Genomic DNA, 72,089 nt, shown 5'->3' with positions numbered 1-72,089 from the left:
GCGGAAGAGGATTGCGTTTCAAGAAGAAGACAGTGAATGACCGACCATACCCTGCTCTCATTTCCCCCCTCAGAAAAGTAAATGACTTGTCTTGTTGGCATGCAGAGAATTGAAAATAATTATACATTTCAAAGTGAGATCCCACTATCTACCTATATAACTAGTTGTCAAACTTTTTCATTAAATCTCCAAATATATCCAACTGTACAAAGATGTAAGGACACTTCAGTTTTTTTAAAACTCTCACTTTACCCCTTATGTGGTCCCTGAGAGTATACTACAGGGACCCTCAGGAACAGAAGCTAGAAGGGCTTAGGAGGATATAGTGGGATGGGGAAATTGGCAGAAATTGCTGCACCTCCTTTTCAAAAGGTGCACTTAAAACTTCACAACTACATAATGGGATACAGGCCATTAAGGCAAGAACAGAAAAATACAGCTACAAATCCCCTGTTCTGCATTAGTTATCCTCCAAGCTCTACAGACTTTATGAAAAATGTTTTATTATTACACTTCTAGATTAATAGCTTGGGGGTGCTTCTGGACCCAGGCCCCTTGTTGGATAAACAGGTGGCAGCCATCTTTCACCTTCTTTGGCTGGTGAGCCAGCTGCAGCCCTTCCTGGGTGGAAAAGATGTTGCCACTGTAGTGCAGCCCTGGTAACATCTAGATTAGATTACTACAATTCATTCTACATGGGGCTGCCCTTGAAGACTATCCAAAAACTGCAGTTGATACAAAATGCTGAGGACAGGGTGTCTTTATGATCCACTCCAGTGTTCTGTTTACACTGGCTTCCAATTTACCTCCAGGCTCAATTCCAGTTGCTGATATTGACCTGTATGGCCTGGGACCAGCCTATCTTCTCCTTTATGAACTTCCCCACTAATTCCAGACATCTTCAGAGGCCTTGCTTTGGTAGCCCCTGCCATTTGAGGCTATATAAATGGTGACCTGAGAAGGAGGTCTCTTGGATATGGCATTAAAATTTGTGGAACTCCCTCCCCAGAGAGATTTATGTGTTTCCCTGTCTTCTGCCACTAGGTGAAGACTTTTTTATTTTATTTGGCATACCTCCAATAATGGTTACTGGCCCTCCTTCCTAGTGCTAGTATTGTTTTTTGTGTTTGCATTTAATCTTATAGTAATAATTGTCACCATGGCCAAACCAAGGATGGCCATTCGCTAATATTTTGAGAACAAATGATTGGCCCATCACATGTCAGTTAGTGTCTCCGGCATCCCATTCGCTAACTTCCCTGCCCCACCTACTCAGACCCAGGAATGTAGAACAAGCTGCCAGAGACAGCCACATCTCTTAGCCCTTTTCTGTCAACTGGCTTCAAAAAGGGCTGCAGAGCTCCTGTGGCCTCACAAAAGGCCCTATCAACAGCACACACAGACAGCCTCCCAGCACACACAGTTTCAGAAGGCCACTGCAATAGCCAGGGAGCCTGGCACCACCTCAGAGGGCATGGCTGTCCCATCTTTACTGTCTTTCACTCCCTGTATCCCTCCTCTCCTCAGCCTCACCCCAAGATGGTTGCCTGAGAAGGAGATAGGGAAGCCTTCACAAAATTGTTCAGATAGAAGAGAGAAGAAGAAGAAGAAGATGATGAAGAAGATATTGGATTTATATCCCGCCCTCCACTCTGAAGAGTCTCAGAGTGGATCACAATCTCCTTTACCTTCCTCCCCCACAACAGATATCCTGTGAGATGGGTGGGGCTGGAGAGGCTCTCACAGCAGCTGCCCTTTCAAGGACAACTTCTGCCAGAGTTATGGCTGACCCAAGGCCATGCTAGCAGGTGCAAGTGGAGGAGTGGGGTATCAAACCCGGTTCTCCCAGATAAGAGTCTGCACACTTAACCACTACACCAAACTGGCTCTCCAGTTTGAAATGAGGAGAATGATGCCAGCTACTTTGGTCCCCCTGCCCCACACATACACACACACACACAGACAGACAGTGAAGAAAGACTGTCCTTTTCCTTAGAGACTGCAGGGTTGCCAACTCCAGGTCAATAAATTCTACATGGCAGAGATCAGTTCCCCTGGGGGTGGGGGGAGTGAATGCCTTCACTTGAGGGGATAGAAAGACAGCCAGGCTACAGGGGGGTGGGGCTCACTCGCCCAGAGGCCTTTGGTGGTACCTTACCAGGTTGGTGGAAAATTCTTAAAAGATCACTACAGGCCCTTAAGGGAAAGGCCTTTCCTCCTGGGGAACCACTGTTGCCAATCTCCAGGTGAGATCTGGAGATCTCTCAGAATTGCAACTGCTCTCCAGATAGATGGTAGAGATCAGTTCCCCTTGAGGTGGGGAGGGGAGTGAATGCCTTCACTTAGATGGATGGGAAGACAGCAAGGCTGGTGGGGGAAACTCGCCCAGAGACCTTTAGTGGTACCTTTCCAGGTTGGTGGGAAATTCCTAAGGGATCACTACAGGCCTCTGAGGGAAAGGCCTTTCCTCTGGGGGAACCACTATTGCCAATCTTCAGCTGAGGACTGGAGATCACTAATTACAACTGCTCTCTAGATAGATGGCAGAGATCAGCTCTCCTTGAAGTGGGGGTGGGGAGAGAATGCCTTCACTTGGGTGGGTAGGAAAACAGCAACGCGGGGGGGCAGCGCTTGTCCAGAGGCCTTTAGTGGTACCTTTCCAGGTTGGTGGGAAATTCCTAAGGGATCACTACAGGCCTCTGAGAGAAGGCCTTTCCTCCTGGGGAACCACTGTTGTCAATCTCTAGGTGAGGGATGGAGATCACTCAGAATTACAACTGCTCTCTAGATAGATGGCAGAGATCAGCTCCCCTTGATGTGAGGGGGAGTGAATGCCTTCACGTGGGTGGGTGGGAAAGAAGCAAGTCTGGGGGGGCACTCACCCAGAGGCCTTTATTGGTACCTTTCCAAGTTGTTGGGAAATTCCTGAAGATTCTGTAGTGGAATTTGAGGAGGACATACGAGTTAGGGCTTTGGAGTGGGATCTGCCAGACCCAGGTTCTTCCTGTGGAAGCTAATTGGGTGATTTTGGACCAGGCATAGACTTCCAGCCTAACCTGCCTCACAAGGTTGTTATTCAGATCACATGGGGAGGAGAGGAGAATGATGAAAACTGCTTTGCCCCCACACACTGTCAAGAAAGACTGTCATTTTCCTATGCAGAAGCTGCAGGGAGGGGGAAGGCAATGGAAAGCTGAAGTCAGAGGGACAGATAAAGGAAAGGATATAGGGTTGCCAACTCCAGGTAAGGGGTGGAGTTTGAGAAGGGCTAGGATCTCAGACAGGTACAATGCCATTTCCTTATGGGGAGGCACTAGAGATCACTCAGATTTACCACTGCTCTCTAGATGGCAGAGATTAGCTCCTCTTGAGGTGGGGGGGATCAATGTCTTCACTTGGGTCAGTGGGAAGACAGCAAGGGTGGCAGGCACTAGCCCAAAACCTTGTTCTAGAGTCTGTTGTATTTTTTCTTTACAATGGGCCTTACTCCTAGTTATTTTATAATTTTAATGTTTTTATTCTAGTATTTTACTGCCTTGGGGACTCTGATTGGGTGGGATAATAGCATAATTTTGTAAAAATAAATAAATTATGAATTCTAACATGACTACTTTTAAACAAAAAGGTAGGTGCATGCAAAGGACAGTATTCAAGGAACTTTGTTGCTAAAGTCCTCATCAATGCCCCATTCATATTTCCAAGTCCTCAGCACAAGAGTCAGAGATGGGGGTGCCCCCTCCCTGGGTCTTCTTGGTTAGGCACCCTGCAAGTATTTGCTCCCCTGGGGTGCGGTAACACGTACCATTAGTGACGACACAGCTCCATCTGACTGACGGATTAAATGTGTTCATTCAGACAGCCACATCTGGCAATCGATCATCATCCAGGCTCATCCAGGCTTGCTACGCATGAATGGCGCATTAATTTGACAGTACATAAAGTCCGGCCCTTTTTCAAAACAGCGGCACAAGATCGGCTTTTTGTTGTTTGGACAGCTCACACGCGATACTGCCTCTCACCTTTTTTTTTAAAGAAAGCCCCAGCAGACATGCGCATTGCCAGATCATCCGGGAATTTGAGGTGACGCTTCTGCTTCTCCAATCAACACAGGATCGGAGGGGGGGGGGAAACATTATCCCACTATTCAGAACAGGAAAAAATTCTTTTATCATTGTCACTGCCAATTTCTAGGAAAATAATTCCTGGCAGTTCCGTGGTTTGGATCGGCAATGTTAATTCTGGAAACTTTCACCCTTCCCCCCTGCCTCTGAAGAAAGTTTTGATTTCCCAGCTCCAAACAGTTGGGCGCATGTTCAATGGACCCCCTCCCCACCCAGAAATCACAATCTGATTACGCATGCTCCAAGAAAGGAGCGTGATAGTATTGGATGTCTGATCGCGCACAACAGAATGAATCGCATTCTTGGATGCTCGTCTGAACTGCCCTGCATCGATTCAATATTCAGCAGTTCAGATTTGAGCGCTATACACCCGCTTTTAATGGTAGGTGTGACAGCACCCCTGCTGGGTTTTTTTTTTACATGGATTGTTTTGGAATGCAGTGAAATAATATGAGCATACTCAGTAAGAACTCCTGAAGTAGTTGCCCTGACTCTGGATGGAAGGATAGGTGGAAATAAAGCAGATGGGGGGGAGGTATCTGGCAATGATAACCAAATACCAATCATATTTAATCAACAAAGGGTGAATTGGAGCAACATAATTAAGAAAACATAAATGGTCTGAAAAAAGTAAGGTTGTGATCATGGACTTAGGCCTGGGGCTTGCAAAACGTGATGGTTCTAAAAAGCTCCCAGACTCAGTCTCCTGAACCAGTTAGCAATAGTCTGCCTCCTATTCTCCTCCATTGTGATGCCATGGAATATGTATAAAATATTCTAATCCTTTATGGCCCATAAATTATGGGTATCTCTCAGCATCAGAAAGTTTTTAACAGCTTAGTTTTATTGACTTAGATAGGCATTACAATTTAATATGCCATACATTCATGCAGCTCGTAATAAATGTTAATGTTTGGATTGTAATGAAATTAAGACAAATAAACATCAGTGTCATTAGCAGGGCTTTTTTGAGCAGGAACACACAGGAACGCAGTTGTGACTGGCTTGGCATCAGGGGGTGTGGCCCAATATGCAAATGAGTTCCTGCTCAGCTTTTTCAACAAAAAAAACCCTGCACGAAACAATGGTGACATCAGGGAGTGTGGCCTAATATGCAAATAAGTTCCTGCTGGGCTTTTTCTACAAAAACACTCTGGTCATTAGTAAAAGCCAAGATGATTCAGATGTATTTATTCTCTTCTAATATTTAACCTGAAATTACCATTTACCAGTACTTGGAGGCTGATGAAAGCACCAGGTTCCAATACAGATGAATGTATCATACTGAAAAAGTATACTACTGCAGCATCACAGGAGAGTGGGGCTGTATGAAAATATAATCTGACAAAAAAAAGTCATTAATGCTGATGCTAGGATGTACTCAGTTACACAAAAGTAATGGCACTAGTTGTGGCATTGTCTTGGTGTTGTATGGAAGTCACACTGGTGATGCAGACACCTAAGAGTAGCAGTTATAGACAGGGAGCCAGTGGCAAACAACCTTGTTAGGTTTGATTCAAGGGGTGATATGTTAGAATTCACGTGCATGTCTGTGTCATAAACTGGTCATATAGTCCTACATTGTACTGCATTCCCTCAGCGGCAACAAGGCTGTGGAACAAAAAGACAAGGTCAAATGTAACTCTCAGCTGTTTTAATGTACACTATATATAAAAGAGTAATAATTTTTTTCTTAGAGAAAGGAACTAGAGAGCCATGAAACAGAGGATGAAAACAGAAGCCACATTCTTGTGAAATAAAACAGCTCCTTGTAAATGAAAGGATCACCCAACATTTATGCATTTATAATGGCTCAGGAAATTTTAATTGCTTGGTGGCATATTTTTAAACTTTGCCAAAGATCCTTTGTTTTTGTCAGAGACTAGTAGTATAGTAAACCCAGGTTTGCTTTGTACTTTCTATGAGATCCATGCCCCCAAGATAGTTTCTTTGAGGCATTCACAAGAACAAACTCTTGATATTCCAATCTATTCTTAATGTTTTTTCTGCTTTATATTATATGCAAATACATTCAATGAAATCCAATCTCATCAGGTCTTACATGCTAAGCAGGGGCAGTACTTGGAAGGGAGAGCACCAAGGAAAACTCTGGAGGGGAAGGCAATGGCAGACCATGAGAAGACTGCTTCTCATTTGCCTTGAAAGCCCCTTGCTGAAGTCGCCATAAGTTGGCCGTGATTTGACAGTACTTTACATATGCACATTCTACCCAAGTATGTGAAGAAGTGAGCAGTGACTCACAAAAGTTCATACTCTGCCACAAATATTCTTAGTCTTTAAGGTGCTACTGGACTCTTGCTTTTTTTCTCCTATACTCAAATGTTTGACACTGCAAGGTAATATGGGCATACTTGACCAGGCTTATCATAAGTGAACCTGAACTGTTGGTTCAGGAGTATCCATGGGCACTTAGATCTTAAGGGACTTTTACCCTACAGGGGGTTATATTGCTGCAGCTGAGGCTACTCTTAGAATCACAGTTTTATACCAGAGATCTGTGGGAAAAGCCTTAAGCCCATGATGATGGCACAGTGTTGTATCAGCACTGGTGAGCTCTGACTGTCCTTAAGATCCTAGGAAGGGTTCGCTGAAGATCCTAGGAAGGATTTCATAGCCTCACCACACAGGGAAAGGGTGAGGGATACCATTTAGCAGAATCAATGGCTATTGTTGGGCCTGCACTAGATCTGAAGTAAACTTGCCAGCTCCAGGTTGAGAAATTCCTGGAGGTTTGGAGGTGGAGCCCAGGGAGGGCAGGGTTTGGGGAGAGGAGGGACCTCAGCAGAGATAGAATAAACCCTCCAAAGCATCCATTTTCTCTAGGGGAACAGACCTCCATAGTTTGGAGATCCAGGAGATCTCCAGATCCCAAGTGAAGGTTGGTAAGTCTAAAAGTCAGGGCCAGGCATCAACGCAAGGATGAACTGCATCATATTCTAATATTCTAGTTTAAAATCAAGCTGTCTGCTTATGGTGTGTACATTCATCCCATTTTTACCTCTAGTAAACAGCTCTGGGGAGGTTTCAATAATGAAAGGAGCACATGTAAAACAAAAAGAAATGTATGTATATACCCTGGGAAGCAACACATTTCTCAAGCCACTCTGAAAAACAATTGTCTGTTCCAGCCTAAAACACAAGAGTTATCACGTTATAAAAAACAGCAGATGCGCTATGACTGGAACAGGCCTTGAGAAGGAGCCACTCAATAGATATTGATTTGGGGAAAATGCTTTGACCATTCATTGCTAACAGGAAAAGCACCACTGCAGGGCTCCAAGCTGTTGCTGCATCCTGCTACTTTCATGGCACTGTTTTATACCTAACAACAAAAGCATAACAATTCATTTTCAGCTGACCTTTGCTTGTTACCTTTTGATGTTACATCAGACCCGGCCGAATTGGCGCATTACCAGCTGGTCTCAAATTTGCCCTTTTAGGGCAAAGTTATAGAGAGGGCTGTGGCGTTGCAGTTGCAGAGTTTTCTGGATGACGCTTCCACCCTGGATCCGTTCCAGTCCGGCTTCCGCCTGGGCCATGGGGCAGAGACAGTATTGGTCGCCCTCATGGATGATCTCCGGTGACATCTGGATTGAGGTGGTGTGGCGGTATTGCTGTTGTTAGGCCTATTGGCTGCATTCGATATGGTCGATCACTGGCTGCTGACCCGCCGCCTCGCCAACGCAGGGATCCAGGGGTTAGCCTTGCAGTGGTTTTCCTCTTTCCTTGAGGGTCGGGGACAAAGGGTGGCGATTGGGAGAGAGCTATCCCAGAGGCGCCTACTTAATTGTGGGGTGCCTCAGGGGGCAGTTCTCTCCCCGATGTTATTTAACATCTACATGTGCCCCCTTGCCCAGATTGCCTGGAGATATGGGCTGGGTTGTCACCAAAATGCTGATGACACTCAGCTCTATCTATTGATGGACGGCTAAGCTGGCGATGTCACTGTAAATTTGAACTAGGTGTTGCAAGCCATGGCAGATTGGATCAAGTTGAGTGGGCTGAAATTGAATCCAGCAAAGACAAAAGTCCTTTGTCTGGGTTGTGGTGTTCCAGAGGGAGGGATCTCCTTTCCAGCTTTTGATGGTGCGTCACTGGTACCAGTGCGCAGGGTCAAGAGCTTGGGAGTGCTACTGGAGTCCTCCCTGACAATGGAGGCCCAGGTGGCAGCCACTGCCAAGTCCGCCTTTTTTCATCTTAGGTGGGCGAGGCAGTTGGCTCCCTTCCTGGAGTGTCGCGACCTGGCAACAGTGATCCATACAACGGTCACCTCGAGGTTAGACTACTGTAATGCCCTCTACATGGGGCTGCCCCTGTACCGAACTCGGAAACTACAACTAGTGCAGAATGCAGCAGCCAGACTGTTAATGGGACTACCTCGGTGGGAACATGTACGGCCTAGGCTGCGGGAACTGCACTGGCTGCCAATTGTGTACCAAGTTCGTTACAAGGTGCTGGACCTGCCTACCTTAGGAACCGCCTCTCCCCATATATTCCCCAGAGAGCACTGTGATCTAGTTCACAAAATCTTCTGGAAATCCCTGGGCCAAGGGAGACCAAATTAAAAACAACTAGAGACCAAATTAAAAACAACTAGGTGCCTTCTCGATACAGGCACCCCAATGGTGGAACCAGCTACCGGAGGAGGTGCGGGCCCTATGGGATCTCAGTTCCGTAGGGCTTGCAAAACCGCCCTCTTCCAACTAGCTTTCTAAAACAGAACCTGGTAGTAACATCAAGCCATCTTTGTACATACTGAGATTGTGGCACTATTAAGTTATACTGGTTTTAGACTATTTATTTAATATATTTAACCTATGAATTGTATTTTAACTGTATTATCTTGTTTTTATTGTTATAACATGGTTTATACCATGTCCTGTAAGCCGCCCTGAGCCTGCTTCAGCGGGGGAGGGCGGGGTATAAATAAAAATTTATTATTATGTTATTTTCTTCAAATACTCTATAATTCTTGTATTTGGTATCTTTTAAGCTTATCTCTGATTGATTAAGCTTTATATCAATCCCAGCTATTCTCAAAAGACTTACCAAATCGCAGAGAGTGATTCATCCTGATTTCAAAAGCGAATAGCACTTTATCCTGCATAAGACTGTTGGTTCAGGAGTATCCATGGGCACTTAGATCCCATAAGAAGAATATAAGCAGGAACTGGCTTTTTAACATTATTCAGTTTTTTAAACAGGAGACAAAAGCAAGGATTTTCTATCACAACCTGGTTTCTTACAATCATAGAGACAAAAAGGAAAGGAAAGAAAAGTACAAAAAACAATGCATACATTAAATTGCTATGTAGTCACATTGATTTTAACAATAGTGAATGAAATGGAGTAAAATCAAATTATAGCTGTCCAGATTAATTTTAGTTCACCTGTTCAATTTCTCCATAATACAGGTGGGTATTGCAGCTGGTCTGCACATCAGTTGGAAGAGATTCCTTAGCTTCAAATGAAGGGCTCTGTGACACTTGGTAACAGCTAACAGATGAACAGTCAAGCTTGTACACTCTTGTCTCCTTTTATTTACACTCCAAATTTACTGAAGGATCAGAGGGGATCAGAGTGCTGGGACTGCTGAATATCTACCCAGTTATACCAGCTTTCCCATCATAAATATGGATGTCTCTCTCGGCTTGGCTTCGCGAACGAAGATTTAAGAAGGGTGCAATAGTCCACGTTTGCTGCAGGCTCTCTGGTGGCTGACAAGACCAATGTGGGACAGGCAGGTCCGGCCACAGCGGCTGCAGGGAAAAGTCTGATTTAGGGTTGGTCCTGTAGCAGTGCGATTCTTCCTCAATCTCCTTTTGTCCTCAAGACCAGCTATGCGTGCGTTCTCAAAGGAAGAGACAGCCTGGTGGATGGTGTGCCTCCATGCTTTGCGATCTGAGGCTAGGTCAGACCACTGGTGATGGTTGATGTGACAGGTGCTAAGGGATTTCTTCAAGGAGTCCATGTACCTCTTCTTTGGTGCCCCTCTATTTCGATGGCCGGTGGAAAGTTCGCCATACAGGGCAATCTTGGGAAGGCGGTGGTTTTCCATCCTAGAAATATGCCCTGCCCAGCGCAGCTGCGTCTTCAACAGCAGTGCCTCAATGCTGGTAACCTCCGCCCGCTTGAGGACTTCAGTGTTGGTCACAAAGTCACTCCAGTGGATGTTGAGGATGGTGCGAAGGCAGCGCTGATGAAAGCGCTCAAGGAGTCGCAGGTGGTGACGGTATAAAACCCACGATTCGGAGCCGTAGATGAGGGTTGTCATCACAACCGCTTTGTAAACATTGATCTTTGTGCCTTTTTTCAGATGCTTGTTGCTCCACACTCTTTTGTGCAGTCGGCCAAATGCACGGTTTGCCTTTGCCAGCCTGTTGTCAATCTCCTTGTCGATCTTGGCATCTGAGGAGATGATGCACCCCAGGTAGCTGAACTGCTGGACTGTCTTCAGAACTGATTCACCCACACTGATGCAGGGGGGGTGATAATCTTCCTGGGGTGCAGGCTGGTGGAGAACTTCTGTCTTCTTCAGACTAACTTCTAGGCCGAATAGCTTGGCAGCCTCTGCAAAGCAGGACGTCATATGCTGCAGAGCTGATACCGAGTGGGAGACGAGTGCAGCAGCATCAGCAAACAGTAGCTCTCGGATGAGTTTTTCCATTGTCTTGGAGTGTGCCTTTAGTCGCCTCAGGTTGAACAGGCTGCCATCGGTGCGATAGCGGATGTATACACCATCGTCATCATCTAGATCTACTGCGGCTCTTTGAAGCATCATGCTAAAGAAGATCGTAAAGAGAGTTGGCGCGAGAACGCAGCCTTGCTTTACACCTGTGCCTATTGGGAAGGGCTCTGAGAGGTCATTGCAGTGTCTGACTTGGCCTCGCTGGTCTTCGTGTAGCTGGATGATCATGCTGAGGAACCTTGGGGGACATCCTAAACGTTCCAAGATTTGCCACAGGCCTTTCCTGCTAACGGTATCGAAAGCTTTGGTAAGGTCGACAAAAGTCACATACAGAGCCTTGTTCTGTTCCCTGCATTTCTCTTGGAGCTGCCTGAGAACAAATACCATGTCGGTGGTGCTCCTGTTAGCTCTGAAGCCGCACTGGCTCTCTGGGAGGAGTTCTTCTGCAATGGTGGGCACCAGTCTGTTCAGGAGTAAATATGGATGTGATGTTGAGAAAACTACCAGGCAGCTGATGACGCCTTACTGCTAGTGTACACACATAAAACATATTTGTACCAGAAATGCTTCTTCTCCTGTCATTAAAAAAACAAGCAAACAGAAGAAAATTAACCAGAAAATAACTGTTTTTTGCTGATGTGAAGAACTCAATTGTTGATGTGGAAGTTCACCTAGCAGAAGGAAATAGGTTTCTGCTGTACCATGATTCACTGGTTGTTTTTTGAATTCATATAACAATTTTTTTCTTAAAATGATACATACATGATACATAAAGGTAAAGGTAGTCCCCTGTGCAAGCACCAATCATTTTTTACTCTGGGGTGACATTGCTTTCACAACCTTTTCACAGCAGACTTTTTACAGGGTGGTTTGCCATTGCCTTCCCCAGTCATCTACACTTTCCCCCCAGCAAGCTGGGTACTCATTTTACTGACCTCAGAAGGATGGAAGGCTGAGTCAACCTGGAGCCAGCTACCTGAACCAGCTTTCGCTGGAATCGAACTCAGGTCATGAGCAGAGGGCTCTGACTGCAGTACTGCAGCTTTACCACTCTGTGTCATGGGGCGCATACATACCTGGTTATAAATGCCTGGCACTGCCATTGAGAATCAGCATAGTGTTCATATTAACAAGGCAGCATGGGAGCCACAGTAGTACTGGATTTTCTCATGCCACTAGGATAACATGAGATGCCCGAATCATGTGGGAGAACACATATTTCAGCTCCTTTCAATAGCAGCCTCAGCAATCTGGGTTACTACCAATATAAGGAGGTGCCACAGTGAGCTCTTCCTACTTGGTCTAGTCCCTCCCCTGTTTTCCACAGGATAATTAGAAGAACAGTAGTGATGTGGACTTGCATATAACCACAGCAATTTGAACAGAGGTTCTCAGACTGAGAACAGAGCCCTGTATCCAATTATCCATGCTCAGATGACCTGAGTAACTATTTGTTCTTATGGATCCTGTGACAGATTACAGGATAAAACTGTGCAATCACATAGCGTAAAAAAGGAGAGGATTGCAGAAATAAAAAATACAGAAAAACACAGTGTGCCTTTTGTGCATAGATATACCTGGTTCCTCCACACTCTCTTTTAGGCAGCAGATGGAAGCAATTGTGTTTAGGTTTGCCTATGAATGGGGGCAGGGAGGAACTGGCTTCAGGATGGGATTTATTGCTTGAATCTGATTATGCTGGCTGCCATGGTCCCTTTTCATTGGAAAAGCAGTCATTGGTTGTTTTAAAATTTTTTTAAAAATGGGCTGTGATGTAAAACAGAGCTACTGTGTCTAGAGAACCATTTCCCATTTGCAGGGTTGGGACCCGGTACCGGGCCATGGAAGCCTCACTACCAGGTCACAAGAAAAGCCAAAGCCCTGCCTCCAGCAAAGCATGACCTCTGCTCTGCTTCCTTCCTTCCACCATCTCTGTGTTGTGCAAAAAAAAAAAAAGCTATCCTTGAAGACAGACACAGGCTACAAAGCCAGAGCGCCATTTGGCTTCCTTCCTTCCCGTCTCTGTGTTGTGCAGAGAAAAGCTAGCCTTGAAGACTGACACAGGCTGCAAAGCCTGAGATCCATTTGGCTTTCTTCCTTCCCCCATCTCTGTGTTGTGCAGAGAGGAGCTGGGCTGCCTCTCCTTCCTTCTCCCCCTCTCCCAGTGTTTGAGAGAAAAGCTGGCATCCACTGGCACTTTAGATCCATGAAGTGTTCTTCAAGGTATGAGCTTTCATGTGCTTTGTAGTATGTTCTTTTGGGGAGATTTCCCCAGGAGGCCTGGGTGGCAAAGAAGGGGTGTGTGTGTTTTTCAGCTGGGAAGGGCAGGGAGTGGACATTCCAGTAGCTTTTTTTTTTTTTTTTTTACCGAACAACCCCTGAGCAGAATTGTTGCTGGTTGGAGTAATCTGGTGGTGAGTAAGGCTTTTTTTTCCCCCTTTGTCCCCCCTTCTTTCTTTTTCCCTCTGCAAGGGATGCTCTGTCTGTATTCTTGGTGCTGGGGGTGGGGGGAAGCAACAGTGGGTGGGTTTCTAGTGCCCTGGCCCCACTGGTGGACATTCTGGTGCTTTTTGGGCATTGTATGAGATAATTTTGGACTGGATGGTCCACTGGTCTGATCCAACATGGCTTCTTTTATGTTCTTATGTTCTTTCTTTCCATGTCTTTCTTTTTCTTCCCTTCCCTTCCATTTAATTCTTTCCCTTTCTTTCTTTTCTTCCATTTTACTGGATGAAACTTTTCTGTTCATCATACTGTTGTTGCAGACATAGGAGCCCTGTCAATGAAAAATTGGCACTTCCAGTTGCAGCCAGCTGGCCTTTCTATGAGATTTCTGTGTGAGTGAGTGAAAGTTAGAGGTGTGGGGCAGAAAGAGATTATTGGGGATTACTGCTGTATATCTCAACAGCACTGGAAGTTATGGTACTATGAACTTGGCACCATTTTACTGGTCCTACTTTTAACAGTTGTCTGACACCAAAATTAAACTCTTCCTGTAGATATTAAAAAGGATGAAAGAAGTTCACTGGCTAAATATCTGCACAACATGTTGCTTTTAAAGGCATGGGAAACACCACCAGTGAAAAGCTGCAAGCCCCTCATAAATCTCCTTTTGGGGATAACTGCAGAAAAGCTTGTATGAACTTTATATAACTTGAAATGAATTCATTAATTGCAGTACAATTCTCTGCTACCTTTCACAGCAATTTCCCAGTGTTTCAATCAAGGAAAAGTATGGAAAATAGCTGTCAAAAGATTTTCTTGAAACCAAGCAAGCTTGGTTGTAGCTTGAGGAAGGGTTCCAGTAGTAGCAGCTGAAGGAAGGGCCTACTAAATGTGTCAGCATATTTTGAGGTACAGCAGCTGCCAGGGCCCAGTGTGGGTGGTACACAGCACCGGCATTCCTGATGGCAATGGCAACAGCACTTCCAACTGCATACACTGGCTAGTGCTGTTGAGGAAGTGGTTTTTAGGTGGTGCAGGAAATTGAACATGGGCATTAGGTGTGCTTGCAAGCTGGAGAAGAACACACAAACAGATAAGTGCATGCAGGTGTGAGGGTGGAAAGAGAGGATCCTGGGAATGTATGAAAAAGTTGCAGACCACCCACTTTCCACCCCCATTTTGGCTCAGCATGAGTTTCAGAGAGATTTTTCTGTAAACGAAGTTACTTCAGAAGAAGAGGCAGGTTTGGGGGAGTGCCCTGAAAGTGATATCACAGGAAAAGGTGGAGTTTTGGTTTTGGTGGAGTTTTGGTTCAGTGTGCCCTGGAAGTGACATTCCTTGGCTCTTGACCTGCAAGTGACAACATAGGAAATGACATAATTCCTGTCTCCCGCTCCACCCCCAAAGTCTCCTGGCTTTACCCCCGAATTTTAGTGGGCCATGAAGGAGAAGTGTAAAAATAACTGGGCCATGGGAAATAAAAGTTTGGGAAACCCTGGTCTAGAGAACTATTTTAAGAGGACTTCAAATGCTTGTGTATGCTCTAGGACTTTCTGATATTGCTTTCAATTAGCAGACTCCATATCAATAACTGCTTTTGAAACTTTCCTGCCAAAGGAATACTGGAGATGTAATGTGATTCTTTAGACTGTGGCGAGAAACACCTGAACATCACTTGATACCTTTAAAAGTAATTTTTTTCAAAGTTCATTAATGCTTTAAACATATGGTTTCAACTGTAGAAAAAAGCAAAACAAAGATACCTAGTACAAGTTTCTTGCTCTATAATTTAACAGAACTCTGTTAGCTTTTGCAATAAATGGGCAAACAAACACACAATTTCCCCAATGAAGAGAAGCAAGAACTTCAGGAGGGCACCTTTATAATGAAACTGGATTGTACTGTATATCAATTATCATTGTAAACGTCATCTTGCTGTTAGTGCATTATCTATACAGAATACTTTCTGTATTTTTTGTCTTAGGTAGTGTATTATTTCCATTTTTCTCTAATTTTGTAATACTACTATTGCATTGTTCTTTGGCTGTTTTACGCTATATGATTGTGCTGCCTTACTTTGTAATCAGCCTTGAGCCTCAATGAAAAAGGTGGGTCATCAACAAGGTAAATATAAAAAAAATACTTTAATGAAACAAGAGCCCACCTACAAGATGCTTAGTGAGCAGGCCTCAGATTCAGCAGGAGCTCACAGGAGTGCATCTCCTGAACCTTTCTGAGGGTTCCCCCTCTTCCTCCCCACTTACCTTGTTCATTGAATAGTAGGTGCAGCTGCATAACAATCCTTGGATTAGGAGAGCAGGCAGCCAGCCAGCCAGCCACCAGTGGCTTTGCCACGCCCCCAGCAGCCTTCATTAACCCCTGGAGAAGCCCACACCACTCTTTCTCCACTTCTTATGAAATTTTGGGCAATGGGTGGCTTGCTGGCCTTTTGATTGGGGGGGGGGGCAGCCCAGAAGAGCCCCAGGTGGGCAAGGCCTGCTTGGGCTGGCTGGATCTCTAGCCAGCCCAAGCAGGCCTCGCTCATTCGGGGTTCTCCTTTCTTGTATCGGGTTGCTTTTGGCTGGGTGGGTGACATATGCTAATGAGTTATGCTAATGAGCTCTGCCACCTATTTTTCTACAAAATTACCCCTGTTAGTGAGACTATAGAACTGATGAAACCCATATTCCGTAAACAGCTTCAACAGCCATCTATCATAAATTTACAGTAACAGTCCCCCAGGAACAGAACTGTAGGGTCTGCAATGGGAAGGAAAAAATTGGTAGAAATCACCAATGTGCCCTTACATCCTTGGAATGTGGTTGGGTATAAGGCACTCTTCTCATACTCCTCGGCTATGCGTCATCACTCCATGCAGTTTTCATCAGTTTTTCAAAGATGCAGGAAGTCACTAGGGATCTCTTTCCTGATAAGCTAAATCATCAATGTAATGCTAAGGGCAGTGGTACATGCAAAAAAGTCACACATGTGCTTTAGTGACATGCATGCTGTTCACACAAATCACCATTATATACTATCATGCAGTTCCAGTTTTTTAGAAAGTTAAAATAATCTGGTAGCTGTCTGGTACGCTTGCTCTGAATGTTCCAAACGGATGTTTGACAAGTCCTTAGTAGTGCTGAGCAGTATCTGTGGGATTCTCTGACTGTGTTCCAACCCAAATGTGGCCAGGACAAGACTGCAAATGTTACATTATGGAAAATTAGAATAACTCCTTTCTGTGAAATGTTGCAGGCTCCTTATGACTTTCAAAACACCACCATTTTACAAGAAATTCTATGATTTATCCAGACAATTTTTTTAAAATACCCCCCACTCATACTTCAGTTCATATATCCATTTGTCCTGTTATGAGATTTCTCAGTTTTTTCTTTGTGCGAACAGGATCAGCTATGTGCATTACAATGAGTAGGGAAATATTTCAAAAGAAAGTAAGTGCTGAGTATAATCTGAGAACCTGTGCCTTTGCACAGAATCATAGTGCACAGTTCTACACAAATAGTGGTTTTGTGCAAATCTGTGAGGTTTGTGCAAACTGATTGTGTCTGTGGTCTTTACAGTGAAATGGAGTGCTCTTAAATGCCTCACTTTGCCAGATCAATTTAGAACACTGATTATCTACCCCATTAAAAAAAAATCTACAAATTTTATCTGCCCACAAAATAATACTACAAGAGTTAAGTGTGTTCTAGTCTGGGTTTGAAAACTCACACATGTTTAAATCCATAAATAGCTTGGTAGCAGGGAGAGAGAGTAAGCTGGAGCACCATAATTCTTCATCATGGCTTTGCAGGCTTAGCAGCAGCCCCACCACTGAAAAATGCTTCAAAAAACAAAATAAATGATCTTCTAGTTACAGAAGTATTGATTTTGCCCATATCCAGTAATAAAGAGCAAGTCACCTGTAGGTAAAACTCGTGTAAAATATATTGTATACTCTATTAGTTTAGATATAGGGTTATATGCAGCTGAGAGAGAAAAGGAGAGGAAAACAAGGATGAAAAATATTTCCTGATAAAGTATTTGTGGCACATGCTTACTGGCACTTGTTGAGTTATCTAAAGTTATATTTTCCCCTTTCATTACAGGCAACTTTTACTAAGCAGTCTTTTTAGAACCAATGTTCTAGATCTTGCTTTATTGAGTAGCTGTGCTAATATATCATTCCCACAGGCCTCTAATAATTGATACACTAAAACAGGGCTTATTTTGAAGAAGACCCTCCCGGGGACACCTTTCTGGGGGCTTTGAAGGAGGCAGTGGTTCATCCTCTTCTAAAGAAACTATCTTTGGATCCTACAATCCTTACAAACTACTGACCAGTGTCGAACTTACCGTTCCTGGGCAATATAGTGGAGAGGGTGGTGGTGATGCAGCTCCAGGTTTTCTTGGAGGAAACAGATGTCCTGGACCCCTTCCAGTGCAGCTTCCGCCCCTCCCGTGGGACGGAGACAGTGCTGGTCATCGTAGCGGATGGCCTCCAGAGGCATCTGGATAGAGGTGATTCGGCACTGCTGATACTTTTGTATCTGTCAACAGTGTTTGATACCGTCAAGCATGATGTGTTGGCCCACCTTGCCAACACAAGAATTTGAGGATTAACCTTGCCTGACCTCCTTTCTCCAGGGTCGGAGACAGAGGGTGGCTCCTGGGGGTGGAGTGTCCCAGTGGCACTCAGCCGCCCTGAGCCTGCCTCGGCGGGGAGGGCGGGATATAAATAAAAGTTGTTTTTATTATTATTATTATTATTATTATTATTATTATTATTATTATTATTATTATGTGGAGTGCTGCAAGGGGAAATTCTTTCCCTGATGCTATTTAACATCTATATGTGCCCCCTCGCCCAGATGGTCCGGAGGTATGGGCTGGGTTGTCACCAATATGCTGATGACACCCAGCTCTATCTGCTTATGGATGGCCACCTGGGCTCTGCCCCTGAAGAGCTGGGTGAGGCACTGCAGGCCATGGCTGGTTGGTTGTATCAGAGCCTGCTGAAATTGAATCCATTAAAGATGGAAGTCCTGGGTCTGGGTTGTGGGTGAGTGGGTGTTGGGATCAAGCTCCCACTCTTTGATGGTACCCAACTAGTGCTGTCAACAGAGGTGAAGAATTTGGGGGTACACCTGGAGGCCTAGTTTGCTGTCACTGCAAAGACTGTCTTTTTCCATCTGAGGTGGGTTTGGCAATTGGTCCATTATCTTGCCTCCCAGAATCTATCCACAGTGTTTCATGCAATGGTCACTCCAGATTAGACTATTGTAACTCTCTCTACGTGGGGCTATCCTTGATCCTGCTCTGGAAACTCCAGCAGGTGCAGAATGCAGCAGAACGGTTGTTGACTTTGACACCTGTGCGGGCACAGTTCCACCCAGCGGTGCCGTGCAAGCTGCACTGGCTACCCCTTTAGTACCGGATCCATTTCAATGTGTTGGTTCTCAGCTTTAAGGCCCTATATGGTCAGGGGCCTGCATATCTTTGGGACCACCTTTCCCCATGTGAGCCACCCCCCCGGTTCTGAGATCTGCTATGCAACATCTTCTTGTGGTCCCTGGTCCTAAGGACGTCCAACTGGCTTCAACGAGGGCTACAGCCTTCCCAGTCTGAGCCCCTGCCTGTTGCAATGAGCTCCCATTGAAGATCTGGGCCCTGAGGGACTTATCAAAGTTTCAAAGCACCTGTAAAACGGAGCTCTTCCACCAGGCTTTTAACTGATCCAGCGGATGTCCTCTTCTTACCAGTTGCCTCCCAATAATTTTTTACCATTACTGTGACTGTGCTATATTGTCAAACATTGGCCTATACATTGCTGTGTAGACATGCCTTCTTATGCCTGTTGGTTGATGTTGTACTGCCCTCAGATTTTTATGCTGTGTGCTTTTATGCTGTTTTATATTTTAATCTGGAAGTATGTTAAACTTTTGCTATAAACTGCCCTGAGCCCACTTGTGGGAAAGGGCGGGATATAAATCTAAAAATCAAATCAAATTAAAGAAGCCCAGCAGGAACTCATTTGCATATTAGGCCACACACCCTGACATCACTATTGTTTCAACCAGGGCCTTTTTCTACAGGATGTCTGTTGTGGGGAAAGGAAGGGAAAGAAGATTGTAAGCCACTGTGATGGGTAATGAAGTGTGAGGTATAAATCCAATCTCCTCCTCCTTCTTCTTTCTTCTTCTTCACAGAAACTCAGTGCCATCCTGACAAGAGTTGCATTTTCAAAGCCCATAAACTTCAACAGACTTAAAAGGGCGTAACTCTGTTTAGGATGGAACTGTTAGAATGGTAAGGTTTTTTCTCTGATACTAGGCAAGACAAAATCTTTATGGCTTCAATTCAGATTCTTGCACATGACAGGGAATCACAAAAAAGCATAAGTGCCATTTTAGACAGGCAGCCCACCAAGTCCTCATCAGTCTATATCTCACATTTTTATCCCATTCTTCAGCCAAGTATCTCAAACTGGCAGCTATAGTTCTCCTCTCCCCATTGTATCCTCACAACAACCCTTGTCTAAATTTACCAGTGAACTTCATGAGAGTGATACTTGAACATAAGACCCTCCAGCCTAGACTGACATTCCAGCTTCTACAATTAACTAGCATCATGTCCTCTTCCTTAAGGAATTAACGGATTTTTGTCTTATTGTGTAATAAGACAAAAGTCCGTTAATTCCTTAACCTATTGGTGTGAGCCATGCAAATAGCTGTTTATGCTAAGAGCTGCCTGGTAATATGGACAACTGTGATTAGTCTCAACAATTGGCATAATTCCTGTTGGCACAAACCATGTTTGCAGTATTTTATAGAATGCTTAATCTGGAACAAATGGACTGTAGCACTTCAGAATACTTATGAATACATTCCAATATTTAGACAAGAGTCCTCACATCTGAATTCCCATATTTACAGAATCAGACCAGAAGCCTAACAGGCTAACTTTCATGTATACATGCATACATACATATGTATGTATATGCTATAAACATGGATTAACATTTCAGTTCCCCCATTTGCATTCCACAGTAGTACAATCCCAGAAGAACTGAAGTGTGACTTCCTTGAAATAGGTACATCAGTTTCAGTACCAGGTGGACAACATGGTAATTTTCCAGCCAGCTGTCAATGCAATAAATTTTAGGACAATTTTTGGGGGAGATGGCTTGAAATCCACAACACACAGCAAAAATAAAATGTTTGTTGTACATGTGTCTCTTTTATCTGTATGGATTAACATTTGTGAAAACAATCAGCAGTAGTAATACACAGAAACTTGGTTCAGCCCTTCAGTAGTGAAGATGTTCCCCCATCCATTTTGGCTTCAAAACCACCTTATAAGGTAGGTTAGACTGAGAGACTGTCCCAGCTGGGGATTTGAATATGGGCTTCTCCATTCTTAATCTAGCAATCTAATCATGCACTGTGCTACAAAAAGAGACCTCTCTTGCCCCCTTAGGGCATCTACTTTCCAACTTTCCATGACACTCCTTGATGAGACACTTTGTCCCAGCTGCCATAGGGCCACTATGGGTTCATGTCTGTGATTTGCAAGGATCAATGAACAGACGGGACATGTTCAGTGACTGGTTTCCAGTACCTTTGGGAGACAATGTCTTATATGCACATGTGCCCTACTACCTTCTTTTATAGCACACTCTAGTCCATGAAATTAAACAAGGTCCCAACCTTTCAAAGAAATATTTCCTATTTGTTAACAAAGGCCATAATCTCATTGATGCTTTAGGCTTTGTTGACGCATCCAGTTTAAACAAGGATTCTCTACCCCCCCCCACACACTTTTTATTCCCACATTTAGAAATGCATAGACATGAACTGTGTGAAAAAACTTTGGCACCCTTAACTGGCCATCATATTCTCATCCATTGTTTTAGCCTGCTGCAGAATGGTATGGCTGAATAAAAGGAAGAAAGAATATGGTTGCCTCTCACAGGCGTGGCTGAAAGAAACAGAAATTAAATCTCTACTTATGATCTTCTGATCTTCTTGTAGAAGAATGTGTTTTTGTCTTCAAAATGCATTTTTAAAAACCCCCAGCTATGAAGCACTGGAAGAATAAAATTCCCCCTCAGTTTGATGACCGAGGGCTCACCTTGTGTTGGAAACAGAAACCATAAAATACACAACACTGCAGTCAAGGTGCCCACTTTCCATGGAGTGTGTTCAAAGGAGGGGGCTCAGGTGCTTCCCCTCACAAATAAATAGGAGTTTGGGACAGAATCCAAGGAGGTGTAAAAGAAACAGGCAGAGAACATGCAGGCCTCTTTAAAACAGGTACCTTGAAAGGGAGGAGGGGACCTCTTTAAGATGAAGCCTGTGCTAATAACATGTCCAGAAGATGGCTTCTGGCAAATTGCTTTGTTATTCTTGTCAAAAAAAAAGTCCCTTGGAAGCAGTCAATTTTAAACCATATATCAAAATGATTAATTGCCCTTAAATGAGCAGATGTTGAAGTACCCTTGAACAGAGGCAAAGAGGCTAAAGTATTTTTTGTGGGGGGTTGTGGGGGGGGGGGCGATTGCAAGCCTAATGTATTCATCCATTGGGCAAAATATCATTAGGGCTATTAATTAGCTACAAGCGGCCAAGCTTTGGAGAGACCAAGGTGTTGGCGTTTGGGTGGCAGTGGTTGTTTTTGTTTTCTTTTTCAGGCTTAAGGGAAAATAAGCTTCCTGGATGTGGGTATTAGATATTTGAGCTCGTGGCCAGAATCTCTGGTGCGCTGGTTCTTTTGCAAGGGAAATCAGGGTTACCTCTCTAGAAGGAGCTGGAAACGATCCACTAGAACTGCCATTCTAAATACCCCCACCGGGCAGGAAGCCCGAGCTGAGCAGGATCCCGTCCAAACCAAGGCGCTTGGGGAGTGGGGCGGGGGGGCGGAGGCTGAGACCGAAGGTGGCCAGGAAAGCCAGAGTAGCGGATCCAAGGGCGGGAATGGTGGCCGCCTTCTAAGGCCCTGGACAGCGGGCCGGGCGTCGGGAGTGCTTGGATTTCTTGCCCCCAAATCTCGGCTGCGTGTCCCCAAGTAGTTGGGGGCGGGGATCATCCCACAAAGACTTTGGGTATGAGAAAATCCTTAAAAGTCAGTCTGCTCAGGTCTCTTTTGAAACAGTGCATCAAATATATTTTTCAATGAATTCATGGGAAGGAGAAAAAAAACTTTTAAAAATCTGTTTAAGTTTATAAACAAGATTAAAGGAACAATGTCAAGGGTCTTATGGAAACGGTGATAGTGCCCCTTTAAATAACAGCAAGTGGAGATTTTCTATATCACTGTGCAGTTTAAATCTGTCTTGATGGACTGGACATTAGTCCTTCTTAAATCCTTCAGAAAGCTGCTTTAAGGAAAAAGGCTGAGAGGAATTTCTTCTCGCTTTAATTGCTTAAGAAACGGTTCCCACAATGAGCGGTGGCCTAGATTCGCCTCTCATTTAAGTTCTGATTTTTAAAAGTTCACAAGTTAATCCCCTTTCAGTCTCACACGAATGCAGTTGGCACAAGGGACAAAGTAATGGACAATCGGGGATGGGGGGGGCGCATTTCAAACCCAGAAAACAACCAACCGCTTTCGATGCCACCAGTGAAAAAAAGGTGGAGAAGAAACCCGGCAGGGTATTGATTTGGTTAAGTGGCTATTTTAAGATCTTGTTATCATTAGAATATGAGGCTTCGATACATCAGGATCAGCTATGCAGGCAGGTTTTTGAGGGGTGCCCACCTTCCCTGTCAAAACAAGTTATTTTGCCGTTAAGAAGAAACATTCAGAAGTATTCCACATAGAAATTTGTAGCCATAAAAAAGGTTTATTTCGCCATTAATTCGGATGTAGTTTACACAGGAAGTGAAAAGGGTGTTCTCAAAACTGTTTCAAACTTTTTTTAAAAAAAAAAAAGTCTCAAAGTTTTCAATTCGTGGAAAACAATCTTAATTTTTTAAATCTAATGTATTTATTGAGTGACCTACTGGAATAACTGCTGAAGGATTATTCCATCGAAACCTCGACTTTGACAAAACGAAAATTAGAAATAATACTGTAACCCTAGAAAATATTCGTCCCCTGAGAGTTCGTATTCCCACATGCACACTTCTTCACATCTAGAATTGGGGCTTTCCTATTTTTAGAAGGACCGTTTGAAACTCATTTTTAAAAAATAAAATAAACCCAAGTTGTTGCTGCTATTATTATTATTATTATTATTATTATTATTATTATTATTATTATTATTATTATTATTATTATTATTATTATTATTACATCGCCCTCTCCCGGCGCGGCCCCGGCTAAACGAAAGCTTTGGGGTTCTTTATCTGATACATTAATATGCGACTGGGTTTCCATTTCTCTGATAATGAAATGAAATTTCTGAGGAAATGAAATTTGACTTAAAATATTACACAATTCAGAGGGAAAATCTACATTGTTTTTACTTTCATTTTATCACACTTGGAGGGGGGCGCATAGTTTTGGTCCAGCTTGTGAATTTTCCCATCTAAATTAGATGCCCAGAAAGAACCATGAACAAAATGGGGGAGGGGGAATCGAATCTGAAAAAATTTCTTCCTGTGTGTCTAGAATTCCTCTGGAAAAACAATCAAACCAAACTCCCCGTCGCCGGTTTTTACCCCAAGAGAAGATTATGCCGGAGAGTTCCATATCTGCATGTTAAATGAGAAGAGTTCTCCTACAGATTAATTGCCAGACTCAAATTAGAACAGAATGATCTAATCAATCGTTACCTAAAATGTGTGATTGACCAGATAAGTGATATCTCCCCCGCCCCGCCCCCCCCCCCCCCAATGTCGCAAACTCGCGGGATTCTTTGGTCTGCGGGCAGTTGTTTCAGACGCTAGCCCGGCCGCCACCCCAATCCGGTGTTGAACTGCCCAAGAGAAGACCCGCCAGACACAAAAGGGGCGCAGAAGTTCTCCAGGCAATTTTGGCGCAGCGCTCCGCTCCGATCCAAAAGAGGACGGAGGTTTGGTTTCGCTCCAGCGCTTCGCGCAGCATCCACCTGCCACTGTCACTCCCGCCGAGTAGCTACAGGTCTGCACGGAAACGCCTGTCACGAAACGGCTCTGCTTGGAGAGAGAGGGGGGAAATGCGCGAAGGGGAATAAAGGGGTTGCGGCCGGGGAGAAGGGTTTGGGCAAGGGCAACAAGCCGGAGTGAAAAAAACAGAACACTTTCTCGTCCCCATCACTCTCGTTTGAAACACCGGGGATCAGAGGCTTGCTCTTGCTTCCTTTCTTCTCTCTGAGGTGGGGCGGCCGCCAAGTCAGGGATCCATGGCCCACTTGGTTGGGAGTCCGCCCCTCTGGAGAAAGGGTGGGACAAACTTTGGCCTGAACAGGGCCCTCTTCCCTGGCTGCAAGGGTGCGCGGCAGGTGGCAAAGGTGACATTGGGCAGGAACTGCTCATTAGGAAAATCCCACGCCCCCAAGGCGAGTCGAGGAGGGCTGCAGTGCTTTTTATGGCCCATCTGAGAAAACTTCCCGATCTTCTGGGGAGGCGGTGGAGAAAGTAGCTGACCCCCGCCCCGAGTGGGAGTCCCCCCCTTCTCAATGAACTTTGGTTCTCTCTTTCCTTGTCACCTTTGCCCTCAGGAATCTAGTCAGGTTTTACCTCCTTTAAAGGGCACGCATTCGTGATTGTCGCCTGCCCCCCCCCCAATAATATTTCGAATATTTTAAGTAGCTTGGCCCATGGAAAACAGTGTGGACAATATATGCAGAGTTAAATTAAAAGGTACTGCCTCCCCGCCCACCCACCCCCACCCCCCGATCTTCCTTGTTCCCTTAATTCCTGCCTAAACGGTTTTGCTCTGGGAGAAGAAATCTTTTCTCGAAGGAGGGGGGAGCCCTCAAGAAGAGAAGGGTATTATTGTTTTAATCCTCTTATCCGCAGTCATTTTCAAACAGGGTGTTTGGGTGCCTGAAATGGCGTCTTGTCCTCCCCGATCCCACCCTAAATCCTTCTGGGATGGGAGAGACTCTAAAGGCAGGGACCCCGGCATCTATTAGCAAACCCTGTGAAGGCTTTCAACTGCCCTTTTCGGCTGCAAAGGCATGACAAAGCCGAAAAGCAAATAAAACCAACGCTTCAGTTAGTCCACTGTGCCAAAAAGCAAGCCCTTAGATGCCGGGAGAGGGAGAGAGAGGCAGGGAGCTGTCGACAGGGAAGGCTTATGCAAAACAAGTGTGTGTGAGAGAGAGAATCAGGAAAATGTCCTCTCTTCATCCTGCCATTTCTCCTTTCCGTTGTACCTGTCCTCCTTTCCCCTCTTTTTAAATCTGACTCTGCGGAAACCGAATCTGAAGGGACCCCAGCAGCAGCCGCAGCAGCAACCGCGGGCGGGCGGGCGGGCAGGCTCCTTGCCCTGACGTGGCCTAACCTTCCAGACCGGCTTTCTGTGCCTCATCGTGGAGCACAACAGATTGTTGTCATCTGTTTGGGGTCCCGTTGGGGACAAGTGGAAAAAGGGAAATAAATAAAACCAGCAAGTGAGTACTGGAACCTCTGCACAACCGCACTTCTCTTTCTATCCCCTACGTTTTTATTTGGGAATTGGATTTCCTTGTCTGCAAACGTGTTTAGAACGGTGTGTGTTTAAGGTTGCGACATGATGACTATTTACTTCTGTTGGTTTAAAAAAAAATAATCGCTCAAACTCCCCAGTAGCTGACCAGTACAAGGCACACGTGGCTGCCAATCTTGGTTAGGAAGCCCGGGCATAAGAAAGGTCAAAGCCAAGTTTCGACCGCTGCACAAGCTTGAAACTTTTCCTGAGTGACTGCAGGGCTCTTTCCCCCGCCTTGACCCGCTGCCTGAAACTGTAAACGCAGCCGACACCTCGGGGGTGCTTCACACTAAGAACATAAGAGAAGCCATGTTAGATCAGGCCAATGGCCCATCCAGTCCAACATTCTGTGTCACACAGCGGCCAAATATCCACCCGCTGCACCCGAAGGGCACTGAAGCTCTCGGCCGAGGCGCCCTTCGCCGTCGTGCACACCTCGGAGCTGGCATTCGCATCTCGCGGCCGTCGGACCGCTCCAGCCAGCAGGGAGAGTGAAGGGCTCAGTCCCAGCAGCAGCACGCCCACAAAGCCCCAGTTTAAGCGCGGACGCTCGGCCCCCCTCCGACGGGAAAGGCCTCTGACGGCACTTGTGCCCCAGGCCGCAAAGTGGAGGGCTCCAGCCGCACCCGGCCCAGCTCAGCTCAGCTGACCCTTGCAGCCAGGAAGGCGGGGCTTTCCGACCGCGGCTCGCTCTTCTCCGCCTGCCAGTCAATTAGATGTTCACACCTGACTGGGCTTGGAGTAAATGACAAGAAGCGAGGGGGAGGGAACCACCTCGAAAGTTGCAGTTCGAAGGGGAGGGAGGGAGATGAGGGGAGGGGAGGGGGAGCCTCTCCTTTGATTGACAGGATGAAGGACCACTGACAGTCTTGCAGGGGAGCTCCCATGTCTGTGTGAAGCTCCTTTTAAAAATCCTTCCTGAATCCTCCTCCCCCAGTAGATGGCAGCTTTGCCGGACCAAGAGACAATTGGGGACCTAGGCAGCAGGCTGGAGTAAAGCGAGGCGCTCGCTCCCGAGTCACTTTCTGGACGCTCCGGGGTGACAGCCCGAATCCTCCCCGGGCCGGCTGCTGCAGACCCCAGCCACCGCTCGCAGCAAGGTAGGTCTCTAGCTCCGCCTTCCCTTTCACGCGGGGTGGGGGGAGAAACAAACTTCGGGCAGAGGGTTTTCCTTTCGCAGGCGCCCGGATTCTCAGAGGCGGCGAGCTTGTAGCAAAGGTAAGGAGCGGTTCCAGTGGCCGGGGTGAAGCGGGCGAGGGGGAGGGCCCTGCGAGACTGACGGTGAGTTGCTGGGCTGGCCTCCACCTCGTTGCCGCAAAGTTTCCAAAGAAGTTGTCTGCTACTCTGCCTGGCTTCCCATCTTCCACCGTTCAGTCGAGTATCTTTCGCTGGACTGCGGTCCCTTCCGCCAACTCCTTTCTCTTTCTTGGGAGCCTGCCCGCTTTACTTGTTTGCTCTGGCTTTGCCTCATTTGGCATATATTAGTTTGCCCTAGAAATGTTTCTTTCCCCCGCCTTCGCTAGATAGAGACAGATCGCTTGCCTCTCTCTTCAAATGTAATGTTTAGCAGATGGGTAGGGAATAACATCCAGGCGCACAGATTCGTTCGGTTAAAGGACTTTGGCTAGTAACGAGAAGGCGGCAAGGCTCCACAAATGGTTTTAATACTCCATTTAGGATTTTCAAACTTGTCAGCCTCTTATGCTCCCCTTTGAACTCTTTGATACAATCTTGCAGGGAGAGTGAAGGTCACTTAAAGTGTTGTGTGTGTGTTTCTTTAAAAGAATACAAATCCTTCCTCCGCTCTTTTAAAACTTTCTCATCTGTCCTCATTTGCCCTCCCTTTCTCCATTAATTCGCCAAAGGGCATGCAGAGTGAACGACGCCTCCCTTCATTGATAGGCCTCCAAGTAGGAGATTGTAAATTTCACCCCTATTTACATAATGATGTTTTAATAAGCTAAACAGCCTAGTGAGGCCGAGGGGAGGCAGATTTGAGATTCCAGGGAAAGAGGCGAAGCAAAGCCCCGGGGCAGATTGTTCCTACAGCGGCGGGGGCATGATTGACTTTTGTTGTCTGCGGCTCTGGTTTGTATTTGGACGGAAACCACGTGGGCAAAGAGCAGTTGCAATGACTTGGGCCTGGGAACTGGGGGCTCGGCCAGATGGCCTTGAGTTTCCCCAGCCTTGCCCTTTGCAAGGAAACTTTCCTAATGTCAGAACAGGGGCAACTTTAAGATCAACAGATATTTAAAATCAAGCCTTTGTTGATGTTAAAGGTGCCATTGGATTCAAACTTTGTTCTGCTGCTTCGGACCAACACGGCTGCCTTCCTGAATCTATTTCCTAACATCAGTTCATGGCGCTTTTGAACTCTTGCAATCTAACCCGGCCTGCTTGGGCCAGTTTGAATTCCGGGGGCCGGCAATCCCGCACCCGGGCAGCCCAATCCTACACCTACTGACTCTGAAACCGGGTTCAAATTCCTAACTAAACGTACCTAAAAGGGGCAGCCTCAGTGCGCAGACAGCATTGACTTACACGTCTGTAATCTGTAGAAACCCCCACCACCTTAATTGAAGGGGGGAGGTGGTATTGCCGTTTTTTAATTTTTGCCGCCAGGTCAAGCCAACCAGCCCCTCCCACTCCTCCTCTGCCCGGTCCCCCACAAGTCTGGGCGCCCAAACTCACAGGTAAAGTGGCAAGCAGGTCGGCCCGGGCTTGATAAATGGGCGGCTCAGAGCAGGCGAAACCGACCAGCGCCTCTGTTAAGCCGTGAACTCGAGCGGAAAGCCGCCTGCCTATTTCACCGCTAGAGACTTCAGCCGGGGAGAACGGGTGGGCACGGAGCCCCACCAGCCAAACAAGTTTACGTTTGGACAAAGATCATCTCCCACCCCACCCCGCAAGTAATCAGCCCCATTCCTACGAACAACTCGAGACCCCCAAGCAGTTAAGTTACCAGAACCAGCTGCGTTCCTGTACCGCCGCTTTCAGTTCCTTTCTTGGAAGTCAGTCGGGTGGCTCACCCTGGGACGTACTTCCGAGTAAGCAGTCCGAAGCGCCCCTATTGCAAAGTCAGAGAGTTCAGTGGGACTTCGGCTCAGGCGGCGCGTGTTTCGGACTGGAACTGGAAGGGACCCTTTACCAGGCGCATTTGATGCTCTGAATTAGAGCAGGCGATTGGGACCCCTGCAACGTTGCCAAAGGAAATTGAGCCGGCTCAAATGATGCAAAAGTCTGCCCATCGGTGGCGATCTGTGTCTTTAAACAATGTTCAAGGGAAGGAACGGGGGAGGAAGGGTTATGGGACACCCAGATTAATAGGAGCTGGGGGATTCGTTTTCGGAAACTGAGGCAGTTTTGGAAACTTTCTGGGAATTTCTCCCCCTTTCTGATCCTAATCACATTTACCTTGATTTCCATGGAAACAACGATGCGTCTACGGATGGAACCGCGTTTTAAAACTACAGCCCTGATCTCTGTTATTTGGAAAGTGCGTTGATATGAAGGATTAGTAAACAACGCTAGGGTCTTGTCTTGAGACTAGTGTTCCCTCTAAAATGAATGAGTGTGAGCTAGCTCGCAAGTTTTTTTTAGCCTCCAGCGCTCACATTTTTCTCTTAGCTCAGGAAAAATGGCCGCAGAGCAAACTAATTTATGCAGTAGTTCACAACTTTAATGCCAGTAGCTCACAAGACTCCACAGCTTAGAGGGAGTATTGCTTGTGACTGTCCGTTTTGGTTAAAAGAAGCAGCCCAGCAGCATCCCTTAGACATGAAAATGAGCCCTCACCCCAAGCCTCCGCTCTCCAAGTCCAAAGGGGATTTCCGTTATCTCAGGACTGTTTTTACAAATAACTAAGTAAATTTCATAGATTACGGAAGAAACTTGGTCCCAAATAATTAAGTCCAGGATCCTCGTTTTTAACTGGAATTCAGATAAAAGATAGCACTATTCACCATAATTCTGTCTAAATTAAATTTGAAGGGACTGTACCTATTGAGGACCCTGGCTGAAGATTTAATTTTGGAAGTAAACTAGCTTTTTCTTTCCATATCTCAGCGGAGAGATTTGACTTTTAAACGAATTAAATTCACATCCTCTGGCATCCCAGATAGCAACAGGAATCCTCCACTAAACCGACATTCTACCCTGTGATCTGGTACTTGGACCAGAAAGTAAATGTTCTAGTTTATTAAGCTGAGGTTCTTAGATTTAGATCCACATACATCAAAAACACAAATTAGGCTCATATCTTGGCATCTCGTCTTGACAACTTGTGGATCCGGCTCAATAAAACGGTAGTGGTGTTGCGAATTATTTACTAAGTATTATACAGACGAGCTAAAGTTGGTTCTGAGGGCTGGATTGGGAGACTTTGCTTCCAAAACGAATGGCTCAGTAGCCAGCAGCCTCGGAGCAGGAGTTTTATGGAGGCTGCAAAAGATGAATAATTAGGGATTTTTGGCATGTTCATTTGTCCGAATAATTGCTCAGTTTAATACGTACCTAAATCGCTTCATACGTCTACACCAAGACTACTATGATTAACTTCCGGCTTTCGCCTTCTCCACAATCGCCTACTAATTCCACGGTTTAGATATGAACCCCTCATCTCTTCCCTGCGCATCTTCTGCGCTAAAGGAAGGGACATCGCCAAGTAACCCCCCACCCCACCCCGAGGTGTAGTTGACCCTCACTTTAACGTGGCGTTCTGGCCACGCATTTCCCCTTCCCTATCCCCACCACTCAGTTACTTTGTTTACAGAGGCAGATACACCAGATTAAATACTGAGCGCGCTTGGATCACCATGTGGATGGCAACAAAGCATCCTGATGTTAAATGCGTTTACTTGAAAGTAAATCCACGGCATTTTTAGTAGATTCTCTCTTCCAACCAAATGACTTGGTACCATAGGCGTGGCGGAGGTTTTCATTAGGGAAGCGAGACGCGAGTTGCAGTGGCTGACAGCCACACGCACTCTCCCCTCTCCCTACTCCAATGTCATGAGAAACTTTGTCGCTCGTCGATCCACGCCCTCCACACCAACGCTTTCCCTGGTACTTTGATGCCGATTTCAGTCTCCACCCTCGATGTTGGTCATGGAAACTCCACGCTGGCCCTCCCTTCATCTGGCCCAGCTGCTCGGGAGTTTTGCCCGGCTTCTATTATATGCATATTTGTCTCTTCACACACCCCTCCGCCAGCCGCTGCCTTTGGTCCCACTTGGTTGATTCTTCAATTCTTCCATGCAAATGACAGTAATAAATATCTAATCATGTCCCGCAGCGATCTACGGCTTTCTAAGCAGCCTTCATTAATGAAACATAGGGAGGGGGGGAGGGGCGCGCGGCAGAGAAGCAGTTTAGGAGGCACCGCCGTGCACAGGAGAGCCGGGAGGCGGCTGAAGACTCAGCGGCTTCCGCCTCCCCCCGTCCGAAATGGCGAGAGCTAAACAAATACAACCATGCCGGGTCAGGACCAGTGTTCCCTCTAAGCTGAGTTAGCGTGAGCTAGCTCACAGATTTTTAGCCTCCCGCTCACACATTTTTGTCTTCGCTCTGGAAAAATGGCCCCAGAGCACAATAATTTATACAGTAGCTCACAACTTTAATATCAGTAGCTCACAAAGTAGAATTTTTGCTCACAAGACTCTGCATGCTTAGAGGGGACCTTGGTCAGGACTGTAGGTGGGACTACTGCTCGGAAGCAGATGTTCGGGAGGGCCGGGGAAGAAACAGCCGGTCCGGCTCAGCCAGTGGGTCGGCGTCGCAAGTTCGATTAACCTGGAGGGGAGGCGCGCAAAAGCAGCGGCTCTCGCACCTCTCATTCAGTTCAGTAGGCCACCTTACACAGGAGAACTTCGAGGCTCTCAGTTTTTCTGCTCTTGCAAGATAGACGGTATGTATTCAGGACACGCATTTGTCGAAATAGAACTGAAGAGTAGGAATCGCTGTCACGCCTGCGGCATCCCGGAAGAGCTTCCAAAATCAAAAATCCCTCTCCATGAAATAAATCGAGTTCTGTGCAGTCAAAAGGCCAAATCCGGGCCGAACTCTCCGCTCTTCTGCCCAGTGCATCTAAGCTGATCCTGTGTTGGTCACGGAGGGTGACCACACCGCCCCCCAAAGACAGGCAGCGATGGGGAGGGAGATCTAAAAACCTGTGAAGAAAGGAAAGAAAGATTTAGAACGAGGCGTATACAGAACAGAAAACACCCAGTACGGAGTAAACAACTAAAGGACAACTAGTAATTCCTCTTCACGCGAACCAAAACAAGCTCGCTCTTAGTTTGCCGGGCTGAAATAGAGAGATGCTTTAAGGAAGCTGTTCAATGCTTTTTAGGATTGTGATGGGAAACAGTATTGTCTCCGTGGGCTTGTTTATTCCATTGCTGAAAATGACACATGCCTATCAATGGACAGACTCCCAAACAATTAATTGGACTCTTAAAGGGCTCTTAATACGGGGGAGGGAGAGAAGTCTGAAATTAAAACCATACGAGTTGATATTATTTTCCTAACACTAAACAAATGGAGTGATTGCATTCTCTCCAAACGCATCAGTCACACTACATTAGGCAGCAGAGAGCTAATTATCCCAATTAGGAGGCTGATCTATAATTAATGGCTTGGACCGAGTGATAATTGGATGTTAATGGATAACAGTTTTGTCTGGAAGAAGCCCCCAGGTCCTCCCAAGGCAAACTGCTTTTCCTTCCCCTTCTTTTGCTCAAAGCCAATGAGAAAATAAATCTGCAGTTAGTTGCATCAGCTAGAGCCATCTAATTGTAAGCTATGGGAAAGAGCAGGATTCCAGTCAGTCTGGAATCCCTAGAAGTGAATTCTTTAAGTTATACACAATCCGCAGATGGAGGGGACTGTCACTTTTCTGCTCTATATGTTCAAAATATTTTCCTCCCCCAAATATGAACCTGTTGCTAAAATGTTCTGAAATGCACCTTCCCCTGAATCTTTCTCCCCTCCCCCTAGGCTTCTGTTGACTGATCCAAATGGGATCTGGGTTATAGTGGGAGCCTGATGTTTTGAAACTGGAACTAAATATCTGGAGAGCAAAGAGGGCTTTGAGAATAAAAATGGAATGATAACACAGAATACAACCATGCACAAAAATAAAGCTAATGTTTCCAGTACTAAATGGGGGCTTGTGTGACCTCAGATTAGGTTCATGTTTTTGGTTTGTCTACCCAGTAGTACAGGTACCCTCAGAGAACAACCCTCATGATATCTACTCCAAATCTTACTAAATCGATGGCTCTTCCTTCTAGGAAAGTGTTTTAGGATTGCACTGTTACTCATTTGATATAAATGAACTGTCCTTAGTTTGAACTCCCTGCACTGTGATTGCTTCCTCCATGTCCAGACATGTCTCCTGGCTTAAAGTATGTCACAAGCAGACAGCAAAAGGCACCCAGGTAAATTGAAAACTGATGAAACTTTCCTTCCCATCTGTTGAATGACAACAACAACATTTATTTACATCAGCACTGTGAGCACCTAAAAGGGAATTGCAGTCATTACCATTAATATTCCATATCTCTTGACATGGTCACCCATGGCAGAAAATGTCTACCACTCACAATAATAAAATCTAGTCCTAATTTGGAATAGTAATTTGCAGTCTTTGCAGATTCACAGATTCACATTTCTATGCACTATATATAGTGAACAGTGTAAGAAGCTGTGCAACTATATTGTTCGTTGTGATACAAACCCTGGAGGAGAAGATGTGATTGCTGACTTCTTTAGCGATCATTCAGTCCCATGCTACATGTGCAAAAACGGCATGTGCATCTATGCTAGCGTGCACCTCTCTCAGATTTAAAGTAATAATAAAGATTAACAAGAAATCATCTGCTCCACTAATAACAAAATCTGCCTGAAAAATCCATGATGCCCTCAACATGAACCATAACATATACCTTGGGGGGGGGATCCAGTACAACTCTTGTAGATTTCCCCCACTTTCCCTTTTCCCTGCCAATCCTTTCCTACCCCTGGAAAATTTATTCCAAGTTCTTGGGATTTACGTGCAGGTTGGTGGGCAGAGGAGGAGGAACAGGGCAAAAGGAAATTTCATGTAAGGGACAGGAAGCAGATCTTATGTAAGAGGCAGCCTCACAACCCATGTGACTATCTACACAGGTCCTTGACTCCAAGAGTAAACTCACAGGTTTGGAAAGGATGTGGGACTGGGGGGGTTTCTGGGGGGAAGGGGGTGAAGAAGAAACCAGAAAACATTCATAACCATCCATTTCTTTATGTGATTGGCTCCAATTCACTGGCAGTCTTTACTAACTGGTGTGCTGCTGCTGCTGCATAAGAGAGTGGGCTCCAGTGAACAGAAGCTAGGCTCTCTGTCCTCTTTGTGGAGTTGATAACACCTGTCACAACATAAGGCCTATTAGCTGTGTCCTCAAGGGACAATATTGAAAACTCCTGGGGGGAACCTATTCAAGGTCAAGAAAAGTGGACACTAGCAGGAGAGCCCGGGAACATTTTTTTAACCACCACATTGGTCTCTGTAGCCTGTGGATAACTGTAATGGGTTTTGTCCCCAGAGTCATCAATCTCTCCTAAACACCAAACACATCATAACAAAAGCCAGGGAAACCAAGATGAAGACTTCTGGCTATAGCAGCTTGTTTCCTTGTATGAGGGTTAAGATCAAATTGATCAAAGCCAAACAAGCAAATGCATCTGCATTAGCATTACTGCTGGAACCCGACCTCTCCAGATGAGTTGCCTGAAGTTACGTTCTTAAAGACAGCTTTAAGATACCTTCACACAAGCGGCAGGACTTTTGTTGTTTCTCATTTATTTAATAGCTGTTGTGTTGTGTTGCAAATGGCACTTAACAAATTATCTAGAGAAAAATGTACAAGTGCAAAATGAATAAAACTCTTCTTGATCCATAATTTGGAGTCTTATGCTAGCAAGATATTGCTAGCAACCATGCCTGTTTTGTTCTGTTTTGTTTTTTTAAGTCGGGAATCTAACAGTTTTGGAACTTTAAGTTCTAGAGCTCATTATTTTGACACAAACAATTCTGTGCATGTGCAAAAATGGGATATCTTAATATGGAATTGTATCAAGTTTTCATTTAAAATGTTTACTAGGCTTGCACGGATGATCAGAATTTTACAAATATCACCCACAGCTAATGAACCAAATCACATGTGCTAAACAGCACATTCATCTCAGTGGGTCTAATGTCTCAGTTGAAAGGCATTTAAATATGATTTCATACATATGTTTCACACACCATAACAATTATTTCTTTTCTGCATGATGACTGTCAGTTCACAAGGAGGACCATGTGTGAAGTGTCCTACCATGTACCATCACAACAAGCTTTTGTACACCCTGCACAGTTTACAGGGCTGTTCTTCACTGGTTCTGTATGTCATGGAAGCACTATTGTGATGGTGCATATTGTACTGAAGGAACTACTATGGAAAGAGAAAAATGCTGTCTAAATGCATGAAACCACTCTAAATCTTAAGTGTGCTTAAGACAAGGAGAAATAATTTGAATTTTAAATAATTTGACTTAAATGGAATTGGGATCAAGGTACAGAATCAGAAATTTCTTTATTACAGAACTAAATCACATTTGTTGGATGGCTTAGTGCTGATTCTGTCTATGTGGACCATCTCCCCAGAAGGCAAGTACATAGTCAAAGGTAGTCTGGAGAAGATCCTCCAACATTCACATTAATAAAATCTAGTTTTTTAGTGCAGCAAGATTTATCACCATAGTGAAGAAATTGCTCTAAAATGGAACCAAGCAAAATTGTCAGGCAATATGTAGCAAACAAGCCTACACTCGCAGATTTAGTTATTGTTTTCTTGTTGAGTTCCTGCAGTGCTGTTGAATAGATCAGATATAAGTATTATGGAAAATGTCCTGTTTTCCTTCTGTGTCATACACATGAATTCAATAGCAATTTCACACTGGTGCAGCCTAACTACTTTAAGACTACAATCCTAAGGACATTCCCCTGCATGTAAATCACATTGACAAACATGAGACTGACTTCTAAACAGATTTGCTTCAGGTGGTTCCCTAAGATTATCATGTCAGTGTTGCTGGGTGTTACTTGTCTACCTAAGCTAAGTGGATATTTGTTTGGTAAAATGTTACCTGGGTCACCTTAAACCCTGCTCCTAAACACATGTCAAACTGTTATAAACCAGACCCACTCTCACATAATATGTGCAGGACCTTTTGTTAAATTTTAGTGTCTGTGTTGTTGTACATGTTTTCTGAAGCATTACTTTTCTTAACACAAGCAAGAAAGTAAAATAATAAAAGCACAATACTATCTGATATATGTCCATTCATTATACTGGGAATAAAGACTTAAAGAATTCCTTAATGAAAATTACAAAAAGAAGCAAGCATATTGTCATAATATGGGCCATGGAGGGAGAGTGGGGGGGGGGGGGGGGGGAGAGAGAGCGCAACACTGGCTTGCATGCACTATATGTTTTTATTTTCTGCTTTTCTTGGGTGAGGGGTTCCTCCTTTTTTTTGAGCTAAAATACTTGGGTCTGTACATACCAGAATATATGAAGGGATTATATGAAGAATATGCAGAACAGCTATTCTACTTAAACCTTTATGGAAGCAGAGTTCCCTATTCTACAGGAATCCTTTCCACAGTGATGTGTCTGCAGCGAATCATTGCAGGGAACTTTCACTGTTGACCCATGAGAACAGAGCATGTAGACCCATGAGAACAGAATATGAGCTGCAGTAGCCTGTGATTGCAGAAGACTGGCAACAGGATATCAGTGGTCTGTCTGCCCACTTTCTTGCCTTATAATAGGCTTCTGGAGACATTGCATTCCCTAGAACCGAGTTTAAAAACCATTAACCTAGGACATCCCTGTCAACCACAGAAAATGAGAGCAAATGCAGAATTCTTCCTTGATAAATTTACAAATGTACAAATATTCTTTCTGCACATTCTTTGATGTGCAGTGCATGTACAAAGGTGATGTTGTCCAGTCTTCTTGGACTGTCTATGGTACAGATCACATATTTGGCTCCACGATGACGTCCTTCATGTGATGGGGTTCCAGGGCTGATACATGGTATCAAATGAAAGACATCAGGTCATATGACTTAATGCAGTATTAACATCTCAATGTATTATCTATCTCAAAAAATGGGAACCTGCAGGAATAGGATTTCAGGGGGGTCAATAACTACAGACTGCAGCCACTCTTCTGGAGTAATGTCATGGTGCCTTTTTCTTCTAAATCACATTGCATTTATTCAAACAAAGTTTTTAAAAAAACTAGATACAAATTGCCCTTGGGACTGAACAAAAGCATCTACTACCACACTGGTCTCATGAAGCAGAAAAATGGAATCACTTATTAGGTATATAAAGACATGCAAAATAAATGGCCTGGCTAAATGTTTATGCTGATTATTCATTCACAGTGATTTGACCCCACAATTCTTTAAAATTAAACGAAGAAAGAGCCGTGAATGTATTGTCAGGTCATTGCTAACTGGGAAAACAAACCTTGCTGAAGGCCTTTATATAACAAATGTGCATTTTGGCATGCAGCATGTGGTCCTCCTGACCCAGGTAAATTTAGTTGTAACTAAGACCCAACTTAGGTTTAAATTCTGCGGCTCCACCTAAGAATGTGTGAAGAAGTAATAAGCAAGAGAGCTGATTTGTATTGTATGTGGTTTGTGCTTAAAAAGTATTTGTGGATTTAAAGTAGACGGAACGTGGAAGTCTCAGGCATGCCAAAATTACCATATCATACCAATACTTAAACATTTCCATTGGCTGCCTGTTCATTTCTGGGCACAGTGTAAAGCTGCTGATTTGGACAAGCTGTTTAGGGTTGTCTGGGATCAGAGTATCTGCAGGATAGTTTCCTCCCATGTGAACCAGAGCAGAACACTGAGATCTTTCCTCAGAGTTCCTTTTCCAAGTCCCCCTACTTTTTGAGATTAGGCAAGTGATTTAGAGAGAGCTTTCTTTATGGTGATAAAAATTTCTCCAAATTTTTCCCTGGGGGAAATAAAATAGATCCATCTGAAATGATGGTCACCACTGTCATTTAGGGACCAGGCAAAAGTTTGCCCTCTTTCACTGACAGTAACAGGGGTTAGTTTTATGTGTGCTGGAATTAGATTCATATGCTGGATTTTATGCTGACATTTTATTTTTAAATGATTTATTGATATTTTATTAATTGTCCTAAAATTTCCCCTTAAAACAGGAAGATTAGGCATAAACTACCAAAATATGTGAATAGTACCTCTATGTTCAGAATGTCTCCTTCATCAATGAGTAAGCCCATGCAGCCTCCATAGAACTGGGATTAGAGGAACCAAACTGCAGTGAAGAAGGTGTCACTGGAAAGCTGGTGTGATTCCTGATACTTTTTATTAAGAAATTAAACACTTGTGACTGCCATTGATGTTGCAATTTATGAAAGAAACCAAAGAATGCCATTTTCACTTCCGCTAACTGGAGCCTGTAGGATATTATATAGTCATGAGCAGACATGTTCTAAGTGCAGTCTGTAAATCAGGTGTCAAAAATGATAGTTGGGCTAAAATAACTATAATCTTTGTTGCCTCAGCAGTTGTCACATGGTAATACAGTCATTTTTTGAAAACAAAACTGAAGGCCAATAGGGAAATGGCTGAGAAGCTGAATGTATTTTTTGCCTCCGTCTTCACTATGGAAGATAAGTGTTAGCCTACTCCAGAACTGCTGATTTTGGGAAGGGTGTTAAAAGACCTGTCAGACTGAGGTGATGAGAGAGGAGATCCTACAATTTATAAATGGATAAGTCACCAGGCCCGGAAGGCATACATCTAGGAGTTATGAAAGAACTCAAAAGTGAACTTGTGGATCTCTTGACAAAAATATATAATCTTTCATTAAAATCTGCCTCCATTCCTGAGGACTGGAAGATAGCTAATGTCACCCCCATCTTTAAAAAAGGGTTCCGAAGGAGATCTGGGAAATTACAGGCCAGTCAGTCTGACTTCAATATTGGGAAAGTTGATGGAAACAATTATTAAAGGGAGAATTAGTAGGTATTGATGAACAAAAGTTATTGAGGAAGACTCAGCATGGATTCTGTAAGGGAAGATCTTGTCTCACTAACCTGTTACAGTTCTTTGAGAGGGTGAACAAATATGTGGATAAAAGGGGACCCAGTATATGTTGTTTAACTTGACTTCCAGAAAGCTTTTGGTAAAGTTCCTCATCAAAGGCTCCTAAGTAAGCTCAAAAGTCATGGGGTAAAAGGAGTTGGGAGTAAGCAGTGAAGTAGCTAAGTTTGCAGATGACACTAAATTGTTCAGGATGTTGAGAACCAGAGAGGATTGTGCGGCACTCCAAAGGGATCTGTTGAAGCTGGGCGAGTGGGCATCAACGTGACAAATGAGATTCAATGTGGCCAAGTTAAAAGTAATGCACATTGGGGCCCAAAATCCTTATCTATAAATACAAGTTGATGGGTGTGAACTGGTGGAGACTGGCCAAGAGAGATCTTGGGGTCGTGGAAATGTCGAGACAATGCGACTGCAATAAAAAAGGCCAATGCTATGCTGGGAATTATTAGGAAGGAAACAGAAAACAAATCAGGCAGTATCATAATGTTCCTGTATAAGGTTTATAGGTTTATTAGATTTATATCCCGCCCTCCCTGCCTGGGCAGGCTCAGGGTGGTTGGTATAAATTCATGGTACAACCTCATTTGAAGTACTGTGTACAATTTTGGTCACCACATCTTAAAGATATAACATTGGAAAAAGTCCAGAAAAGGGCAACTAGAATGATTAAAGAGTTGAAACACTTTCCCTATGAAGAAAGGTTAAAACGCTGGGGGCTCTTCAGCTTGGAGAAAAGCCGACTGAGGGGGTGACATAATGGAGGTTTACAAGATTATGCATGGGATGGAGAAAGTAGAGAAATAAGTGCTTTTCTCCCTTTCTCACAATACGAGAACTCATGGACACTCAATTAAATTCCTGAGCAGTTGTGTTAGAATGGATAAAAGGAAGTACTTCTTCACCCAAAGGGTGATTAACACATGGAATTCACTGCCACAGAAAGTTGTGGCAGCTACAAGCATAGACAGCTTCAAGAAGGGATTGGATGAACATATGGAGCAGAGGTCTATCAGTGGCTATTAGCCACAGTGTATTGTTGGAACTCTCTGTCTGGGACAGTGATACTCTGTATTCTTGGTGCTTGGTGGGGAGCAACAGTGGGAGAGCTTCTAGTGTCCTGGCCCCACTTATGGACCTCCTGTTGGCCCCTGGTTTTTTTGGCCACTGTGTGACAGAGTGTTATACTGGATGGGCCATTGGCCTGATCCAACATGGCTTCTCTTATGTTCTTTACAGCCAACATCACATAACAAAACCTAAAAATATGATATCAACAAAGATTATAATGTTATATCAGTGATATTAATCAAAATTCAGCTTTAAAAAAGCCCCCGCCCGCCTATATTCATCTAGGATTATTCATTGCTCATTAATGCTGGAGAATGTTTAGAATCTAAATGAACTAAAAACAGCCTCCCAAATGTTTATCTATCTGGCATACATTGAAGTTTAACTAGCCTTGGTCTTTACAGTGAGTTGATCTAGTTATTCTTAAGGAAATCTTTTGAAACCTATTTCGTTGTGCATTTAGTTTTTTGGATGAATATTCAGGGAAAGTTGCAATATTTATATCTTCAATTATTTAAAAAGGGGACTGTTTCCATAGACATCAAGTGTACTCTCAGGAACAACAAAATGTGATTTAGGGGCTAGCATTCATTTCTTTTATGTGAATTTTAAAGCCTCTGGATCTGAAAGATTCAAGAGATAAAAATGAGGTGTAGGGAAAAAAACCTTGAAAAGATCATTTATTTAGAGCCTTCTGTAGAAGGAACCATCAGTGCAGGCATATAACTCCAGACTCCTGTCTCCAGATGGAGTGTAGTTTTTCAGTCATAGGTGAGTGGAATAATAGAGGAAGATATATGTAGCCTCTGGAGTCCCAAGGGCCAGGTTCAAAGTCTAGGGTAATGTTCATAAACTCAAAATGTAATTCCAGCTTATTTAATAACCACATAAAGCAACTGTGAAAAATATTGGTTCACTAATCATTGTCTCAGAGCAGAGTCTTACTCACAATCCACTTTGTAGAAGGCACAGGCAGCACTGTATGTTCTTCCTGAGGCCTTCTTGCAACAGCAGGAACTCTTCCTGTCAAGATGCTGGATAAGTCCAAGCTTGTTCATTGCCCTAGGAGTAGGTCCCCTTTCCTCCTGCCAAGGTGAAGTGTACTGAGGTGTGTCAGCAATCCCTACTCTTCAGCTCTTCCTAACTACTGCAGTCAGGGCCGGCCTGCCCACTAGGCAAACTAGACATTTGCTTAGGGCGCTGGCAGGGCAGGGGCACCAAATTCAGCCTCCCCCCCAACCCCTAGGCAAATCCCTATTTGCTGCCTCCTCCCTCCATCATCCTTTTGTCAAAATTTTAATTTCTGGGAATGGGCAGTGAAGCACTGTGCTCCCAGGCTCTTTAAAGGCCAACCCCCCAACTGATCAGCTGATTGGCAGGTAAAACCAAACTGGGGGCTGGCGGCTCCTATGCTGCCCCTCCAGTGTGCTCACAATTAGCGCCGGGTCAGCAGTGGCGAGTGAGCCGCTGATAGAGCGGCCGCACTGCTGCCTCCTCCCCACTTCCTTCCCATGCAATCCGGGAAGGAAGTGGGGAAGAGAAAGTGGTGTGGCTGCTCTTTCAACAGCTCATCGCTGCTTCCCCAGCGCTGATCTTGAGCGTGCCAGAGGGGTGGCATAGAAGCCACCAGCCCCAGCATGGTTTTACCGCTGATCAACTGATGGGGGGCAGCCTTTAAAGAGCCTGGGAGTCTGGTGCTTCACCACCCATTCCTGGGCACTGAAATTGTGACAAAGGGATGAGCGAGGGAGGAGGTGCCGTGGGGGGTGGCAGGGCATGGCGCTGCACAGTGCCACAGAGTGGGGCGGCAGGGCAGCAAGGCTGCCTGGGACACTAGGGCCAGCCCTGACTGCAGCTCTCCTAGAGAGGATTCTTCAGTTCTTCCCAGCAAGCAATTTCATCTCTGTCTTCTCTGTCCTTTTTGGATCCAAAGCTTTGCCCCTCAGAAAGCACTACCTTTAGCAGTTCTTAATCAACAGTCCTACTAAGCACTCAACAGTCCTACCAAGCACAGGTCATCTTCAAAGCAGAAAAGCTCTCAGACCCTCATCATATACAGGAACATAAATGATCACATAACACATTAATTACATACACCTGTTATACCAGTTAAAGAGACAAAGCCACAATAGTGATATGCCACAAGTTATTTGCCACACTCAAAGTACTATAGAGGATCAATGATATCGTTATTATAAGAAACAGTTATTAAGACCCGTGGGAGCAAAGGTGTCTATGTATCCAGAATGACTCCTCATGAAGTAGGGTCTTCTGTACACCTGTAATTATTCCAGGGCAGTTCATATGCCTATATATGACAACATATCTCATAATTTAAATAGAATGTTGGATCTCTGTTGAATGCATATAAATGGTGAGTTTTTTGGAATGATAATTATGAAAGGAGAATGTATTATACATCACTAGAATATTTATGGATATATTATGTATGTAGATTTGTAACATGGAAAAATTGTGGACAACAGTCTACCCCCTCCATGAGGAAGGTGACTGAAATGGGCTGACCAGCTAGTAAGCTGCATTGGAGGTAGATTTGGAATGTCCAATACAAGCGTTGGGATTTGGCACCATTTTAGAACATAAAATAAGACATTACCCAAGCACTTTATTGAACTGGATTGGTATAATACAGGAAACAACCACATTGATTGTTATTGAACTTATTTTCTATGAATGAACTAAAGTATGGATGTATTTTTATAAACATTATATTAGTGAAATAGATGAATATTAGTAATTTGACCACAGTTTGTTTTTGTGCTGTTGGCATAAAAGCCAGGCTGATAGGCTTAGAAATAGTTTGTGCCATGGTGGAAGGCTCAGTAGATGAAAATGGGAGTGGTGATGGGAACAGAACTGGGCATATGAAAGCAGTGGAAGCATGTGGTGCAGGGATAATTTGAGTGTTGGAGAGGTTCAAATGCTTGCTACTGGATTTATTCAAAATTAAATATGGGGTGAAACCTACTGTACAGTAAAGTTTGTAATCGTTACTGCAGTTAGGAATAAGAACTTAACATAAGAGAAGCCATGTTGGATCAGCTCAATGACCCATCCAGTCCAACACTCTGTGTCACATAGTGGCCAAAAACAACAACAAATGTCCATCAGTGGGGCCAGGAAACTAGAAGCCCTCCCACGGTTGCCACCACCCCCCCAATACGAAGATACAAAGCATCACTGCCCCAGACAGAGTTCCAACAAAATGCTGCAGCTAATCATTGCCACTGATGGACCTCTGCTCCATATATTTATCCAATCCCCTCTTGAAGCTATCTATGCTTGTAGCCACCAAGAATAATCATATTGACTGAAAGAAACATTGTAGAGGGACATGAAAGGAAAGATTGTCCCTCTGTTTTCTTTAAATGACGTCTCTACTAAGGAAATCACGGCCCTTCACTGGACTGCAAGTCATGAAAGAACAAATCAGAATCAGAGGAAGGCAGGCAGACAGGCCAATGTGAATGTATGTTCAGGGGAGAGCACAAAGTATTGGACTTTTCAGGGAGGTTCATGTGAAAGTTTTGAGCTATGTTTCTGAGCTGAAAGTAAGGCCAGTATATGGAACCTGAATACCCCTTTGGGCTTTGAGAGCAGAAGCAGAAGGCTGTGTTTATAACATTTTGGAATATCAAACAAAAGCCTATCAAGACAGGAAATCTGCAATGACAATTTATAACAAGCACATACATATCCCATCAAGAAATCAAATGCACAACTTTAGTTATACCTAGAAAAGACATTGGGAACAGGAAGAATGGATGTGCTAAAAGGCACTGAAAGATAATGAAGAAACTGTGTGAGCAGTGCCTATCAGGGGCATTACAGGACAACACAAAGACAAGCTGGTTTATGGCTTTAGTGTTACATGCGGTCCTTCTAACAGGGGCCAGTGAAAAAATAAGAATGCCAAAGAAAACATTTCAGGCAATCAGGGGGTGGGGGCATGAAAAAACATCTGAGCCTGGTTAAAGAAGGGAGACTTCAAATTTTTTAAATGACCCATTAATGACTAGTTTTGAAGAAAATGTGACATTTCTGAAGTATGTTAATTGCCAGGGTTGAGGACATATTGAGAATGCCTAAATGAGGAGGGTGGGGTGGGGGTAGGGTTGCCAAGTCCAATTAAAGAAAAATCTGGGAACTTTGGGGGCGAAGCCAGAAGACTTTGGGGGTGGAGCCAGGAGACATTGGGGGTGGAGCCAGGAACAAGGATGTGGCAAGCATAATTGAACTCCAAGGGAGTTCTGGCCATCACATCTAAAGGGACAGCACGCCTTTTTAAATGCCTTTCTTCCATAGGAAATAATTAAGGATAAGGGCACCATCTTTTGGGGCTCATAGAATTGGACCCTCTGGTCCAATATTTTTGAAACTTGGGGGGTATTTTGGGGAGAGGCACTAGCTGCTATACTAAAAATCTGGTGCCTCTACCTCAAAAAATAGCCCCCCCAGAGCCCCCAATACCCATGGATCAATTCCCTATTATTCTCTATGGGAATCGTTCTCCATAGAGAATAATAGAGTGCCTAGAAGACATTTCCCTCCCCCGCCATGCTTTCTAAAGGGGGGGGAAGGCCTCCATACCAGGGAATCCCCCCTCCCTGCCCCCTCCCTCTCTCTCACACACACACACAAATACGTACCGTACTTGGTCTTCTTCCAGCAGAATTTGCTCGCTGTGAAAAAGAAAGCAAGGCTGCACAGGAAAAGAAAGGGAGGGGCCGTTCCTGTTTCCTGTTTCCTGTGCAGCCTTAAAGGGACACATTTTAAAAACGGATCCCAAGCTGTAAAACAACATGATGCCTACAGGTATGTTCTCTCTCCCTCCGCCCCCAGATTTTTTAAGAGCGGGGGAGGAGGCTAAAAATTCGTAGGTCCTCCGCCAGGGCGGGAGGGTTGGGAAGCCTAGGTGGGGGGACAGGCTTGCCATAACTTTTTCTTAATATAGCCACATTCATTCAAGATAACTAGTTATGAAAAATTGGTTATTGTAAACCTAATAACTTCAACAATACTTTTAATAAAGTTTCCTATTCTTTTTCACAACCAGAAAAATGCAGGCTAGATATAAATACTAGCACAAGGAGAGAAAAATTAATTAAAAGCAAAAATCCAGAAGTAATTAAATGATCAATGTCAAATTGGGATGAAGTACCAAAAGATCTCAAGTGGCTCAGTGCTGGGTCAAGTCCTTTTCAATGTTATTTAATAATAATTCCTGAAATAACAGCCTCCATTCTATTCTGCATTGGTTCAGTCATAGCTGAAGTGCCCTGTCAACTTATAGGCTAATGTACACAAACTGGAAATAATTCAGAGGAATGCAGCAAACATTAGAGTGGAGACCTTGTCATCTGATAAGTTAAGCAAGGTAGGCATGTTAAACCTGATGATAATATTGATAACAATCTCTTACTATTTAAAAAGCTACCAACAACAACTGTTCCCTAAAGGCCCAGACCGGGGAGAGGGGGGGGAGCAATGCGAATAGAATGGAGGATGGTGAGATTTGGGTTATTTTTTTTAAAAAAGCATTGTAATGGTAAAAATTGTTGACCAATGGGAAAACCTGTTTAGGAACGCTAGAAGATAAAATTACTTTCACTGGAACTCTTAAAGTGAAAGACATCTGGTAAAACATCTACATGGTTTAAGATCCAGCAAAGCTCTCAGTAGTACTGTATATAATAGGGTAACAAGTTTCATGAAACGCCTATAATTAGTTGCTGAAAATATATTCTTATTCCATACTGCTGACTGAAGATCAGACCAATATTTCCGTTTCTATGAGATGTGCCTTCAGGAAACTGTTTCCTTGTTTTCCCACTGTTTGAATAACTAGTAGGAACTTTGCTGTTCCCTGATTGTTCAAATGACTAACAAGAGTAAAAATACCTTGGTTGTGTCGAGAAGAGTTCCTTGACTGGGCCATAATTTTTGGTAGGTTCCTTCTATATTGGGGGGGGGGGGTTGTATTTTTGTAAGTGTGTGTACCTGTACCTGTGTGTACCGGAAATTCCTGGTGACCTCTGGTCACTGATCCCTGTTGAGGGGCTGTAGAATATTCAGAGAAGTGGCTGAATAAAATCTGCCCCTGTCCTCCCAGTTACTGGTATTTCAAGGAGGTCTCCCATCCAAGTACTTGCCAGAGTTGATCCTGCTTAGCTTCTGAGATCTGATGAGATCTGGCTTGCCTGGGCTATCCAGGTCAGGGCAAGATGATTTGGGAATCTTTGAAGCTCTTTCTACCAAGTAGGCAAGTTCATTGCAAACTATTGGAAGGGCTGGAATTCTATTTTTGTCTGTACTGTAGACACAAACCAGCCATAACAAAGATTATGCATTTTCATCCATCGGTAAAATGTAAATAATGTATGTGTAGCCTCATTCAGATTGGGGCCACCAAGAAGGGGAACTTAACCCTTCAGCAATCACTTGGTTTCCCTGATCAAAATCAGGCTTGCCATGCTGTTGTTAGCATTTTTAAAGGAAAATAGATGGGCCCTTTAAAAAAAAAAGTGCTTTCTATAAGGGAAATGAAACAAATATTAACAATAAAATTTCATCTGAACATCATTCAAGTTTAGCCAGTTTGAATTGTATATGAAAATGGAGTTAAGCATCTGCCTTTTAAAAAATAAATAAATAAATTCTCTTTCAGAATCTGATGATTAGAATCAGATTGCGAAGGGAATGATATAAATGGAACATCAGTAGTCATGAAAGACATGAACTGAGGGGTGGGAGATGGATTGTAGATAATGAATAGTTTCCACATAGAATGTTTTCAGATTTTTTTCCCTGTGGTAATACATTTATAAGTTGAAACAATAGTCTAATGTGCTGTATTAATGTAATAATAATAATACTTTTTTTTTATATCCCGCCCTCCCCGCTGAAGCAGGCTCAGGGCGGCTCACAATATTAGTTCAATACAATACAATCATATAATTCAACAAATACTACATTATAAAACCATCATGTAATGCACTGTGGGATTCAGGGGCGTAGCTAGGGCTTTGGGGGCCTGGGGCCCAAGATTTATGTGGGCCCCCCTATGTGGGGGGAGGAGAGCACGAGCACTTCACATGTTCCAAGCATGACAACCCGTCCGTTCCTTACATGTGCGATCTACAAAGCCTTACATAACAGTTTTAAAAAACGAACTCGCAAAGAACAAGAAAAAAAAACGCTTTGCAAAGAAAACCACTCCGAAGCGCCGCTCTGAAAAGGGGACGCCCGAAAAGGCAGCCCGACCTGAAGCCCACCTTCTTCGCAAGCAAGCCCTCCGCCGTACCAGGGCGGCGTGCACAGGATCCCAGCCTCCCTTGGCTGCCGCCTTCCCGGCTTCATTCCCCCAGAGGCGTGCCCGAGAGAGCCCATCCGTCCCGGGGACCTACCGGATCACCAAGCGCTGCAGCGGGAGGAAGTCACCGGTGGCACCTGCCGGGGTCCCCCTTGGGCTGCAGGGAGCCAGCCATGCGCCTTACCCGGCTCCAGACGGCCGCCGCTCCCCCTACAACTTGCCAAGGGCTTGCATTCGCTTCCAGCCCATTGTTCGGGACCCCCCTTGGCAATGCGGGGGCCCCCCAGACCTGGGGCAACCCGCCCCCCCTCCCCCTCTACACCACTGGTGGGATTATAGATCGTACAGTTTGAAGAGCCACTGGATATGTACTTCACTTCAAAGTGTCATTTTCCCTGTTGTCCATGTTGGCATAATTTTTCACTTCTACAGGGGCAATACAAATCATGAACAAAATCCACATCCATGTAGGTTTGTAAGAGTAGAATTTAATTGTGGTGGTACAACTGATGACAGTGGTTGCTGTTTATGTACACTTGGACTTTTCTGCATTTATGAGAACTGTAGTTTTCTTCGTTTTCTGATTCAGTTAAGGAGGCTCCAAAAACTATATATTTTTCAGTCCCAGTAGGAAGTCGTGGGATATGATTACACATAGCACTTCATAGGAAATTTATTTATTTTATTTATTTATTTTATTTGATTTATATCCCGCCCTACCCCACCGAAGCGGGCTCAGGGCGGCTTACAACACAGAGGTTCTAACAATAAAATTCGAATTTTAAATACAATAACAATTTACATAATTAAGACATTAAAAACATTAAAATCAGTACAGCTGGGGTCTATTCTCTCTTTAAAGAACCATCCCCCATTGCAGATCTCCTGACCCCAAGGTAAGGTTTGTGGCTTGGAATGGGAAAAGAGAACTGTCAGGGAACAAAACTGACAAGAGAGGGAGCAGATACTTGCATATATCTGCTGAGGATTCTTGCCTGTTGAAACAGAGATGCTTGCAAAAATATGAACAGTTCTAGATATAACATGGTAGTGTTCATCTGTCACAAAAATTTGTAAGAAGTTTTTCACAATGATATATTCTTAAAATACAAGTCCTACCTAAATATTTATGACCAGCACCTTGAAACGAATATGGAACCCTATAGGCCTGGGACCTGTCTATCTTCAGGACTGCCTCTCCCCATACGTGCCCCAGAGAGCACCACATTTGGGGTCTCAAAACCTCCTCAAGATCCCCAGGCCAAAAGAAGCTCACCTGTCCACCACCAGAACCAGGGCATTCTCAGTAGTAGCTCCTGCTCTGTGAAATGCCCTCCCTGAAAACATCAGGGTCCTGCCGAACCTGCCACAGTTCTGCAGGGCCTGTAAGACTGAACGATTCAAACTCACTTTCAAAGGTTAAAGGAAGGTGGTTACTATTCCACAGCATCAACAATCTCAATGAAACCAATACAACTGAAACCAATAGAGTGCTAAATAATACCTAGTAATATCAATGAATGTAGCCTAAAATGATAATTAGAAACATTGATGTGCATCTTGGACTTTTAATGGTTGTAAAATATATGAAAATGATTTTATTGTATATTTTGTTTTTTAATCTTATATGTTGTTTTTGACTGTTGCTTTTTGACTGCTGCCCTGAGCCTACTAGGGAAGGGCAGAATATAAATATAATAAATAAATAAATATTGATTTTTAGAAGGATATAATTGAAGAATCATTCTACTTCATTTTTTTAGGACTTGGTTCATGCAGTCTGTTGAAGTTCTGAGTGTTCATTAAACATCACCTAATTTCCCTTGTCCTAATTGCAGGTGCTTCAATTTTCTGTGCTTCTTTAACAAACTTTTCTCTGGTTCTTCTCACCCTCCTGAAATCTTCAGCAAAGCACATAAAGGAACTCCAACCATTATTAATAGCAGAGGTGAAAGTTCAATTCCCCACTGTATCAAGGAAAACTTAAGATATGCTCTTTTCACAGCACAATGTTAATTTATATAATATACCACCTAATCAAATGCTGCTGCTTATTCTCCAATTGGCGACAGCATTACCAATGCCCTCCAGCCACCAAACGACATAAAAGATGCATTTGCAGATTTTGAAAATTAAAGCCATCTATACAGCCAGTGGGGAAGATCAGCTTATTTGGTTGCTTAATGAAATATAAAGATTATTTTAACCAATGTAAGCACAATTCGACAGCTTGCAAAACACTGCTGCAGTTTGACAAATGGCCTCCACCATTTACAAAAGAAAATTGCTGCATAGTGTCTTTTAAATATTTAATTTATTCTGTTTGGAACATGCAGGGAGGTAAATGGGAAGCTAACTGTGCTTGTGTGTGATTCTGTTAGTCTGCTTCCCCCAGATGAATGGATCTACGCTGTTCATTATTAAACTCAGTTATCAATAACAAGCAGATTTCTAACCCACACAGAAGTGCAATTTTGACATTCTTTTAGCTAGAAGTTCTACTAAAAGAACTGTCAGTTTTAAAAATGAGTTGGGTAACTGGGAGATATTTTAAGATAAAAGATAGGTTGTCTCCGTTGCAGCCTATTTGTAGTTACTACTTTAAAAATCGAATTATTATCATGACATTCTAGAACTGGAAGGGGTCTCAAGGATTAAGTTGTGTAGTTATCAAATCAGCAGTTTCCTAATGTAAATCATCCCTATGAGATGCATTCTCTTTCTCAAAACTTTCAAGGAAATAAACTTAATTTCCTCAAGCATCCTTACATATTTTCAGTATTTCTAGATGTCTAACCGTGTACTGAAAAATTACTTTTGCTTGCTGCGTATGAGAATATCCACTTGTACCAAGATTTATTACTTCAGTTATATTTCTGCCAGTCAACACAAGGATTTTATTTGGTTTGCCAAGATCTTTTCACTTGGTAGATCCAAGATTTATTTTATGTGGGCAGAAAAGTACCTCTGCAGATCAAGACTGCCCGGGGGGGGGGGGGGCTGATTTTTGCTGCTTTATCCTACCACCGCAGTCCTCCATAGCACATTCAGCAAGGAGTGGATTGTGAATTGAAAATGGCCTTGGAGCAAAACAAGCTGAGTGGCCCCAGGTATGCTACAAGACAGTGCTGCAGGGCCACATGGGCATTAGCTCACCTACTGCATCATGCCCCCAACTGGAAATAGCTTAGGAGGAGGCAATTCATGAGCTATATCAACTGCTGTTGGTGAGGAGAGGTCTGAGGCAAGTGGCCCCTGAGGCTTGGCCAGAGTTGCTAGGGCTTGGCTCTGCTCACTCCTGGCCAGCAGTAGCTCTGTATGTCAGTGGCCCACAGCAAATCCCCTGTAGGTTAAATGGCTAGGTTGCCACTGCATGCAGCACTGCTTTTGGGAGTCCCCTGGACACCATGGATTGCATCTTGGAAGCACAATGGGCTAGAGTAGAAAGGGGGAATTACCATGGATTTTGAAAACCAATCTAAAAGATCTGATGTCCTCATATTTTTGGAGGGGGAGGGTGACACAAGGACTTTGTATTAGATGTGCAATGGGAGCTTTTTGCCTCCCAGTTGCATGCTGGCTCTTTCCTGCTCATAACCCTAGTGTACGGAAAAAGCAGCTTCAGTCTTCTTTCTTGCATCACCTTCCCATTCTCAAAATACTCCATGGAGCCACTAGTTTCTTATTTGCGAAAATCACATTACCTATATGGCTACATATAACTCACATAAATAAGAACTGGTTGAAACATTTTGAAATATTTTAACCAGAAACCTGTTAAAGAGTTCATATTCCAGAAAGTAAATCTTGTGTTTTTTAGCTACTTACAAAATTGAAGGTGCAAAATTTGCCATAATTTATTTTATTTACAAAATTTGTCTGCCATCTCTTTGCCCAATCAGGGCCAGCAAGGCACCTGACTGCTAAAACATTATAAAAAGAAATACATTTTAAAAGCAGAGAAGAGTAATTAAAACATGAGACTGGAGGGAGAGATTGTTGAGAAAATGCCAGATAAAATAAAAAAGTCTTCACCTGCTTGTGGGAAACAGTAACATAAGGGGATAGAAGAATATGCCTAGAGAGGGAGGGAGTTCCATAGTTTTAGTGCTACAGCCATGAAGAAGGCTCTTGAGTTGCCATCTGCCCATATTAGAAGATGGGGGCACGGAAAACAGGGCCTTCAAAGATTATCTTAGAGGTTTTTTGTCTGACTCTTTGCGACTCCATGCCAGGCCCTCCTGTCTTCCACCATCCTCCGAAGTCTGCTCAAATTCATGTTTGTTACAACAGTAACACTGTCCAGCCATCTCATCTTTTGCCGTCCCCTTCTTATTTTGCCTTCTGTCTTTCCCAGCATCAGGCTTCTCCAGTGAGTGCTCCCTTCTCATTTGGTGGCCAAAGTATTTGAGCCTCAGCTTCAGCATCTCACCTTCCAGGGAACAGTCTGGGTTGATTTCTTTTAGGACCGACTGATTTGATCTTCTTGCAGTCCAAGGAACTCTCAAGATTCTTCTCCAGCACCATATCTCAAAAGCATCTATTCTTCTGCGCTTGGCCTTCCTTATGGTCCAGCTCTCACAGCCATACATTTCTACTGGGAATGCCATTGCTTTGACTATACGGACTTTTGTTGGCAGGGTGATGTCTCTACTTTTTATTATACTGCCCAGGTTTGCCATAGCTGTCCTCCCAAGGAGCAAACGTCTTTTAATTTTATGGCTACAGTCACCATCTGCAGTAATCTTGGATCCCAGGAATGTGAAGTCTGTCACTACTTCCATGTCTTCCCCAACTATATGCCAAGGTGTGATGGGGCTGGATGCCATGATCTTAGTTTTTTTGATGCTGAGTTTCAAGCCTCCTTTTGTGCTCTCCTCTCACTCTCAACAAGAGGTTCTTTAGGTCCTCCTCACTTTCTACCATTAAAGTGGTATCGTCTGTACATCTGAGGTTGTTGATGTTTTTCCCGGCAATTTTAATTCCAGTTTATGCTTCATCCAGGCCAGTATTACGCATGATGTACTCTGCATATAAATTAAATAAGCAGGATGACAATATACATCCTTGTTGAACTCCTTTTTCGATTCTAAACCAATCAGTTGTTCCATATCCTGTTCTGACAGTTGCTTCTTGACCCTTATACAGGTTTCTCAGGAGACATGTGAGGTGGTCTGGTACTCCCATCTCTTTAAGGACTTGCCACAGTTTGTTGTGATCCACATAATCAAAGGCTTTAACGTAGTCAATGAAACAGAAATATATATTTTTCTGATACTCCTGTGCTTTCTCCATAATCCAGTGAATGTTGGCAATTTGATCTCTAGTTCCTCTACCTCTCCGAAACCCAGCTTGAACTTCTGGTAGTTCCCGATTGATATACTGCTGAAGCCTAGCTTGTAGGATCTTTAACATGACCTTGCAGGCATGTGAAATGAGTGCAATGGTGCAATAGTTTGAACATTCTTTGGCATTATCCTTCTTTGGGATTGGAATATAAACTGACCTTTTCCAATCCTGTGGACACTGTTGCATTTTCCAAATTTGTAGACATAATGTGTGCATCACTTTAGCAGCATTGTCTTTTAGGACTTTGAATAGCTCAACCAGGGTACCATCATCTCCGTTCGCTTTGTTGTTAGTAATGCTTTCTAAGGCCCATTTGACTTTACCTTCTAGGATGTCTGGCTTAAGGTCAGCGATTTCACTGTCATGGTTGTCAAGGACATTGAGATCCTTCTTGTATAACTCTTCTGTGTATTCTTGCCACCACTTCCTGATCTCTTCTGCTTCTGTTAGGTCCTTACTGCTTTTGTCCTTTATCATGGCCATCTTTGCATGAAACGTTCCCTTGATTTCTCCAATTTTCTTGAAGAGATCTCTTGTCCTTCTCATTCTGTTATTTTCCTCTATTGCTTTGCATTGTTCCTTCAGGAAGGCCTCCTTATCTCTCCTTGCTGTTCTCTGGAAATCTGCATTCAATTGGGTGAATTTTTCCTTTCCACCTTTGCCTTTTGCTTTCCTTCTTTCCTCAGCTATTTGTAAAGCCTCGTCAGACAGCCACTTTGCTTTCTTGCATTTCTTTTTCTTTGGGATGGTGCTGATTGCTTCTGTACAATGTCATGAACCTCTGTCCATAGTTCTTCAGGCACTCTGTCTATCAACTCTAGTTCCTTAAACCTATTCTTCACCTCCACTGTGTATTCATAAAGGATGTGATCAAGGTCCAGCCTGAATGGCCTAATGGCTTCCCCAGTTTTCTTCAGTTTAAGCCTGAATTTTGCAATGAGTAGCTCATGATCTGAGTCACAGGCAGCTCCAGGTCTTGTTTTTGCTGACTGTAAGGAGCTTCTCTATTGTTGACTACAGAGTATATAATCAATCTGATTTCTGTGTTGTCCATCAGGTGATGTCCATGTGTAGAGTCGCCTTTTAGGTTGTTGGAAGAGGGTGTTTGCTATGACCAGCTTGTTCTCTTGACAAAACTCTATTAACCTTTGCCTGGCTTCATTTTGTTCTCCAAGGGCAAACTTGTCCATTGTTCCAGTTACCTTTTGACTTCCTGCTTTGGCATTCCAGTCCCCTATGATGAGGAGGACATCTTTTTTGGTGTTAATTCTGGAAGGTGTTGTAGATCTTCATAGAAATGGTCTACTTCAACCTCTTCTGCATCAGTGGTTGGGGCATAGACTTGAATTACTGTGATATTGAATGGTTTGCCTTGGATACGGACCGAGATCATTCAGTCATTTTTGAGATTGTATTCTATTACTGCCTTCCTTACTCTCTTGTTAACTATAAAGGCCACACCATTTCTTCTATGGGGCTCTTGCCCACAATAATATATGTAGTGATCCTCTGAGTTAAATTCACCCAGTCTTGTCCATTTTAGTTTGCTGATCCCCAAGATGTCGATGTTCAGTCTTGCCATCTCTTGTTTTACTACATTCTGCTTACCTTGATTCATAGATCTTACATTCCACGTTCCAATGCAGTATTGTTCTTTGTAGCATCAGACTGTTCTTTCACCATCAGACACATCCACAGCTGGGCATCCTTTCAGCTTTGGCCCAGCTGCTTAATTCTTTCTGTGGTTACTTGGATTTGCCCTTCGCTCTTCCCCAGTAGCATGTTGCACACCTTCTGACCTGAAGGGCTCATCTTCCAGCGCCATATATTTTAGCCTTTTGTTACTGTCCATGTGGTTTTCTTGGCAAGGATACTGGAGTGGGTTGCTATTTCCTTCTCCACTGGATCACATTTTGTCTGGGTTCTCAGCTGTGGCCTGTCCATTTTGGGTGGCCCTGCATGGCATAGCCCACAGCCTCACTGAACCACGCAAGCCCTCTTGCCACGTCAAGGCAGCAATCCATGAGAGGGTCTTAGAGGTTAGTTAGATTCATAAAGGAGCACATAGACCTTTATGCTGGTCCCAAACCAATTGTGAATTGGGCATGGAAACAAATTGGAAGCCAGTGAAGAGAAGCCAAGACTGGAGTGATATGGTCAATAGCATTCTGTGACCACTGAAATTTCAAAACACTTTTCAAGGGCAGCCCTACATAAAGTAATCTAACCTAAGGCATCTCTGAAAAAGCACAATAACAGAATATTTAATGCTAATGTGGTATATTTTCAATATCATGCTAAAAGGTTGTATATCATTAAAATACCATTATTTAAAATACCATACAATACTTAAAAACCATTAAGGTTGTATACTGTGTTGTTTATGGTTTATGTATCATTTTTACTATATATAATGTACATCACTAAGAGGCCAGTTTCTGGGATTGGGCAATAGAGTTAATCTATATGATGAAAATTCTTGGAGAATAGGAGACGTGCTAGAAGATTGGAGGCGAGCGAATGTTGCCCCCATCTTCAAGAAGAAGAAAAAGGAGAATCCAGGTAACTACCGACCCATCAGCTTGACATCTATACCTGGAAAAGTTGTAGAACAAATCATCAGTCAGTCTTGGAACATTCAGAAAGGATGGCTGTGATTACTAAGAGCCAGCATGTGTTTCTCAAGAACAATTCGTGTCAGACTAACCTGGTCTCGTTTTTTTGAGAAAGTGAGTACCTTGCTGGATCAGGGGAATGCTTGTAGACATTGTTATTTTGATTTCAGTAAGGCTTTTGATAAGGTTCTACATACTATCCTTGTTGACAAGTTGGTAAAATGTGGTTTGGATCCTGTTACCGTTAGGTGTAGCTGGTTGACAGATGGCACCCCAAAGAGTGCTTGTGAATGGTTCCTCATCCTCTTGGAGAGGAGTGACAAGTGGAGTGCCTCAAGGATCTGTCCTGGGACCTGTTTTGTTCAACATCTTTATAAATGATTTGGATGAAGGAATAGAGGGAATGCTTATAAGATTTGCCAATGATACTAAATTGGGAGGGGTTGCAAATACAGTAAAAGACAGACAAAAGATAACAGGATGATCCTGACTGGCTGGAAAACTGGGCTAAAACCAATAAAATGAATTTTAACAGGGATAAATGTAAAGTTCTGCATTTAGGTAGGAAAAATCCAATGCATGGCTATAGGATGGAGGAGACTTGTCTTAGCAGTAGTATGTGCGAAAAGGATCTCGGGGTCTTAGTGAACCATATGCTGAACATGAGTCAACAGTGTGATGTGGTGGCTAAAAAGGCAAATGCAATTTTGGGCTGTATCAACAGATGTATAGTGTCCAGATCACGTGAAGTGACGGTATTGCATTACTCTGCTCTGGTAAGACCTTAACTGGAGTATTGTGTTCAGTTTTGGGCACCACATTTTAAGAAGTATATAGACAAGCTGGAACGGGTCCAGAGGAGGGCAATGGAGATGGTGAGGGGTCTGGAGGCCAAGTTATATGAAGAAAGGTTGAAGGAGCTGGGCATGTGAAGGAGGTGGCTGAGAGGTAATATGATCACCATCTTCAAGTACTTGAAGGGCTGTAATATAGAGGATGGTGTGGAATTGTTTTCTGTGGTCCCAGAAGGTAGGAACAGAAACAACAGGTTGAAATTAAATCAAAAGAGTTTCCAGCTCAACATTAAGATGAACTTCCTTACTGTTACAGCACTTTCTCAGTGGAACAGGCTTCCTCAGGAGGTGGTGGGCTCTCCTTCCTTGGAGGTTTTTAAACAGAGGCTAGATGGCCATCTGACAGCAATGAAGATCCTGTGAATTTAGGGGGCGGTATTTGTGAATTTCCTGCTTTGTGCAGGGGGTTGGACTAGATGACCCTGCAGGTTCCTTCCAACTCTATGATTCTATGATGGTGGTTTTGGTGGTGGAAAAGGAGGACCCATTCTGTCCTCTGGGGTTCTGCTACTTGGAGTAGCAGAACCCCAGAGGACAGAATGGGTCCTCTTCCACCATCACTACCACCATCATAGCCTACTCCAAAACTGTGAACTTATTGTCTTAGCCCTTTTGATAGGCTTGTTTGGCTTATCCCATTCTGCAGACTTGACTGTTAAGCAAAGTATGAGGTTGCTCCTGATCAGTTTTTAATAATCTTGAAGATTTCACAACTTAACTGACATACTTCTAATCGTGAGTTGATACCTTTTAACCTGGTAATTTCTTTTTTAAAAATTGAGACAGCAGAAACTTTATAGGATTTACTATCTTTTTACTATATTTTTGGATGATGGAAATGTAATTTTGCTGAACAATTTTACTTATTTGTTGCCTAAGTGAGTGTCTTCAGTAAAATACCAAGTGAATAGATTAATGAAGTTATGGTTAGTGAAATGTTTTCTTAGCTTGGTAAATATGTTTATTCTATTATTTTATACAAGCAATAAAATTAAGATTTTTTTGTTTGTATGTTTAAGATTACTAAAAATAGTGTTTAAAGGAACATTCACTGGGCATTGTCCAACCAGATATGTTCTGGTCAAATTTGGTGCCATTGTCTTTAAAAACAGCTGCACCAGACTCACATTTATTCCTGCACTGAAAATAATGGTCTCAAAATTCCACCCCAATTCTTCATGGATTTGAATCCCAAGCAGGTATTCTCCTGCCCAAAAATTGGGAATAAATAGTAAAGGTGTCATCCTTGAATCCCAGATCCAAAATTATAATTACATTTCTCAGAACACATCCCTAGTGTCTTCCATGGTATGGTTGACCACTAATGAAGACAGCTTTATCAAAGTGCATTTGTCTTTTTTCTTATAACTGACAATAAGACAGTTTTGCATGTTATAATTATCTTGTTACACATCTTTTATATTAAATGGTGTTTATATAATTAGTTTAGAATTTATTGGATTTATACTTTAGCAATTACGTACATATACCTCAACTTCTCTTGTTTTCTGAAAAAAATGAAATATGCCTTTGTTGCTGGAGACAACATCTAGTAAGAGCCAACTTTGAGAGTGTGAATATTTGAGCTGCAATATTTGACATAGGAAAATAATCATACCAGTTTTACATTAGCTGTTCATTATATTCACTTCTCAAAACCATAGGCTATAATGAAAAACAAAAACATAAGCATAGCTTTAGAAGATCAGTATCAAAGTAATAATCAGCCACATGCATCACTTAAAAACTAGTGGTGTCTCAGGAAATTTATACATAACAAGAACTATTTTACATTAAGGGTAGAAGTGGGGGGTGGCCTGGTTACAATCAAGCTAACAAAGCCAGTTGCTGCTATGTAGTCCAGTGACACTTGCCATTAAAGGCCTTTTTAAAAAAAAAAAAAAATCTTCAAGTATCTCAGAAGGCACCCCTGCAAAATTAGAATCTGTCTATATGCAGATGTATTTAGCCACTACCAAATATTTATATAGTCAGCATTTTGAGTGTGTTGCTTACTACAAGAATTTTAAAATCTAGTTTCCAAATAATGCATATTGAATTATTACAATTAAAGAAATGCAATGGGAAACTTGGCAAGTAGACTCCAATAATATAAAATCAGCACTCCCCTCTTACCTGCACACAAAGCAAAAAGCAGGTATTGAATTAAATAAATGTAACAAGTAGGCATTCCTTGAATTCAAAGATGAAAAGGTTATTCTTTTAAATAGTCTATATAGGATAAAACTTACATTTTAAAAGAGATTATTTGTTTTATCATAACAGTAAAGTTTATGGCCCCTTCTTTTTCTCTTGCAGGTCTTATGTCATCATGCAGCACTATGGAGTGAATGGTTACTCTCTTCATGCCATGAATTCTCTGAGTGCCATGTATAACCTTCACCAACAAGCAGCACAGCAAGCTCAGCATGCCCCAGACTACAGACCTTCGGTGCATGCCCTCACACTGGCAGAGAGACTGGCTGGTAAGAACAACTAATGGATTTTGTGTTTGCATTTGTTGTATACCACCCTGAGCCCTTTGAGGGAGGGTGGTTTATAAATTGAAGCAATCAATCAATCAATCATTTGGAGAGTGGTCAAAACTGTTGTCTGAAGGGTTCTAAAATGGAACTGTGATCATAGCCAGTTGCAGTAATTTTTAAAAGCTCTTCAGCGTGGCACATAAGAAGAGCCGTGGTAGATCAGACCAATAGCCCATTGAATCCAGCATCCTGTTTCACACAGTGGGCAGCCACTTGTTTGTCCTGGAAGGTCAACAAACAGGGCCCAGAGGCCAAGAGCCTCCTCTGATGGTGTCTCCTAGCACTGGGTTTCAGATGTTCCTTTTACTCAGTATGGGTAAGACAAATTGAATCTGAAACAAGAGCAAACAAGAGTTTGCCTAGTTGCAAATGAAAATTCTTTCATATATGTGGGTTTTAACATTAAGTATTCAAACTAGTGAATCAATAGTGGACATACAGAAACTGTAGTTTTGTAGTTTGATATTTTGCTTTCCCAACATGTTTCACAATAGCCAGTTGTAGTCCAGAGAACTGGACATGGATCTGTGAAACCCAGTTCAAGGGGTTCTCTGCCAGAATGACAATACAGTAATAATGTAATTGTTGTTCATCCCTCTCCTTCCCATATGAGAAAAGTGAGGGATTAAGAAGACTTCTGGAGATAATCAAATATTGCATTCCATAAACTTTCCTAAAAGTCAAACTTATAGGAGCTGCCTACATAGCACTATTCCAAATGCCAGAACTAGAAAATTTCCTATTGTTTTATTACTCTGTTAGCTGCCCAATTGCTCTATTTTGTATAAAACACACAAATTACACTAATTAAATTGGCCACTTCTTTGTCTTCCAACGGCTGTACGTTTCAAGACATCATTTTGGAGGCCCGTTATGGCTCCCAGCATCGCAAACAAAGGAGGAGCCGCACAGCATTCACTGCCCAACAACTGGAAGCCTTGGAGAAAACTTTCCAGAAAACCCATTATCCAGATGTGGTGATGAGGGAAAGGCTGGCAATGTGTACCAATCTGCCAGAAGCCAGAGTACAGGTACTTGTAAATCAAGAGTTTTTGTGAGTTTAAGATTTTGATAGTCTGAGGCTGAAGAAAGACCTCCTCAACATGAGGAAAGTTATCTGAAAACATATGAAAAGAATGACACTGACACCAAATGCAGAAAACATCTGTTCAAATTATTTCCATCACATTTAACAGTCTTGATTTGTCTCTATTCATAGTCCACCTGTTAGTATTTTGAACCTACTGCAAATGGAATGGGGTTTTCCCTGGATAGCCCATATAGATTTTCTTCCCACTGTATTTTTGTGATGTGCACATCTTATTTCCCCCCCACAATCTCATAAAATTATAAAATGTATCTAAAAACATTGTACAACTGCTATAAACTTTCTGATAGGGTTTCACAGTCTGTGTGCAGAATACCAGACCTTTGTCCTAATTGCAGCACTTTAGTCTCTTTACATTTACATTTTTGTGTAAGGCAATGTTGATAACTGTCTGATGATGTATACCTATTTCTGCTAGTGTTCATATGACACTTAAATGCATGGGGTTTGGCTTAAATAATCATGAAAGCTGTCATAAAAGTCTGATGGTTCTTAGGCAGCCCTGGCGCTAGGGTGCCGGTGCTCAGCTGCTGCCCCAGGCAAGGTCCCCCCACCCCCAATTGTCCACCTGCTATGTGCCCTTCCTCCCCCCCCCACCTCATGGCCCCTCACACCAGCTGGTCCCACTCATCAGATGCCACCACCTGGCCACCCATCCTGGCCACTGCTGCCTCCAGGCCCATCACCTCCATGGAGGCGGTGCCAGATGCTGCCCTAGGCGGCAGCTTACCTGGCCTACTCCCTCGTGCCAGCCCTGCCCCTATCCAAACTATTGCATTGTTCTAAACTGAGTATTGGCATGGCTTTAAATGGATGTATTGAAGAATGTAGCCTAAATACTCATATCAAAGCAAGGATTAGATACCAACATCTTTTGTTTGCTTTGATATGGTAATGCCTTGTCCTGAGTTTCAGATTAGACAAAATGAATGAAAGTCTAAAAATGGATTTCCAGAACACTTTTAATTGCTAAATGGTAGGTGGAGGGCACCTGTAGACACCTGGGTACTTGTGAGACACAGAAGTTCCAAGGAAGGAGCACAGCTTTTATCAGAAAGTGCAGGGGAAAGAGTTAAACTCTGTTACCCCAGACACCACAGTATTGACCCCATTCCCCAGGGCTTTTATTAATACAGACTTAAAAAGATGGGATATCCATAAAGGGATCTTCTGTCATCACCTTTCTTCTGGCTCTGTGGACTATTGTGTAAGTAGCCTAAGAGTTCAGTAGTGCCTTTTTTAAAAAAAGAGATAAGTAAGAGATGTTGCTTATGATGAAAGTACTTACTGGTGCATCACTTTTAATTTTGGTTTGATCAATCCCAAGCTATATATTTATGGGGTGGTGGATGAATTTTAATCTACTTTTTCTTCTTTCTTTGCTGAATGAAGGTTTGGTTTAAAAACCGAAGAGCTAAGTTCCGAAAGAAACAGCGCAGTCTACAAAAGGAGCAGCTACAGAAACAGAAAGATTCTGAAGTCAACCACAGTGATGGCAAAGCAGATGCTCCCATATTAGAAGCACAGACTCCAGCTCCCGAGGCAGACAAATCTCTCAGTCTGCCAAGTGAGGTGAATACAGAGCTCAACCTCACTCTATCTGAGCAATCAGCAAGTGAATCAGCAGCTGAGGACCAGACAGACCGAGAGGAAGAATTCAAGATCTCATTGGAAGAGAACAAAGCAGACAAGAGCCCTGGAAATGAAAACAAGGCTCTGAACAGCAAGAGGGCAAGCCCCAAAGCAGGTGAGGAACAAAACCTACTTTCTTCTCTATAAGGTTTCTCTATGAGGTCAGCACACAAGAATGCTTATGTTCAGGTGTAAAACATAACCTAAAGATAGGTTCATTTCAGGACCCATCACCCTCTCTTATAAGGCATCAGTTATATGTGCCAAGAATAAGAATGCCATGATCATTGCAGCCAATGAGTTTGAGACTTCACAAATTAATCACAATAAATGGTAGCAGTTCTCATAAGCCATTTCTGGGATTTGCTTGTTGATGTGGCAAGCATCTTAAACTCTACACCAGTTTGGTGTAGTGGTTAAGTGCACACACTCTTATCCGGGAGGACCGGATTTGTCTCCACACTCCTCCACGTGCACCTGCTGATGTGACCTTGAGTCACTCACAAGTTCTCACAGAGCTTTTCCTCTCAAGAGCAGTTCTCTCAAAGCTCTCTCAGCTCCACCTACCTCACAGGGTGTCTGCTGTGGGGAGGGGAAGGGAAAGGAGATTGTAAGCTGCTCTGAGACTCCTTTGGGCAGTGAAGAGTGGGATATAAATCCAATCTCTTCTTCTCCTTCTCTGGTTGGCAGCTGCATAGTAGCCTTTTTGCTTATTTGTCACACTAGTTATTTGATCACTGAGCCTTATTAGCAGACAGTTTTGGTGTCCTGGTGAACCAATTCATTCTGTATCTGGAAGGAAGGGAAAGCCCTTGAGCAACATGAGTATGAAAGTATGGTGCATGCTGAGCTAGAAGCAGGGGGAAAGTTTTTGGCTGTTTTTGGCACTGGCAAGGCAGTGGAATGGGTATTGGTTTGTGCACCACTTCTAGTTATTTGTCATTGAATGAATGTAAGGGGCATGATGACAGAGAGTTATATTTCCACATGGGCATTAATAGCAAAGTTTACCTCAGGGTTGCTCCCTTTCCCCTCATTTTGCTCATGCACAGTGATGATGCACTCTAACACAACCCGGTGGTCTTTCTTGCTTTGAATAACATTTTTCCAGCTATCTGCGGAGGACTGTAAATCCTTCCATGTTACTGATCATGTGTGTGTGAAGAATCATAATGAATAATTCCAAAAAACAGTCAGCCAAACTACAATACTGGTGAAGGGAAGGATGATGTACCTAAAAGGGAGGAGGAAATGTATTCCTGTCCTACCAGACATGGAGTCTCACATGTATGAAATGACCAAGTATGTGAATTGGGTAACCAAACACACATACATTAATTTTTAATATTTATTAAAATTACTCAGCGTCACAATAGCCAGAGGTATTGGAGTTAGACTAGATGACCATGGAGGTACCTTCCAACTCTATGATTTATTTATGAGTGACATGGGGTGTGAATGATGGGGGTGTGCGATGGACCACAGGCATATGCATGCTTAGAGGCCTTACATATAAACTCACTCTGGTAGACTGCAGCTAACTGTCAAGAAAGGGAGTCTGGCAGTTGGAGAGGAGTTGGAGATTGGATGGATAAGGAAGTGGTTGCTTGAGACACTCTCACATGTGAGAAAAACCTAATAAAGCAGAGTCTGCATCAGAACCAGCATGGGGGCTTGAAATATATGAGAGACTATGGTGGGAAACTGTTCCCAAAATTACAAACAGTCTCTCTGTGTATAAAACAAAATATCACATCTTGAGAGAGAATTTTAGTTCTCTGGTATTAAGCATACTGTCCAGTGGGAGAAGACTATCAGTCTGGAAGATCAGGATTTGGCAAAGGGATTGAAAGGTCCTCAAATGCCAAAGTCCCAGGTTATTTATCTTAAAGAGGAGATAATAATGATGTTGTCAGAGAAAAGGGGCCTAGAGGGAAGACCTTAGTCTTAACCTAAGGGACAATGCTGAGTACAATCTCAAGACTATGATTATCAAGTGTAAAGTTTAAAAAGGAAATTTGTGCCAAGCATCCTCTTAAGACAACTCTAAGACAGTGAAAGTCAAACAACTTTAAGTGTAAAACTGTCTCTTGTGAAGTCAGCAATCTGTGTTTAGTTTTAACTTTCTGCCTACATATTCCTAATCCCAAACCCTATGTAAATACTGATTCCCTTCCCTACCAGTCTGTTCAAATAAACCAAAAGTTGTTTAAATCTTTACCTGTGCCTACCATGCCAATTTCTGAAGGGTAAATTTTGACAACTGAAGCAATAACAGGGTGATCATATTAGTGGGGTGATTATTAAAGTAGTTGCTTTGTCACATTAAAAATAGATGCAAACTACTTTTCTTAGAAAAACTGCACATCCATTAAACAACATGCATGCCCAAAAGCTGATTGTGCATGCTTCTGTGTCAGATGTACAGCTACCCAGTGAACTCCTAAATATGGCTTGGTGAATATTCGATCCAGTCATCAATACATCAGTGGCATATTCATCATTGCTAATTATGATGCAATCTAACCCACAGCACTTCAGGCATCTCTAATAAGGGGCGTCCCATCAGTGCATCAGTGGAAGAGTCCCTGTGCCAGAAGAAATCATTCTGATTAGCTGAACAGAGCTATGAGATCCATCCAATATCTACAATAAGAAATAAGTTTTTGCATGTCAAAGTAAAATGCACATTTGAACCTACTTCTCATTATTGGTGTCATGTAGAAATGTTGTCAGTGTATACTTTGCTGACAAATTTAAGAAAGAAACAACTTATGCCTCTTGAGGAAAAATGTCTTCAGGGCAGTTTTGTAAAGCACAGCATATGACTGGAGTATAATAGAAAGAGACTGTCCTTTTGCCCCTTGTGCACATTAGATGTTTTATGTTGTTTGCAATTTCCAAAATGGCCTTGAATTTGGGGCAAGTTCGGCACACATCTTTTGCAGTGCAAATGAACACATTCTGGCTACTTCTGGGCTTACTTCCCATGACAAATAATTTCTTTGAACTTTCTTTTTATGCAGATTCTCCTGTCAGTGTTACTGCCATACCATCTTCCAGTAACAGCATGTCTCAGACGCACTCCTATTCTTCATCACCCCTCAGCCTCTTCCGCCTGCAAGAGCAATTCCGTCAACACATGGCAGCCACAAACAACTTGGTCCATTACTCCTCCTTTGAAATGGGGACCCCTTCTGCCATGCCTTATTTAGGCATGAATGTCAACATGGCACCCCTAAGCTCCCTACACTGCCAGTCTTACTACCAGTCACTTTCCCATGCTCAGCAAGTGTGGTCCTCTCCTATCCTGCAAGCTTCCTCCTCTCTTCCAAGCCTGAACAGTAAAACAACCAGCATTGAGAACCTACGGCTGCGAGCAAAGCAACATGCTGCCTCTCTGGGACTGGACACATTACCAAACTGAGCACCAAACCAGAAATGTGTAAAAGACCAACCAATGGATGACCTACAACTCAATGCACCATGTCTTTGACTTGTGATACAGCCCTCCATTTTGTCTCACATTAAGGAGCTCAAATTCATAGGGAAACATTGACTGCTTTCTGTCTCCTCCTGTAGCTCAAGTTTGCATAGCAGGTATTGCTTCTGCCTGTTTTCCCCTGGCCCATTTAAAATCCCTTGCAAAAAAGAGAGGTTTAAAATGCAAAATCTTCTTCAAAACTGTGAGTCAACTATATAATATTCCAAAATATTATTTAGATTAGGCTACAAGAAATGTGTTGATTGCTTTTTTTTCTCTGGGATGGGGGAGGAGAATGAAATTCCTGCTGGCTGTATATTTTTGTATAATTCTGGAAACATCCCTTCACTTGTGTGCTATCATCAGTGTTGCCCTATACAGAATTATAAAGCACTTCCCCTTCCTTTACTTTTATAATTATCTAGCAGATAGAAAAAGAACCAACACCATAAACAGAAAAAAGCCAAATTCTTTGTCAAGCTGGTTTTATGTGGTCAGTGTTCCAGGTGTGGTATGACAGAAAAAGATCCTACCTCTCACTATATTATATTTTCTCCAACGTATCCATGGCAGCCAAAAGTCATAACAGAAGATGGTTAAGATTTAGTGCCTGTTTAAGGACTTTTGGCTGGATATTTTCTACCTTCTGGAACACTTCTTCAAATGAAATGTGTGAGGGACAATGAATGAAAGTACTAGAATTTCTTTCTAAAAACAAATCCCCAAAGAGCCTCATCCAATTTCATTCCGTTTAATTCTCTTTTCACACACTTTTTTATTTATAAGTTTTACATAAGACATTAGGGACTAATTTGGATAATGAACTATAATTAAAAGATTATGTATTGCCTTTACATGCTACTATGCCAGCTGTAAAAATTATTTGAAGAGCAGAGTGATAGATTCAAAACAGAATCAAGAAAAAGTCTCTCCTGTGGCAAATTATACTTGGTTTCAGATGCAAATCCTGGGCTTTCCACTCGTTTTACTTTAAAAACACAAAACAAGGACTGATATCCACAGGAGCTGACCAGAATCACAAGGCTTGACTAGCATTTGAAAAGCATAAAATCCGCCAAACTTTAGTTGGGTTATGCTTGGCAAGTGTCTCTGAGAACAATCTGCATACTTCAGAGCTTAGTACCATGAAAGGCTGAGGCCAGCTATCAAGATTCTAATAAAGGCTAAAACTCAGAGTGAAGGAACTTGGATTTTCATCCCCGAAACATAGAAATTAGGCTGTGTGTGTCTGTGTTACACAAACGCCCTCAGGGAAAACATGGATTGTGTTTCCCAGTCCAATAATTTAATGCCCTGGTCCTGAGATACATGTTGACTGGACTTGGAGACCCTCTATAAGCCCGTGGTACAGCAGGACACTAGTGATGAGTGACCTAACTAGAAAATGCAGCAACAACTAAACTTCCTGTGCCTCATCTGGTGCTATGGTGCCAATTCAGTGCACTAGAAGACAAGGAGAGCTGATCTGGCACAGTTCTAGAATGCAGAAGTCAGTGGGCCTTGTAATTCTGCAAATTTAAATACACTCACACAACTATGTACCAGCAGAAAGAAGCAGATAGACAAGATTTCCTGTGGGGCCTTGAACAAAGAACAGGGTTAGGATCTGGCTGTTGATCAGGTCACTGTCAATTATCAATCAGACAGGTTTCATGACATATGACTTAGATGCTGGAGTTCAGTTTTTAATCTTTTCATACTTTAGAATGTGGCTATTGATAGCTCATAACCCAGATCAATGTAAACCAAAAATTTTTTTGTCAATCCAACTATATGTTATTTAGTCTTCTGGGAAAAAAATCAGCCTTGGTCTTGTTTCTTAAATAATAGTAAAAAGATCTAGATAAAACCAAACTGACATCTTAAAGCAGGGGTGTCAAACTCATTTGCTAGGAGGGCCAGATCTGACATAAATGGGACTTTGTTGGGCCGAGCCATGCATGTCCTAAAATGTAAATGACAGATAGCAGAGATATAGTCTTTATAGATGACACAGGCCAACACAATTAAATATATCATTTTTAAACTTAAAATACAAACATGCTTAATACTCTTGCAATATTTTGTCTAAAACAAAGGGGGAATAGTGGGGGAAGGTGGGATTTTGCAATGTAATTTTAAAAATAAAACATCAAGAAAAAGCAGAAGGATCTCAGCAGAAACTTAAAAGAATAAAATGCTCTCAGCCTGGGAAAACATGAAATGGCAAGGCATTGCAAGCTTTCCACCCCCCACCTCCTGGGTCTACTCAGATTAACCATGGCTCTCCAGTGTCATATCCCCCTTTGGCTGTGGGTTCCCAAGCTAGAGTACTCACTAGGCACTAGTTCTCGCTCCATTGAAAAAGACAAAGCTGGCTCAAAGCATCAATGCTTGGTTTGCCACGGCACAACTCCAGAAAGCTTCATCTGGCCATAGGAAGGCTGGGAAATTCCTCTCCATTGAAACACACAAATTGCAAGGAAAATGTGGAGTGGATTTTCTGTTCATGTCCGCTCTGCCCAGAAGCCTGAGAGAAGAGAGCTCTGCCAGCCTGATTGAAGCCCTGGGCACACTGGTTTCACCCATGAGCCGCATATTTGACACCCTGTCTTAAACACTTGTAATAAAACTTCATCCTTTTCTTGAAGCCAAAGGTCACACTTCATAATTAATAATTCAACTTCAAAAAAATCACCTTTTGTTCTAACAGCTTAGAATAGAGCTTTGGGGGACCTCTGCTAAATGGTATTATACATTTTCAAAATTTAAGTTGATGTCACTAAAGAACTGTGGTGATACTTGACAATCACAAGGCAACAAAAAGCCTCACGGAACTAATTTGGCCGCCCTTAAATCACTATACAAGCTAAATGGAAAGATACACGAAAATGCTACTGCTATAGCACCATGACTTTGGTTTGTTTCTTTAAATACCACATCATTCTAGATCATGGTGTCAAACCTGTGGCCCGCGGGCCGCATCTGCCCTGCAGAGGGTTCCAATTAGGCCTTCCAACAACTGGCTGTTGTCTGCTTCATTCTCCCTTCTCTGCTGTGTTCAGTCACCATTTTGTATTTCTCTCCAGAGATCAGCCTGCCAGCAAAGCAGCTTTTATTTGCTCCTTCTCTCTCCCCCCTCCCTTTTCCCAAAGGGAGAAGGAGGAGCCTTAGCCAATGAAAGAGCCTGGCTCTAAAGCTCTGCTGGATGATTAAGTATGCCAGACTCAACTAATCACCCTGCAGAGCTACTGAGCCCAGTCTCTCTTTCTTCCTGGCTGAGGCTCCTCCCTCTCCTTGTGCCCTGGGGGTTGGAAGGAAAGAACTCCAGCTTCCTTTGCCCAGTCCTCACTATTGGAAGAAATACAAACAGCACTTTTAAGATTAGCAATGTTTTATTGAAGGTATGAGCTTTTTGCCTTGCTACACAGAGAGAGGGAGGGAGTAAGATTTGTTGGGCTTGTTATGGGTGCAACTGTGTTCCCCTCATCTTTTTCATTGTATTCATGCCCTTCAGTCTTTCTCAATAGGAAAGTATGTGAACAATTTAGAAGCAAAATAACAGCAAGCTAGCATTAGGCTGAGTGTGTGTGTGTCTAGTCCAGGTTTACCCAGGAAATTTTCATTGATTTTTCTTTCACATTTTCCTTTGATTTGGGATCTTGAATTTAGACTTCCCTGATACTAATCATTGTACATGGCTGTCTCTGTTCTTGTACTACCATATAGGAGTTGTAGTTATTTTCCTGGAGAAGACTATAGTTTTGCAGACAAGCACATAGCCCTCAGTCTGTGCCATGGCGCCTTCACATAATCTTGACCAGCATATGAAGCAATTTATGTACAAAAGCTCACAATGCCCAGCTGCTTCATGTTTGCCTCTGGGTCTGAGGCTGAAAGCATTGACTACAAAGTCATTACCATTGACTTTGTAATGGATGTTAATAAATCAAAAGTAGGTTTCCAATTTATAGATGTGCACACTCGAACAACACTTGAACAGCATATTCAAGATTGGTACAGCACAGACATTGCCAATTTTTATGTAATAATTCATAGTAAGAAATGACATCAGATTGTAAAACAAAATATTGCAACAGTGCTAATGTTTCAAGTAAAAAAAAATTGTGTTTGTCTGCACCCCCTTTATGCAGTTTATATGTCCGCTACCTGGCATTACATTTTATGACACACATCGCCCGGCCCGACAAGGTCTCATTTATGTCAAATCCAGCCCTCATAACAAATGAGTTCGACACCCCTGTTCTAGATGGTTAGTTGTAGCCATATGTTTAGCTTTCCAAATGCAATAAGCTTATGAGAAACACACATTTTACTGGGCTCTTAAGAATCATCTTAGTATAAGCTACATGTAACAGCAGATCTGGGACTGAAATTCCAGATTTGTCTTTTGGCCATAGAAGGCAGCCGCCGAGGGAAAAGTTGAGGCTTAACTCTAGTCCCAATAATGTTCCTTTGACTGGAAATGAGGAAAAGACATGCATAAACAAGGCATATTTTCTTTTTCCTTACCAGGATTTAAAACAGCCAAGAGCAGATTTTTGACAGGAAAAAGGGTGACAGGAGGAAAAAATTCTCCCTTTCTCTAATTCTGTGTTCTTGATTCATATTAGATCCAAATATACATCTAGGTCTCCAATCACTCTTATATGTAATTTAACCCATTCGTGATTAACTGTTTACTGCTATATGGTGCTCTTAAAGACTAGCTGTGATTTCAAGCTATGCAAGTTCCATAAAGCTTGTTGAGTCTAATTTTTTTACATTACTCCAACTTTTAAGAACTGAACTGGTGGAGGAAGGAGGTTTCTTAATTGTAGTAGCAATTAAGTGAACATAGTGATGGTCAGTTATGATCAGAGCAGTTAGACACAACAGGCACCTCAATTGATTACAGAGAGATCAATACTGCTTGAGAATTAAATGACTTTGTAGTGATTCAAAGGATTCCTCGTATACAGAAAAAAATATGACTTTGTCAGTCAACCCAAATAATACCCCCCCCCCCAATTGTCTGAATATGCTCCAGAAGGCATGCATGCTGAAAGGTGTTGAGAAATAGTTAAAGGAAGGAGAGTTTATAGAATTTTGGAACAGGAGATTTTGGTGGCTGACAGAATTTCAAAATTGTTTCCCCTTTGCACAACCCCTCACAGGTCCCTAGATTGTTTGTGTGAGAACAATAACAAAAATATTACAGCCATTCGCTAGAATTCTTATCAGCCCATCTCACATTTTCAATTCCTTGTTCATTAGCAAACAAAACAAAAGTCATTCTTTCAGATCCAGTTATTGAATCTTACTGAAGCTATTGCTTCGCTCAACAATCCTCTTTCATATCTGAAGTTATATTTAACCAAAATGAACAAGAAATCCAAAAGCTTTAATTAGGTTAAAAAAGAGGGTAGGGAACCCTAACCCTGGAAGAAAGAAAACACAAATACAAAATACCTAATGTATACCAGAATATTTTGTCAAATTGATGTAAAACATGTATTTTGGATTTCTTTGTAAGAGGGGGAATTAACTAGTCATTTGAGACTGAAGTTGTCATATAAGAGTGTTGTATTTTTTGTTTTGTTTTTTTGCATGCTTCAAAAAAAGTTTTGGAAGAGGATAACAAACCCCCAACAGTAACTCGCAGTGACTAAATACAACTTTCAGTATATTTATAGTTGTGGCTCAATCACACACACAAAACTCAAGCTCTTCTTATATGTGGGGAAAGGCCTGCTGAAAGACATATAGAGCAACTTGAACACTGTGTGAGGATCAGATGTGGTGCACCATTTCATAATGGCTATTAAAACAAACTGATAAGATACAGGTATTTTGCCTAATCTGGGCACTAAAGTGGAAAAAGCCACAAGCTTTGGTGTGGATATTAATCAAGAAAGATTCACAGGAAGTTGTAGAATAATTACCAACAAGGATCTCTTTCCCGTGGGCACAGTGAAACAATTGTACTGCTTACTGGTATTGACAGCTCTGTATCCCTTGGGATATAATACAAAGGTGAGTGTGATCATCTCTTGTAGAGATATGCTGTAATATAGTCAAGATATCTGTCATGAATATGAACAAAGTATCACACCTAATTGTACTCTCTGGCTTGGGAGACTGTTGTTAGTCAATTAGAAGAGCCAGTAAGTTTGAATTTCTCCTGCAGGGGTTAATTAAATTTTAGAATATGCTATGTTAAGTCACATTGGGTTTAACCTAGGGATGCCAGCCTCCAGGTGGGACCTAGAGATCCCCCAGAAATTCAGCTAATTTCCATACTGCAGCATTCAGTTCAGCTGGAGAAAATGGATACTTTGGCGGGTGGACTCCATGACATTGTACCCCACTGAGGTCCTGTCCTCCCCAGATCTATAGGAGTCTCCCAACCTGAATCTGGCAACCTTACCTCCATCCTGCCCTGGTGGCAAGGCGGGACCTTGCAACCCTAGTTTAACCCAACTTGACCAATAGTAGCGTTGCCAACTTCCAAGCAACAATGAAGAGATACATGGAAAAGATAGATGAAATAAACAATTATCAACCATGAACTAATAACTAACACACAAAAATTAAATCAAAATTGTAATCAGTTCATTAAAGTTCATAGTTCATCATTCAAAGATGTGCAAAATTGAATTCTTTTCTCAATACAATGTAATTCAATGTCATAAAGTGCTTGTGCAGAAATAGTAATAAAGTGCAATAATTTGATATAGTGCCAACATGGAATCAATTGAAAGACATCTTTTAACCACCTCAATGGAGCTGGCTAGCTTTACTTGCTGTTTTAAGAGACCTTCTTCACAGAGCAGTTAAATATCATCCACAATCTCTTATGTTCCAAGCCTAAATACAATTCACATATGGTAGTAACAGTTTCCAAATATGTAAAATACAATGCATAAAAAACTCACCACTTATAAGCAGTCAATGAACATTACAAGCACAGGTTTCTTTGGAGAAAGAATTTTCAATTTGTGTGCATGCACATA

General features: G+C 43.0%; 1 protein-coding gene across 1 annotated transcript; it reads left to right on the top strand.

Annotated features, from left to right (window-relative positions):
• The first annotated feature begins 26,830 nt into the window (after positions 1–26,830).
• On the top strand, positions 26,831–65,328 carry DMBX1 (diencephalon/mesencephalon homeobox 1). The gene is made up of 5 exons (XM_060231766.1): positions 26,831–26,993; positions 58,623–58,789; positions 59,702–59,880; positions 61,350–61,704; positions 64,616–65,328. The coding sequence occupies exons 2-5, from the start codon at positions 58,636–58,638 to the stop codon at positions 65,014–65,016; spliced, it is 1,089 nt and encodes a 362-aa protein (XP_060087749.1). The 5' UTR covers positions 26,831–26,993; positions 58,623–58,635; the 3' UTR covers positions 65,017–65,328.
• Positions 65,329–72,089: the final 6,761 nt, after the last annotated feature.

Source organism: Heteronotia binoei, chromosome 2 (genome assembly GCF_032191835.1).
Source record: "Heteronotia binoei isolate CCM8104 ecotype False Entrance Well chromosome 2, APGP_CSIRO_Hbin_v1, whole genome shotgun sequence".
Taxonomy (NCBI): domain Eukaryota; kingdom Metazoa; phylum Chordata; class Lepidosauria; order Squamata; family Gekkonidae; genus Heteronotia; species Heteronotia binoei.
This window is presented reverse-complemented; position numbering and strand designations above follow the sequence as displayed.

Excerpts from the sequence above, each read along its gene's own strand:
- DMBX1 (XM_060231766.1), top strand. The coding sequence starts at position 58,636 with ATGCAGCACTATGGAGTGAATGGTTACTCTCTTCATGCCATGAATTCT. Across the intron at positions 58,790-59,701 it reads ACTGGCAGAGAGACTGGCTG|ACATCATTTTGGAGGCCCGT; the intron begins GTAAGAACAACT and ends GTACGTTTCAAG. Across the intron at positions 61,705-64,615 it reads GAGGGCAAGCCCCAAAGCAG|ATTCTCCTGTCAGTGTTACT; the intron begins GTGAGGAACAAA and ends CTTTTTATGCAG.